The 72,089-nt window shown below is 44.6% G+C and overlaps 1 protein-coding gene and 1 pseudogene across 2 annotated transcripts; both read right to left on the minus strand.

The window, feature by feature from the left end:
- Positions 1–1,041: 1,041 nt before the first annotated feature.
- On the minus strand, positions 1,042–54,354 carry UBE2G1 (ubiquitin conjugating enzyme E2 G1). 2 transcript variants are annotated; one of them, XM_034647197.1, is made up of 6 exons: positions 53,461–54,354; positions 32,896–32,998; positions 24,278–24,375; positions 18,259–18,437; positions 14,296–14,417; positions 1,042–4,067 (listed from the first exon to the last, which is right to left on the minus strand). In XM_034647197.1, exons 1-5 carry the CDS (start codon positions 53,780–53,782, stop codon positions 14,331–14,333), a joined length of 789 nt encoding a protein of 262 aa, XP_034503088.1. In that variant the 5' UTR covers positions 53,783–54,354; the 3' UTR covers positions 1,042–4,067; positions 14,296–14,330. The 2 variants fall into 2 exon arrangements, with proteins under 2 accessions (XP_034503088.1, XP_034503089.1); XM_034647198.1 differs by lacking the exon at positions 53,461–54,354 and adding an exon at positions 41,194–41,233.
- Positions 54,355–69,071: 14,717 nt separating this feature from the next.
- Positions 69,072–72,089, minus strand: part of LOC117796974 — a 5,610-nt pseudogene continuing 2,592 nt past the window's right edge.

The raw sequence follows: 72,089 nt of genomic DNA on the forward strand, positions 1-72,089 counted from the left end.
AAACCCTAACCCTACTTTGGCAGTCACGTTACACACATCTGGAACTGAGCAACCAAAAATACCTTATCCTGGAAATAATGCACTCTGCAAACTGAATTCCTGCGGGGGTTTGCAGTCCTCTGGAAAGGCCTGTCTTTACGAAGGTGAGGGAGAAAATCAGTGGGTCCTTCCTTAAAGCCCAGAGCCTTGCACACAGAACTCGTCCAACACCTGGTTCTTTGCACTTGAAGCAGTTTGCTATATAACCTTGGGCAGATGACTGTGCGTAAAACTGGTATCTGAGGTTCAGGGACGTCATCTGGACCCTTCTATAATTTATTTCAAATGTATTTATCAGGAAAATTAAATTTTGATAATGACCTCCAGTGTGCTCTCAAGGCTTTTCTTCTTGTCTCTAACTCAGTTCTGATTAGCGATCTGGCTTCCTGTTCTTTTCTCTGGAAGGAGGTGGCCTTTATGGCCACAGGCAGCGCATGTCCCAACAAACACCCCCTCACGGTTGTAAATCCACGTGAACTGTACGTGAGGATGCAGGATGGAAGGCTAGACAGTGACATCCTATTAAGAAAAAAAAGAAAGACTAAGTACTCAGTCTTGCGTCTTTTTGCCACTAACTTACTAGGTGATCCTGGGCAGGTATTTGGGCCACATTTGCCCATCTGTGTAGAGGAGGGAGGGTGGTGCTTGACATGGTGCCTGTGGTCTCTTCCGTTCACTTTCGAGTCTGGGTTCTTCTCCTTCTAAGCTTATTATGTCTGTGGTAGAGCCAATTTGGGCTAAAGACAAAATCCCCAAAATGCCCTAAGTCAGCAGGCACACACAACCCTGGTGAGGAAGAGTGCTTGGCCCCGTACCAGAAATTTAAAGACTGTTCCATCAGGTTGGAAGTCAGCTTCCCACCCTCTGGTTCCTTCTTCAAATGAAGTTTTAGAAATTCTTTATCAAGATTCCCCTGTGGACCTTTCAGTATCATGTGCTGTTTAGAAATAACCCCACAACTTGCTTTTGAGACCTGCATCCTAAAACCAAAATAGCTCGTGATACAGCCTCTAAGTCATCATTTATTGATTTACAGAGCACTCACCACATGATGGAGGTGCTTTACAATACAGCAAACATCACAACAGAACTCACATAGTAATACAATCAACAAGTTACAGAACTAAAAAAAGCTGGAACGAAGCAACATTATGTCAAATTTCAAAGATGCTGAGAAGGGGCAGGTACAAAGAAGGTAATTCCACCAACTGGAGACCAGACGGCAAAAATAGATACACAGGCACCACAACCCAAAATGTGCAGGTTTGTAGAAGGTAAGTGAGCATAGAGAATAAAATTTCACAACCGAGAATGAAGGCCATTGAAGATACCAGGACACCCAAGTGATCAGAGAACGAGTGGAATCGCCTCACAGATGACAAGGAAGCCAATCTCACGTGGATTTTAAACTCACAGAAGAGAGGCCTGAAAGCCACTGAGATCATCCATCCCATTATGAGCACAGACTGAAATCTATAAGCCTTTACAAGAACTTGGAATCAATTTAGGAAACAGCCAACAGTTCTAAAACCCGTAAGACTGCGTAGATGTTGGTAGTTGGCACAGAGTTAGGGAGAAAAATCCTTTTCCTAAAGCAGAGAGGACTCACCTCACACTAGTGATGAGGCACTGGTGGGACAAAAGCCACCTGGATCAGTGTCACCTGAGAGGGGTTTAGTATCAAACGTGGAGGCGTGAAGTTCACACTGTCAGATGAACACGGGGAAAGGCACAGGTGACGCCCCTGGCAGAGGAGAACAGGTCACACCACCTCCCAAGGCCTGTGTGTCCACATGCAGCACGCCAGGGCGCCAGGTGGAAAGGAGCGTGAAGGGAGGGGCACTGGTTCCTGGCTCTCCCTTCGACTCCCCTAGATCTAGCCCCAAAACACACATGGTTACACCAAAGTACCTGCATGAAAGTGGCACTTAGAGTTCAGTAAGAGTTGTCCCTGAGTTAGTAGGTCATTTGCTGCTCCCTGAAGAGTCAAATCCCAGGTTTTAACTCAACAGATCACTAGCAGAATCACAGCAAGAGGAGAGCAAAATTCAGACTCCGTTCTGCCACCAGCAACCATGTGAACAGTTTCTGATTTAAAAGTAAAAGGGATTGCATTCAAATCCCAGGCGGGTGTGCAGTACCAGCACTTTGGGGCAACAAATTTTACAGTCTTTGAATTGAAAAAAAAAAAAAGTCACAAATGAAGTTCTTGAAGAAAATCAGCTGCAATGAATCAAATCAAACAATTTTCACATTCAGTCATTACACATTTATGGGTTTTTATAATGCTTCAGAGTGAAGAACAGACAGGGATTTAGAAAAATCACTCTCTACTGTGTCTACATCCTCAACCATTTTACTTCTGCTTAAAGAAGGACATGCAGAGTCCACAAGGATGGGCTACTTGTAGGGACCCTTTCGCTCTCTGCCAAAGCCGTCTCTCCAAGCCCCACAGAGCAGAGATGCACCGGCTCTCATGGAACTGTGTCCCATCTGGTACTGTCTCCGTTTCTGTCCCTTACACGCCAACGACTGCTTCCCAATCCCAACCTCACACCCAACAAACATAGGGGAACCTGGGCCTGCCGTTAACACTGCACACGTTCACTTCATCATTTCCTGAAGCTGTTTTAGAAAACATGATATGAAATATGCTTATGCTCAAACGTTAATAAAATCCAAGTGCACTATGTCAGTGACAGAATCTATATGCCAAACAGCAAAGCATTCACACCCTTGTAATGCTTTGAGATCCACATAAGAACCTAGATAGAGCCCGATAACATACACTGCCATGGCCATGGGATTTTCAAGTATTAAGTCTGTTTGCATAAGGAATCAACCTGAGATTTTTCTAAACTGCACTTCTCTGGCATTCAGTATTATAACCTTCATTCAATACAATAAAAGCCAACAACTTGACAATTATTGGAAAAAAATTATATTTTGGAAGAACTCACTACATAAGGTGACAGAATTCCAAAATCAAATTACATGAAAATATACATCGCAATTTCTTTGTACAATAAGTGAGAAAAATCTGCAATATAGAAGAATAGAGGCAAAGAAATACGGAGGGCCACGGAGAAAGTGGTGGGGGGTCGACAGCGTCTGTAAGAGCAAACCCACAAAGTTAAGCAGAAAGCCTGCAGCTGTGCACACGAATCCATCCGACCTGAACGCCCAGGAACGAACGGGAAGGCAAAAGCAAAACCAAACCAGAATTTTGTACTGTCTGGGGCAAATTTCAGTAAGTTGAATTCTGAACCAACTCTTTTTAGTTCTCAGGGATAATGACTGAGTTCAAGAGCTCTCAACAGCACACCAAAATGTGGTACTGCTACACCGGATCCAAGAGGTGGTGCAGCGAGAGTACAAAGCGACAAGCACCTAGTGATGACCGCTCCTCTGAAGTCATCGTTAAAAGTCAAGTCGTTGCTTAGTAAGTATCTCAGTACTGGAACTAAGTGATTTGAAAACGTTCTGGCAGAGAAGAGAGAGAAGCAAAGGGGAGTGTGTCAAAACAAAGAAGATACAAAAGTTTAGTAAGTGAAAAGAGTTTAATGAAGCCTCAATGGTTTAAAGGAAATTAAATGGAAACTTTTAATCCTAATTGTTTTCATCTGACATGCTTTACGGAGTCTTTTAAAACTGATAAGAAACAATGAATAGGGAAAGAAAAGCTGCTAAAATCTTTTAGAATTTACACGATTCTTACCCCACTACAAGAAAGCATTATTTGGTACAAGGTGTACTGTGGACGTACGTGAACAGTATATATATTATCCGATCATGTTGTGCTATGTACAGGTCTTTACAATTCTTCCTGAAGGGTAAAACAGTTCGTTAGAATTCAAAATGCGTAATCCTCTGTAAGTTGGCACTTGTTAGGCTCTTGTCAGCACTGACACTGGCATGTTCTATTGCAGCCCAGCTCCAGCCAGTGTCCGCCAACTCGTTACAAGAGAAGTCCAGCCATAGGTGGGTAGAGTGCAGGGAAAACAGTGCCATGTTTCTCAACTGGAGACCTACAACAAAACAGACAGCATTACATAACAAATTACAGAAGACCTGATTGATTAGAAATGTTCATTTGTATTGTATTTCTTTGGAAACAAGTTCTTAATTTCATTTTAAGCTCACTTTTATGCTCACCCAACATGGTAGCCACATAGGGCCATTTTATTTCAAATTTAAATTGTAGTAAATTAAATTTAAAATTTAGTTCAAGTGCTTAATATGGCTAGTGACTACCATCCTGGACAGTACAGACGTAGACTATTTCTATCTATCAGCACAGTAAGTTCTATTGTACTTCCCTACTTTACATTGTTACATTGTTTTCAATCCCCAAACGTCAAACACAGAAGAACTACTGACAAGTCAAGTGAGTATTGAAGGATATTCAGAGAAACAAACAACGTAACAGTGCCACACTTCCCAGCTTGTTGAATTTTATCCAACAGGTTCAGTCCAAACCCACTGCCTACGTGAAGCTGCCCACAACGCACCCTGTACTCCAAGTACAGGTCCTTCTAGGGACTTTGCATCTGGCCGGTCTCATGCCCTCCGTCAGCCTAGAAGTCAAGAACCCCATCTAAATGAAAACAACTACTATCTTATCAAGCACTCGTTAGGTGCCAAGCAAGTTTACAGACTTCTCTCACGCAGTGTTCGTAAGTACACGAAGGAGCTTCCCCCCATTTTATAGAGAAAAGTGAGACAAGGTGGCACAGCTAATAAGGGGCAGGGTTTCATGCTCAAAGATGAGAAAAACACTAGGTTCAAGTTCAAAAAAGAAGTAATGACCAGACTTTCCTTCAGAGCTGCTGTTAACATTACTGTGTGCTCGGAGTATGCGGGGGGAGGGGGGGAGAGGGGAGAGGGGGAGCAGGGAGGAGGGTACTGTTCTTCTCCTCTCAGGTCCAGGTGTCCCAGAGACGCTCACACCTGTTCTGTCTGCCAAGCACAGTGCTGGGTACGAAGAACCTGAACAGAAGATGACTGCCGAGTCACAGGACACAACGTTAAGCTTCTAACAAAGATGCCAGGCGTACTCAGAGTTAGGACAAATCTTTAAGTCACACCAGTGTGTGTCTTCTAGAGCCCTGAATTTATCCACCACATCATGGCCCAAATTCAACCGTACCAAAGCTCTGTTGTGGGCAGAAAGCAAGCTGTGGCCTACCCACATGTGGCCGTGCATGTGCCCGTTTCCCTGACTTGGACCACCTCCCCAAAATAGCGCCGGTGAGGCAGAAGGACTGCTCCATTTTCGTCCAAAGGGGTAGTGCCGGGCAACCCACTCAGCCCCTGGCAAAGCCGGGAACGCACCAGAAACTCGCACGTCACCTTCCCCAGAAGCGAGCTTCCACTGGCGCACAGACGCACAAAATGTGCACAGAGATTCTGTGGAAAATCTGAAGACATTAGTGAAACAAAGACACATCACTACAGAATAGGCATCCTATAATTTTTAGGTGATGTTACTAGTTTTTTTCCAAAGACTAGACCCACCACACCCAAATTAGTCCCTGGCCATTTAGTCTCTCAGGGCTGAAACAGATTCTATAATCATTCCCCGAGAACACGAACAGGGCCATGATACAATCATTTAAAAACTGACTGTGTAAGGTTTTAAAAAGAAAAATATCCCAGAGGGGGACTGACTGCTCAAAGTCATTAACACCTAAAATCAGGCAACCCAGCTTTAAATAGCATTAACTGTCAGCAGGAATAGAAAAATCTATTTTCCCCCCATGAACAAAATGTATTCTAAACGGGAAAAGCCTCAGTACAGAAAAAGCAAGTCTGTCAGTCTTTTCTCTAGAAAGATAAATGTGAAACTGAATCTCCTGGTCTCGCCCTATTTATTTAAATAGATGGTGCTGACCGCACGGTCATGTATGTTTTCTAAGTGTGTCCCATTTCTACCTTAGACTACATCTGCCTGTTACTAAAATCACATATATTTTATATTAATTGAAATTATATCAATTGTGTGTCTTTATGAAATAACCTTTAGTATCTTTTTTATTTTTATTTTATTTTTACCTCAAACCCTCGTATTATTCCCGATTTTTAACCTACAAATCTGGAGATAGTTCACCTCTAAAGGACATTAGTATCTTGGTCTATTTATTTCTAAAACTAGGATCAAATCAATTTCCGATATGGTTACACAACTTAATCTTTTTTAAAGTCTAAAAAAATACAAATCAGGCAAGCATGTTTCCAAATAAAAACCACTTTTGATATAAAGGATAATAACGAAAGTAATTCCTCAGTCAGAAGTAAATGTTCCAGTCATCGCAGCCACTCTTCACTGAGAGCAGTCCCTGCGTGCGGGGAAGCTTCCCGCCGCCTCCCACACAGAGGCCCCCGGCGCCCGCCGAGGCGGCAGCACCCCACCACCAGACCGCTCTTCTTCCGTGCCATGGCACTCGTGACCGTCCCCAGCCACTTCCTTTTTGAGGCCCAAAGTCCCTCACACAGTCTGGCCCCCTCCTGCGACCAACCAGCCCATGGGTTTCTGTTTCTTCTTTCTCCCCCAGAACGTGGTGACCGTGTACGTTGTTGTCCCTCGCCCGACTAAATGAACCTGTCTCTGCTTTGGGGACCTCCAGTCTCGGCAGGACCATTCCACGTCAGCCTCGTGTCTGACTGGCTAGATCAACAGGGTCCCGAGTCAGCGGTGTGCCATATATGCCATGCTCTCCCAAGACAGCACCACCTGCAGATGGCAGGACGTGAACCAATATTCATTAACAAGAACTGAAACGTGCTCAGGGTCACCTGTTCTCGGTGTTACCTCCCACTTCAAAATACAAAGCTCCATGCTTAAGGACATGCGACTGTAAAAGAACAGCCCTATATTATCACACCGATACACAGAAATCACACTGAACTAGCAAATCAGAAGACCATGTTCAATTTTTAAAAAGTACTCTATGTCTCTGCCCATGTTATTATATACACAGACACGTACGTCACGTGTGTGTGCGTGAGCGTTGGGAGGGGTCAGATTTCTGAAGCTGAAGCTACTGTGTGTCAGCGGTCACCTCTGGGAACAGAACGGGGAGGCCACGGCGGGACTCACTTTCCCTCACACGGAGAAGCTTCCGTGTTCCAGAGTGCTGTCATGCCTGTTTTGTCCCTGCAGCTGGGGACAGGAGTGAGGGTAGGAGAGGGGCAGCGACAGAGAGGCAGGCAGGGACCAGTCAAGCCGAGAAGGGACCGGAACAGAGCCCTAGCTTGCACGGAAGATGCTTCTAGAAGGACGATCAACAGTGTCACATCAAACAGGTTAAGGACCGAAACTACATTAAGCCTGTGGATGTGGCCAACAGCAGTGCCCAAGATTCCGACGAGTTTAGTCTCCTGCAGCGAGGACAGAAGATGAGCCAAATGTGCGCCAAGGCAGACAGTAAAGGGGAAAAGGCAAAGCCCTCTTCTTCCCAGTGCTCCCTTCCTCCCGAAGTTAAGTACCACTGCGAATTTTATGAATTTTATGTATTTCTTCAAGTCCCTGCTTTAAACAAACTCTTTCTCACACAGTGAGTACGTTGTGCTTTTGTTTAAAGATTTTATTTATTTATTTATGTGACAGAGACAGCCAGCGAGAGAGGGAACACAAGCAGGGGGAGTGGGAGAGGAAGAAGCAGGCTCATAGCGGAGGAGCCTGACGTGGGGCTCGATCCCATAACGCCGGGATCACGCCCTGAGCCGAAGGCAGACGCTTAACGACTGAGCCACCAGGCACTCCTAGGTTGTACTTTTTAACCTACGTGAACAATACCGAACTCGATGCTGTCTTTTCTTTTTTTGCGAATTGCGTTTCCTACTCAAGACTGTTCTTTGAGATTTAACCATCTGGTTACTATAAGTCTATATTACACACGCATTTAGTTGCTGGGTAATATTCCACTGTATCAATCATAACTGATCAATCCTGCTGAGGGGCCTTTCAAGAATCACACAGAGTGCTGCAAGCGGCGTCCATGTATGTCTCCGCACACACGTGCCAGCCCGTCTCCAACCACACCCCGCTCTCACAGGGCAGGTGCCTGGTTCAGACTGACCACATATCGCCAACCCACTCTCCAACGCGGACTCACCTTTGCTAATCCCTTACTTCAAGGACACCATTTCCCCAAATCCTCACCAACACTTGGGTTTCTCGGGCATTTTGATTTTTGACAATCCAGTCGATGTGATGTCACCTCCCTGTACCTTCGTATTTCTGATTACAGATGCAGTTATTTTTCACATCTGTAACAATTAGCTTTCTTTCCGGTTCTATTTATTACCCAGGCAGATCATTTTTTCTTTGTACTGCTTACTTTCTCACCGATTTGCACAAGCTGGTGTAGATTCTAGGTGCAAATCCTGAACATCAGATAGACAGTAATCTTCTCCCAGTCTGCTGCTTGTTTTTAAAAGTTTATTTGTCTTGTCATAATATTTAAGTTTTCAGTTTTGACACAGTCAAATTTATTGATTTTTCCCTTCTCCGGGTGTTTTCTGGGCCTAACAAGTCCTTCTCTACCTTGATATTCTCCCTTACTTTGTTCTAGAATAGTTGTGTTTTTCATACTTAACCTTCTGTTCTGGGAGTACTGGGGACAGCGAGGCTGCCGGTAACAGGCAGGTGTGGTCAACAGCCCCGCAGTGGATCAGGCCGAGTGTTTCAGGAGGTCAGAAAGGCTCTAGACGGCAGAAGCCTTGATGTTCAGAAGCCTGGGTGCGACGTGGGAGCTAAGCCTTCAGTGACCTTAGCGTGAAACCCGCCAAGGATGCAGTGTGCTTGGGGTTATCTCTTACTCCACACGCGGTCTCAACCGGGCAGTGGAGAGACTATGCACCCGCCCCACTTGTGCTTTTCTCTGTCTCTCAAATAAATAAATAAAACCTTTTTTAAAAAATGTTGTTTTAAGCCGCAGGATTTTAGGCAATTTGTAACGCAGCAACAGAGAACTAAACCAACCCCTGTCGCCTTAACGCAGAACAGTGAGAGTCTTCCTGTCTGTGACCCAGAGCATGGTCCTGCTGCCGAACTGCAGGGTGGGAGGGTTTGCTTCTCTCCCCTCCCCCGCAGAACAGTGAGAGTCTTCCTGTCTGGTGACCCAGAACGTGGTCCTGCTGCCGAACTGCAGGACGGGAGGGTTTGCTTCTCTCCCCTCCCCCGCCCCATGTCCTCTCTTCCTTCCATCCCACACCGGAGTGGGCAGGCAAATAAGGCTGTTAAGGTCTTTATGGAGCACGAGGTATAAATACTAAGAAAAAGTGAAATAAGGAGACAAATACTACAGGACCCCAGTTCTGGGAGACATCTAAGGAGTCAAACTCCTAGACACAGGAAGTGGAATGGCAGTTGCCAGGGCCTAGCGGAAGGACCAGACATTCGAGGGGTCTGTTGTACACCAGTGCACATACAGGCAATACTGCAACGTGCACATAAGAACTGGGAGGAGGGGCAAACCCATTTTTTTTTTTTAACCAGTTTTTTAAAAAGTGAAAGTCTGGATTAAGTTCTGGAACGGTAATATTTCCAACTTCCATATTTAGCAAACATAAGTCACGTATTTCAGGGCGCCTGGGTGGCTCAGTCGTTAAACATCTGCCTTCAGCTCAGGGCGTGGTCCCAGGGTCCTGGGATCGAGCCCCGCGTTGGGCTCCCCGCTCCTCTGGGAGCCTGCTTCTCCCTCTCCCACTCCCCCTGCTTGTGTTCCCTCTCTCGCTGGCTGTCTCTGCCAAATAAATAAAATCTTTAAAAAAAAAAAAAAAAGAAAAGAAAACATAAGTGACGTATTTGGATGTAGATTTTTAAAAACAATTTTCAATCTATTTTTGTTAAACCTCAGGAGTTTTATTTCACATCTGCATCCTGTGGCATGACCAAACCTACTGAGGGCACACGGAAACAGCACACTGATGAGCCCTAAGAAAACCCGCCTTTACGAAGACTCTGAGCAAGCAACAGGCCAGCCTGGGTACGTCTGCGGCAAGGCACCGGCTTTCTGTGGCATAGCCTCACGCCTGACAATTATGTCACGACAAGGACACGTGCAGGTCACGCAGGCAGCTCAGTCCGACAGCAGGTACCATGCTCCATGCATTCGTGGATGAGTACAACACAGCCCTGCTTTCAGAAGACAGGAGTTAAGTCATGGGTTTTTGATGTGAATTTTTTAAAGTCCAATTTTCAAATGATTTCACTCCTAGTTAATCCTGATAGATGACTGGGCTCAGGTGCTTATCGGGGCAACATACTGCAGGTTAACAGGAGCAGCAAGAAAACACTCTTATCGGTGACTGCGAGTCAGGGCCCTGAGCGCTGTCAGGCTTCGGGGGGGCATCCGTGTGAAGAGCAACTGCTTCACGAGAGGAAACGGGCTGAGACGGGCCTCCTCCCAGCACCAGGCAGAACAAGGAGGAGACGCGGTCCAGAGCCCGGGCGTGGAACCCAGCTCCCTCCCGGCGGGAGTGCACACACTTCCCGAGTGGCAGGGAGATGGAACAGAGGGGGAAACGACTAGTAATTTTTTTTTTTAAAGATTTTATTTAATTGACAGAGATAGAGACAGCCAGAGAGAGAAGGAACACAAGCAGGGGGAGTGGGAGAGGAAGAAGCAGGCTCATAGCGGAGGAGCCTGACGTGGGGCTCGATCCCAGAATGCCAAGATCACGCCCTGAGCCGAAGGCAGACGCTTAACCGCTGTGCCACCCAGGCGCCCCACAACTAGTAATTTTTGACACACAACTGGTGGGACTGGGGACTTGAACGCCAGTCTAACAAGCCTGCATTAATATACATGAATCAGTGTTTCCCAAGGAATGTCTGTCTCTGCCCACAGGTGAGCCAAAGGGTCCTCCTGACGAGCTTCAAACTGACAACAAAATACTAATTCCTTTATTCAGGTCTTACAACGAAAGACACACACCTCAAGGATGATCATTTTTCACACAAAAGCCTGAGCTTAAACAGTAACGTGGTAGGCCGGGGACAGTAACTACAATGAATCATTCACAAAGTTTGTGTATCAATTTTATTTAAGTCTGCTCTACCAAGGACTCCGGCTGCCAGGTCCTCTGCAGCACTGCAAAGCCATCACAACGCATCTGGCGGACAAGCAGTCGTGCGAAGATGCTCTGTTACTGACCTGTGCTGGTCCAGGTTTCCAATTATTGCTTCCTTACTCTTTAACTGGAAGTTCTCAGTTCAGTGTCATCATTCACAGTGTATCATATCTTCAATTAACTTATTCTATACAATGAGGCTTTCTGAATCAACATTACCTTCTGCCTCCATCTTTTTGATGAGTGAACTTTAACCTTGGTAAGTTTACTTTAAACACATGTGTATGTTATGATCCAATGTAAACTAACTCCGATCCCACTAGCAAAGGAGGGAATATACAATCCCTTACAAAATCTGTTTGTGGCCCCTCATTAGTATGTATTTGTTTATTTAACTAATTTGTAATATACTATTGAGGTAAATATAATAAAATTCTTGGTTATTTCTTAAATTTATGAAGTACTTATTTATGAGATGAAGTCACACACACACTTGGGCTGCAGCAACTGCAATCCTCCGTCGTGGTCCAACTCCCCTCTGACTGGAAACCGTGTGGGTGAGAGAGCCCTAGGATACGGTCACACCCACACAAGAACCAATCCCACGAGCGGAGTGGGTGACGGGCACGGCGGGGGCGTCCAGGACAAGCACCTGGAAGAAGTACAGGCGGGAAAGCACCAGTCCCAGCAGACCGAGACGCACACATGAAGGACGGTGGGAAGCAAGGACCACAGAGGAGGTGGGAGGGGAGGGCGAGCTAAGAAAATAAGGACAGGATTAGTAACAAACACATGTAGGTTAGACACCAACGAGCTGGTGGAAAACAAAACATCTGAAGACTGCAGGTCATTGCTGTTCTTGGCCTTAACAATGGTCAGCATTTCAGGTTATGATGAGGAGATCAGAAACCAGGGTATCAAACACGACAACAGAACAACGGTGGGTAGACTCAGTCTTACTTCTGATTTGCACCTTTGCATTTGACACAGTTCATCATAAAAATAAATAAAAATTAAAACAATGTGATGGTAGTTTAGGGAAAAGAGAAACCAACTAATAAAACATGTTACGGTCAGAAACAGATACCTGGAAATGTAATTCCCTAGTATAATCGCCCCTGAGCGTCAGTGGTGAAAGAATCGGGCACCAGTCAATGCACCAATGGTTCTAGGCTGGGGGGGGGGGGGGGGAGGGCCACNGGGGGCAGAGCCAAACTCTGGCCTCACGCCGGTCCATTTCAGGAGCTTCAACACACACACCAAAGGCAAAACCATAAAACTTTCACAAGACAAGATGCAACGGAGCTTTCCAGTGTCAGAGAAGAAGCTAGAACATGAAATGCAACTCTGTACAGGATAGGTCTAACCTGACTACAGTCAGATTAAGAACCTCTGTTCATCAGGGCATCTGCAGGGCTCAGGCAATTAAGCATCTGATTCTTGACATCGGCTCAGGTCGTGATCTCAGGGTCATGAGGTTGAGCCCTATCTCGGGCTCCGTGCTCAGCACAGAGTCTGCTTGAGACTCTCTCTTCCCCACCCCTCCCCGGGCTCACATGCGGGCACTCTCTCTCTCAAAAAAAAAAAAAAAAAAAAAAAACTCTGTTCATCCAGAGAATCCNTTCCACAAAGAAAGGGAAATGATCAGGATACAAATCCAGAAGCTAACGGAAAAACAGCCCAAGAACAGGAGTTTCCCAGAGGAAACGGCCAAACCCATGAAATGACAGTCAGCTGGGCCACACGTGTCAGAGCAAGGCCACACTCCACAGCCTTCCAGATGGAGAACTTTCACAGGGCTCTGGTGATGTCCAATGCAGGGGAGGGTCCAGAGTAAACGGAATCCTTATCCTTGCGAAAAGGAGTATAAATAGATGCAGCATCTTGGAGACAGCCTGGCATTATCCAGTCACAGACAAGTGCACAGGGCCCTACCTCAGCGATTCCACCCCCACGCACACACCCCGGGGAGGCGCTCCCCTCCAACGTGCAGCGAGAAACGAGACAGCCACACTCACTCTGCCAGCAAACACAAAGCGAAACACACAGACAACTGCAGTGAGAACCAGGAGCAGGATGGTGACTCATGTAATGAGGCCCCACAGGACAGCGACAACAGATGGGCACAAGCAGACACAACACAGACAAGTTTCAAGACTATAACCCCGAGCAACACAAGCCACAGAAGAACGCACACACTGCGGTTCCACGCACACACAGTCCAGCGTATCCAGCATGCCGTTCAGGAACAGCACAAACTGGATGACGTGATGAAGGAAAAACCGGGGTGAACACAGAACGGGGCGTGTGAGAACACGGGGTCAAACAGGTGGCAGGTCCAGGACGTGCCATGACTCGTGATCCTTCACATGCTCCGTGTCCTCAATAAGTTTATCACCCCGGTGATAAACAAAGAAAGAAAAGAAACCAAGTAACTAAAATGCCACACATTTGGTCAGTGGTCCACACCACGTCCCCTTCTATCCTGGGCTCCCTACTGGATGTGGTCGAGGCCCGCGGAGAGATGAGATACAACAGGAGGGCACTTCTTCCTATCGGCCCTATTAGTAATGAACAGGGAGAGAACGACCAATGAAGACACGGAAGGTGGGGGCGCCTGGGGGGCTCAGGTCATGATCCCGGGGTCCTGGGATCGAGTCCCACATCGGGCTCCCCGTTCAGCGGGAAGTCTGCTTCTCCCTCTGCCTGCTGCTCCCCCTGCTTGTGCTTTCTGTCCCTCTCTCTCTCTCTGCCTGTCTCTCAAATAAATAAAATCTTTTTAAAAAAAAGAAATTAAGAAAACATGGAAGACAGATGTTTAATGGTCTTGCCAGTTTATTAGAAAACACGATCTTCCTTTAAAAAAAAAATTAGGAAATGAAAATTCACGTCGTCCTTTGCCATAAACCACACTGAAACAAGTACCTTCATCTCGCCGTCAGTGAAGAGAGAGGCCACGACCCCACACTAGCCAGTGTAACACAACCACCTAATTAAAGACGTGGAGTCTAGTGGAGCAAAACGCACGTGGGCTACACGACAGACCACTGGACGCTCCCACTAAAACAATGAAGTTAGTGAAATCAGGCAATCCAAATACCCAAATCACACAATTTCCAAAAATGTATATGCCATTTATCACAAGGCAAAAAAAGTAGGATTTTAAAATGAACTCACCCTGAAATAATGAAGTTACAGCTGTTGAACAAATGTCACTCAAAAGCAGTCTCTTGGCTTTTTCTTACACAGCGGGCAACTTTCCTTTTGAATTCTCCATTTCTGTCTTCCCTCCATTCTTTCTGTAGATACAAAAGTAACATGAAGTGACTTTATCCAAGCTCTTCTTAGAAACTCAAACACTAGTTTTAATTTTGAATGTAACGCTTTGGCAACCTGCACACTTTTAAAATGCTAAAAAGCTGGTAAATCAGAAAAGTAGTCAAAAAATACTTTTGCCAGGCGCTGGGCTGGGACACAAGAGCAGAAATCCCTTACGCAAAACACCCATACAGGCACAATTCTCTTAAAGAAAGAAGTCCATGAAGAACATGGACGGTCTCATATTACTGGAAAAGGCAGCTACGCCTTACAGATAAGCTATTCAAGGCCACAGGCCGAGGCTCCAGAAACTACAGCCGACACAAAGGCGAAACCGCTTCTGGAAGACCAAAAGCAGACGGCAGAGGAATGAAACAGCAGCCGAGGAGAGAAGTCTCCCTGGAACCAGAGCAAAGGAGGGGCAGGGCCGACTGGACAGCAGACACAGTCTGGACAGTCACTAAGACGCAGGACTGAAAACAGAGATGCAGCTCAACGGTCTGGCGTTTTCCTCCCACCTATATCCAGAAGTCTAACACTTTCCTGAAGTACTGGTGACGTCACGGTACACGGACACACATACGAAGAGCCCTCCACGCAGGGCCGCTAGTGTGGGCCAGAGGACGGAACCGCCTCTCCGTCTGGAGCTCCGCGTCTGGCTCGCCGGCTGCACACTTGAGCAGAGCAGATGCTGTGGATGCATGTGCTTTCCGAGACCTGCACGTCCTATCACCTGCAGTCGTGCGTGCAGAGCTGTGCAGAAAGCCTACAGGGTCCTGGGGCAGACTCCAAAATACAAAAGAAACACAAGGGAAAACACTGGCCTCAGAGAATGATCAGAATTAAACTTTGAAAAATTGAATTAGAACTCCCACAAGATGGAAGAACTATGAACTTCATCAAACAGTGACAAGATTCTATGAAGAAAGAAAATAATGAAGAAAGAACAAGCTACTTAATATTAAGACAAACACCACCAAAATGAGAATTCAACAGGAACTCAGAATCAGCACAAGTTTAGATGAAACAGCGCACAAGAATCGATCTGGGCAGAAGCTACACCTCCAAAGAAGGAAGGAATATACACTCGAGTAAAAAATTAATAAAAAACAGGAAGGAGAGAACACTGTACACGAGGGAAACTTCCCAGAGCTGAGTCCTCCAAGTACACGCTGACCACAGGAGTCCCCGCGCCACCCCCAGCCGCGGCTATGCTCTCTGTGGGCTCAGTTGCCCGGTCCACCCCAGTCTGTGCAGGAGCGACAGTCCCCCTTCTGACGTAACACCAGAAGGTCAGCAGCAGCCTCAGACCACGTCACCCGCCTGAGTCACTCACCCTGCTTCATCTCACCATGTGGGCACACGATCACCTCACACCTCACAAGGAAGGTGAGCTCACGGCACGGGGTCCTGAGAGCCCCACAGTCACACGGCTTTTATCGCAGCATACTGTTGTAACTGCTCTGTTTTATTATTAGTTATCACTGTAAATCTCTCACTGAGCCCAACTCATAAACCGGACTTTATGGTGTGTACGTACACACAGGAAAAAACCAACGCACATAGGGTTTGGTACTGATCCTTGCTTTCAGGCATCCGCTCGGGGTCTTGGAACACACCCTTCACAGAGAAGCAGGAGTAATGTACAGAAGTGAAAAAAATCTTAAACTCTACACAACACCGTGAGATTTCAAAGACCAAGAATCAGAAAAGAACCTGAAGGGAACAGGGAAAACAGAGGAAGAAAGAAAAGGTCACCCACAAACGCAGAAGAGTCGGCCATCCAACAACTTCCTCATCAGCAACAATACACGTGGAAAGATCAATTCCGTAGAAATCTGCATTCCTCTCCCAGAATGCTACACACTGTCACTTAAGTATAAGGGTAGGGTAAAAACCCTTCCAGACAGGTTAGGACCCAGCTCTTAATTCCCACACAGCCTTCCTGAACCATGACTCTCAGAGGAGGTCCAACAACAGGAAGAAGTCAACCAAGAAAAAAGACCCAGGATCCAGGAAACAGATAACCCCACCCAGAAGAGCTGGAAGGGGAAGTCCAAGGAAGGCAGCCGCGCAGCAGTCTGAGCCAACCTAATCTGGAGCCCGAGGATGGAGGGGTCCAGGACAGGGAGCTCCAAGGAAAATGGGGGTTTCCTGGAATAGCTATCACTGACTGAGAGGTCAGAAAAGCAAACAGAGAACTTCTGGAAATATGACAAGGTGTACAATGCAAGAGGGAAAAGCAGATGGGAAAGGTACACGAAACTGTGCACAGGGAACCCATGGCTTCAACAGGAGACAACTGACTGGTTAGACTGGCAAGAGCAGCAGTGGATTTTAAGCACTGAGCGGCCCACGGCGTGCAGAGCTGAGTCGCGCCCACACAGCCCGGCTCTGTGCAGCATCAGTGAGGACCGCCCCTTCTCGGGAGGCCCTGTGGTTCCAGGACCCGGCTGCTCTGAAGAGTTAATAACTTTTGTATATTCATACTTTCAGGTACTTGCCCTTAATTTGTCCTTAATTTTAACCTTTATGAAGATTAAGATACAATTTGTCAGTTCTGATCTTACTACAAAGAGTTATAGTTGAGCATGAATCAAAGTAAACTAGAATTCGTTCTCCCTCGAAATGATTCCACAGGATTTCTTCTCCCTTACCGCCTCTTACAGCACTCCGACTGATGCTGGATTACATAAAAGCTAGCATGGTTTTCCATCAATTTTTTACTTCAATTTGATCACCAAATTAAAAAATTCAAGGGCGTACATTTGAAAAGGGTTTATCAAAGAAGTATTTTTCTGCATAGACTATATACTGCATCACCCTGGTTTCTATGTAAGTTTAGTTACCTATATAGAAGTTGTCCGAGTAGAAAAGTGAAGTTAGCCTCCTGGCTTTGATATATACTAACAAAAGTTCTAAGAAAAAGAATTAGAATGAAAGGTTCTTCAAAGGAGAAGAGAAGGCTGAGGAACTAGACAGATATCCAGAGTAAAGGAGACTAATGAAACATGAATACAGGGGCGCCTGGGTGGCTCAGTCATTAGACGTCTGCCTTCGGCTCAGGGCGTGATCCCGGGGTCCTGGGATCGAACTGTGCATCGGGCTCCTCCGCTGGGAGCCTGCTTCTTCCTCTCCCACTCCCCCTGCTTGTGTTCCCTCTCTCGCTGGCTGTCTCTCTCTCCGTCAAATAAATAAATGAAAGAAAGAAGGAAAGAAGGAAACAAGCAAACAAACAAACATGAACACAAAATAAAACATGAATACAAAATAAAACACGGGTTCCCAGATTCTGGATTTAAAAAAAAAAAGAAAAGAAAAAAAAAAGCAGGCATGAGGAACAAAGCTGGAGAAATCAGGGTATGGACCGCATACGTGTGGAACAGTAGTGTATCAATGATGGGCTCGTGCTGTAGTAGGAGAAGGGATGCCTTGTTCTCAGGAGAGGCCGCCCAAGTGTTCACACGTGGAGAGTGAGTTAGGGCATCGATAACGACTCCTCAAGCCGTTTAGGGGAAAATGCTGTGAAATCTCCACAACTGGTGCATCTCGGTGAGGCCTGTTTCTGACTACGCAAGACAGGGTCCTCGTTCTTAAGAGACGGAGTTCAAGTACTGAGGGGAAAGCTTAGTCACGTCTGTGACTTGTTTTTGTACACGTGCAGGAGAAACGTGAATGTCCACACACCCGTCCGCGGGGACACACACACACGCGCACAGACACACACGCGCACACACACAGGCGCACGCACGCGCGCACACACACAGGCCGTCGCTCTCATCAGGGTAACTGAGGGCGGGGAGAGCCGTGCGTCACCCTTACCGCAGCATCAACGTTGGCCGGCGAGTCTCCGTTAGGGTCTGCCAGCATGGAAATGACACTGATCATGATGGTTTCCACAGTGTGGATGGGCAGCCAGCGCTCCTCTGGCTTTTCATATCCATATTTATCTTCCCCGGGCTCATGAAGAATGGAAATGCATACATCACCGTTCTTATCAACTGCAAAATTACAGAGTAAGGGTTCTGTTGAAAGCATTTAAAATAACGTGCTTAAACGTAAAGTACCTGTTACAGATGTGGCCCTGGCTCCCACGGTCCTTATGAAACACTGAATACCTACAGAAGACGGTTTCCAGAACCGCATTTTACCAAACCGGACCCACATGTCAGAGCCAGCGGACAAATGCGCAATCGTCCCCATGTGTGCACAAGTCCAAGGAGCCTGGCACACGGACGGTGTCTAGCATTTACACGCAGTAAAGACAATGGATCTGCTCTGTGTGTAAAGTAGACGATCCAAATTCCAGAACCGTCTCTGTGTAATGATTTCCCAGATTCCCCACTAACTGATGGATCTAAATTGGGGACCGTCAAACATCCAGAGACTTTCCTAAGAAAAACAATCAGAGGTAACGTCATAATGTACTTTTTATATCACATAAAAGCAAGACTACATCTTCAGGGAGCAGAGTGCACTCAAATTTACAAAAGGAACATGTCACATTGCCAGTGAAAATTCATCAACGTAAATGACGTTCATGAGGCATCTTTTCTATAAAACTAGGATTTAAAATCCGAGTCACAAATTAACTGTTGATCAAAACAAAGGAGAACTTTGAATCCACCAGCTCATTTGTATCACACAAATACTCCTTATTGGTAAAACTACCAAAATCATCACTAATCTTTTATGGTGAAGTTTTCTCCACTGCAAAATACAAAATAATAATAGTACAATAAAGTATACTTACTTGGAAAATGTTAGAAAAGACAGAAAAGAATAGGAATTTTTGGTGTATAAAGTCTTTCAACCAAATACCCAAATCCCATAAATAATCAATGGCACTACGTATGTCTAGTTCATTCCTAACTTCCCACCTAAAGTCTAAGAGATTTTCTTTTTGAAGATTTTATTTATTTATTTGACAAAGAAAGAGTGAGCGAGCGAGAGAGAGAGCATAAAAGGGGGAACGGCAGGCAGAAGGAGAGGGAAAAGCAGGCTCCCCGCAGACCTCCATCCCAGGACCCCAGGATCATGACATGAACTGGAAGCACAGGCTTCACCGACTGAGCCACCCAGGCGCCCCCGGACCTGCAATCGGGATAATTCTCAAGGTTATTTTTCATCTCCTGACTTGGGCACTTCCCCTGTTGTTAAAAACTCCGGGAAGCCGAGCCGGAGTCCATACACACTGCCGGTCTCTGACAAACCCTTCCGGGATGTGTGCTGTGCGCACAGGCATCCGAGCGCAGACCGTGACAGGCCCGAGCACCTGTGTCTCGTCTGGGCTCCTCTTCCCAGGCGTCCACCTCCCAGTAAGATCTGCTGAGTGCAGTAACGAGATCGAGAGGCAGGCAAAGCAACAACAAACTGTTAAGCACACCGCAAAGTTCAACACAAAATGCTTTTACCATCTTCTTTAGATAATGTCCTCACGCATTACATGAAGAGGATTTTTTCCAAGTCATTTTCTTTGAAAATATGGTATTAAATGTTTCCATAAAACTCTATCAGAGAGAGTCAATTTAAGATCCATTTTCCTTTTGTGGAAATTGTGTTAAAATGTAGCATCTTTTAATTTTTAGCCTTGAGTCCTTTCATTTTAATTGTTTTAAATAAAAGGTTTTTAGGCTTCAGACCTATTACCAAACTACAGTTTAAATGTGAAATACAGGTGTGGGCACCCGGGTGGCTCGGTGGGTTAAGTGTCCGATTCTTAGTTTCAGCTCAGGTTATGATCTCAGGGTCATGAGATCGAGCCCCCTGTTGGGCTCCACGCTCAGTGGTGATTCTCTGCTGGACATTCTCTCCCTCTCTTTGCCTCTCTCACTAAAATAAATTAAATCAATCAATAAATCTTTAAATTAAAAAGGTGAAAAATAATCTGGTTTTTCTAAATGCTTCTGGGGGTAAAATGTTTCCAGGTACAGAAAATACACGTTTCTTCTGGTGCGATGTCAGTTCTCATTCTTTACTCATTTACGAACTCAAATGTCTAGTTTTTCTTGCCAAATTGCTTCCTTAATCGTCCCCACGTAACTTTTGCCTGTTACCTTTCCCTCTCCTTTTAACGCCCCAACAGTGATCTCCGCTGTCGCCCTTACTGACGAGGCTCATTTACAAGCCCCATTCTGCATTCGGCTGCACCACCTATCTTCACTCCTTTTAGTCTTTCAGGATGGGTTATGTGTGAAACCAGAAACTTCTTGCCCCTAACACCCAGCAAATAATACTATTTTTTTAAAGCCACTTGAAACCGTTTGCTCCATTTGGAGCTTCAATCTCCTTTTCTAAATCCATCCCCCCCACACAGCTAGCCACCGGCCTCGGCCTCGACTACCTGAACCACGTGTACCCTCCCAGTTACCCCTCCCTGGAAGCCATGTGTCTAGAAATGACAGAAACCCAACAGACCCCCACCCTCTCCACACGCCCACAACGTGGGGGTTCTCTCATTCTCTCTCTCTCGTCACCTCATGGAAACTGGCTTCTGCCCCCTATTAGAGGCTACGACTGGTCACAAAATGGTCTGAACAAGCTTCCCCCGGGTGCCTTTAAAGTCCCCCTTTCTGGGTCACAACGACGGACACTGCTGAGGACAGCTCCCTCAGCCTCTGTGACACACCGCTTGGCGGGCTCTTGAGCCGATCTCTCACCTTCCAGGCTTCCTTAGTCTGACTTCTGACGTAACGTGATGTTACCCCGCTCTCCAGCATTAGCCGCCTTTTCCGTGGGGAAATTAACTCATTCTTCCCATCACGATGTTCCCCGTCCCCTCCGTCCCCCCAGCTTTGCTGAGCTGTACTGACGGAGAACATGGTGTAAGGAGGTGCAGCGCGCAGTGATTTCACGCGCGCTCCCGAGCACCTAGATATGGGGCACTACCAAGGCCCCACACTCACTTTTACCCAACTGTCTAAGCCGATACGGCAAGTACACCTCAAGAAAATCCAAAATGGAATGCATCTAAGCCACACAAAGAGAATTTTTACCTGAGAACATCTGTAACAGCTTTACTGAGACAAAGGTGCACAACGGAATGGCTTCCCACATGTCCACAGAGTTGTAAACGGTCACCACAATCGACTTCAGAATACAGCCGTCACCCCAGAAAGCATGCACATACACAGGGGCAATCACTCCCCATGCCCCACAGCCTTCCCCCAAGCCCGAGGCAAGCACGAACCTAACCTTCTCCCTCTAGGTTTGCCTGCTCTGGACAGTCCAACCTAAACGCAGCCCTACACTGCGTGGGCTCTCGCGACTGGCTTCGCTCACCCAGTGCCATGTTTTCGAGGCTCAGGCAGGCAGCGCGCGCCAGGGCCACCCTCCGTAACGTGGCTACATGATGAGTGGGTTTTCTCCTCATCAAATGATGGACACTTGGGCTGTTTCTACCGTTTGGCCGTTAGGAACCCTGCTGACAGGAACATTCAAGGCCAAGTGTTCTGTGGACGTGTTTTCATCGTTCTTGCATTTCTGTCTCGGAATGAAACTGCCAGACTCGTGCCCCACAGTGGCTGCAGCACTTTACAGTCTCGCTAGGAGAACGGAGGGCTCTCGTTTCCCTGTGTCCTCGCCAACACTTGACTATCATCTGCCACTTTGATGGCAGCCACCCAGGTCTGCGTCAAGCGGTATTTCGCTGTGGTTTTGATTCTACGGTTATTCTGTGGATGGTCCATCAATTCTAAATCCTTACCCTACCACCACCATCCACATCTGCTAGTCCACAAGCACAGTAACTCAGTTTCCCTTCCTGCTACAACTCTCAGTTCGACCTTTCATGGTCTCTTACCGGAAGCACTGACAAAACCCTCTCCGTGTCTCCTGGCGGTCATGACGTCTGGCTTCTCCTTCCAATCCTTCCTCCATGGGTGTGATCTTCCCAGAAGGAGACACAGTCAAGACGAAGCTACCACACAGCTTTAAAGCGCCAGAATTTAATGAGAACCCCCAGCCTCAGTAACAAAGTTTAAGCCAGGCGTTCACACAGTCAAAATTCTGTGTAAGAATCACATTCTCTAGAATGTGACTCTCTCTTCCACTACCCAATACCCATGTGGCAACAACACTGTCCTCTCAATGTCACCATGACGTCTCCGTGTCCGTTCCTCCCCACACAGGCCCCAACACCCTCACAGAAGGGGACCGTGACTCACGAATCATCTTCACCTCCAGTGTCTCACAGACACTCCTGGCTCGCTTTTCCGTTCATTCCATGTCTTCCCACGCCTCCTGAGCCCCGCTCGCCCCGCGTGCGCCATCCCCGCCCCACCACCTCCTCAGGTTCCCTTCCTTCACAAAGCACCTCCCCTCTCCAGTCAATCTCCATTACTTCACTGACGCCTCTCCCCTCATGGCCTGAGAAATGAAAAGTCCCTTCCACCTTAAAACAAACCCTCATTTCACCAGCTCTCCTCTTAAACCACCTAGGCCACTGCTCTCCTTCCTCCCAAAAGAGGAGAAGTCCCACGTGTTGCTCACATACGTGCTCTCACAGAGAAACCGAGGCCCACAGAGGCTTCGCCTACAGTCACACAGCTAACATGTGGCAGAGCCAACACTCAGAACTTCTGTTTCGTCTTCTTTTGAAACAGGCGCAAGAAGATGGCCTATACACACAGCAAATAATTCAAGTGATGGTAAGAGAAACCGCCAACGCCTAGGAAGAGAGGAAAGAAACAGCAGAGCAACAAGAGGGGGATGTGGTCAATTCAGGCATCCGCGCTCCACGGAGGGGTATCGTCAAGGCACTCTAGCACAGACCGTTAGATTTCCCTCCCTTGTTACTGGTACGAAGAAGAACGATGGAGTGTCTCTGCGATCGCAGCCATCTCAGGTGCGACGGAATGCGGTGGCTACCCCCTTGGTTCCCGATGGTTTTCCGTGAGCCAGTTCCAGTCTCTCGAGGCCGTGCATTTCTCAAGCCCCTGGGCTCTAATACATTCTCCATACCCTTGTGATAAGCCTTCATTCACTCACTCACTCCTCTCCCTCAGATTTTTGCTCAGACTAATTCGGGAGCTTCTCTCCCTGGCAATGCAAAGTCGACTATGAGAAGCAGAGTGCAGATCAGCGCGGGAGTCAAAAAAACCCACAACTCTGAGTACCAAATACTGACAGTCAAAATACTTAGAAGAGAAATGCTTGCAAGCTCTATCACACAAAACAAGGCCAGAAGTTCAGGGAGACTGTATATAAACACAGTTTATCTAGCCTGACCGCTGGCTCACAAAGTGGATCTTAAGTGGTAATGCATCTTTGGGTAAGAGCTTCAGCGTCCCTGCATTTCCGGCACAGCAGGATCGGATGCTTTCCAAAGCTTAAAACACCGGTACGGCACCCCACTCGACCCTGCCGGTCACCTTGTGAGGCAGGCAGGACACTCCCTTTTTAACAGCTAATATAGGCCAAAAGTGAAGAGCTGCCCACGGTCTAAGAGTGAAGCTGAGAAACAGAAATTTTAAAACCAGGCTTAATGACTCCTATGCACTCTGTAATCACCAGTGAGTCACCTAATACCTTGGAAATTATCTCCGTTGTAAGAGATGTATTCCTAGCAAGTACCCCCGATAACCCTGCCTCTAGTCTGGAACGTCAAGGGTCTCAAAAAGAGCCGAAAACTACGGAAATAGATAGTTTTATATGATGCCTATTCCCCTGCTGTTCTAATACACAAACTAACACAAGGCCACGTGCATAATGAGCACAGTGAGCTCAGTACAAAAATCCCAAAGTGATCTCACTGAGACCTTCATCTTTCTTGTTGACCTTGCAAACCTCAGTGACGGGCTCCCCCATCAGCAAACGTAAAAGTAAAACTAGATGAACTTACCATTTGGGTGCCAGATTTCTGTAATGAACTTCATTTTAGGAGGCCGGAGGGGATAATCTTTTGGGAAAGTGAGATGAGCCTTAAAAACACCACCTTCACTGGAAGAAAAACAAAAACAAGTTCTTGCCTGTAAGTTCCTGCATATAACAGACAATGATAAAAACACACACAGAGCAAGGGTGCTAGTGCCAAGACTATAAATGAAGTGAGTTAATAACCTGGACCTCAAGCAGATAGTTTACTCACTCACATACTCATACACCTGCTACCTGACCCAAGTCCCAAGAAGCAGGAAAAAGGAGAAACAGTTGGCTTTAAACAGGCATCCCTATCAGGTCACACGACCGTTGTGCTGACGACCTTTATCACTTCCCATCAAAGTCCAGAGGCCTAACTGAGCCCATCTGCTCATCCATGCTGATCTCCAACTACCACCCTTCCCCCCATTCCAGCCCGTCTTCTTTCTGTTCTTCAAGCACAATAAGCCCTCTCTCACTCAGAACTTACATGCTGTTGTTTGTTCCCTGTGTGGCAAGATGTGCTGACCTTCCAATCATCCACTCATTTATTCATCTCATCATTTAACAAATATTTCCTCAGCCTTTACATACCAGACACTAGCCATGAACAAGGTATAAAGTCTCTCAAGGAGTTTATATTCCAGTGACTTTCCAAAGTGCTGCCGTCCGACACAGCTTCCTGCACGCTGGAGATGTTCTATAGTTATGCTAAACGAGATGGCAGCCACTAGGCCCTTGAAATACGGCCGGTGCAACTAGGGAACTGACTTTTTAACTTTTTTAGAAAGATTTATTTATTTATTAGAGAGAGAGCATGAGCACAGGGGGAGGGGCAGAGGGAAAGGGAGAGAGAGAATCTCAAGCAGACTCCTCACGGAGCACAGAGCCCAACGTGCGGCTCAATCTCATGACCCTGAGATCATGAGCTGAGCTGAAACCAAGAGCCAGACACTCAACCGGCTGCACCAGCCAGGTGCCCCTGAATGTCTGATTTTATTTATTAGCACATATGGCCAGGAACTGCTGTATTAGTGCAGTCTTAGACCAGTGTCATTTCCTTAGGAACTGTTCTTGAAGTATCATCAAAACAGTACAATGAGTTGTACTATGTTAACAACAAAAACCAAAGAGATTAGGCCAGCCTCATGGGGTATATAACTAAGTTCCTGCATTATGTCGTTCGTATAGCCATTTCCTGTGCTTGAAATACCTTTCTCCCCTTGTCATCATTTAGAACTCAGCTTTGGGCGCCTGGGTGGCTCAGTCGGTGAAGCGTCTACCTTCTGCTCAGGTCCTGATCCCGGGGTCCTGGGAGATCGAGTCCCACATCAGGCTCCCTGCTCAGCGGGGAGCCTGCTTCTCCCTCTCCCACTGCCCCTCCTCTGCTCGTGCTTGCTCACATAAATAAATAAGATCTTAAAAAAACAGAACTCAGCTTCAACGTTCTCTCTTGAGACTTCACTTGGCTCCCCAATCTTAACTCTACGCTGTGTCCCTTTACTGCACTGACCTCTTCTCACTTCTTTACTCCAACACCTATCTGCACATCTGATTCTTTGACTGTTCAGTGTACAGTCCATCAGAGCAAGGCCATGTGATGTTTGTTTCAGATCAGTGAGAAATGGAACTTCTCAGCTCCTTAAATGGTTTTCATTCACCGGACAAATATACATTGATTACCTACTTGTGTGAGGCGCTTTTTTATGTAAAATAATAAAACAGAGAAGAAGACATTAGAGATCACTGGTACCACAAGCACTTACCATTTTGGTGGCAGAAGAAAATATCAAGCAAAATATCATTAGTAGCTACTGGAATGATATGAGCAATCTAATATTAAGTTTTTTAAAAACCAAATATCTATAGGATATAACATTTGTCCTTAAGAAGGAAAAATGGGGGTCCGCCTTCGTGCCGATAGAAACCCGTCTGCAAACACAGCCCCAGTACGTGGCAGTGCAGGGCTATAGGGATCTCCTCCTTCCTGCTTTGTACAATTCAAGATAGACTGAATTTTTAACCACAAGCAAGCATTAATTTTTATTGCCTTTTTCTGAGCATGGGGGAGGACTTAAAAACAGAGAGGCAGATCACTAATCCCAAATACCTCTGAAGACCGAGGGAAGGCCAATGGGCTCGAGCACAGAGAGTAACCGTGGTAACACGGCTGTGGTAAAAGCAACAGGAGAAGGCCACAGAGGGTCAAAGAGAGAACGGGGTGGTCAAGGACATGCATGATGAGCAGGACAATTTGAAAAGTCGGACAGTTAAAAGAACAGGATAAACTAGATGGGGAAACAGTACAAATGCAAGGCTTTAAAAAGGAGGAGAAAAAACCCTAATTTGTTTACAAGGAGATGGGAAGGTGCTGGCAGAAAGACTAGAGACACTAGAAAAAGAACTGAGCCATCAGAAGAAGAAAGAGAGTAAGGGGAGCAAGAGGCCTCACCAAGAAAAAGAAAGAACATCTTTTCCTTTTTTTGCACTGGAAGAAAAAGACTGAATGTGGCACGGATATCCAGGGATAAAAAGGAAGAAAAATGACAAATTTTATGCTTGCATATGACCTCCATTTCATGACTTACAGAATGATGTACTGAAAGGGAGAAGCTGGAGACGTGAGGGAGGTGCTGGGAAGGATGGAACACACGGCGGGCGGTAGGGCCGCCTCGCCCCTGCTGCCCCAACTGTCGGGTTAAGGCCAAACTGGCCCCTGGACCGGTGATTGTAGGGACTCGTTTTTCAAACTGGGGTGACTCACTAACCACTTTTCTTGTTTAATCAATAAAAATCGAGTAGAAAACAAGGCGCTTATCCCCAGTGGTCAGTTTGACTTACGTCATCTGCACGCACGTTTCTGCTCACCAAAACGTACACACATAGTCTACACCAGGTCAGGGTGTAGACGACTTCTGATTATGGCTTGCGGCGGAAAAAAGCCACAAACCCAGAAAACAGCTAAGAATCTATGTGAAAGGACATCAAAAGAGCTGCCAGAGGCCCTCGCACTTGGTGCACTGGTAAGGCTACGCCTCCTAGCAGCCTTCCTGGGTCCCTTCATCATGGCTGGTTAGACCCAGCTCAGATTAGCTGACTGGAATCCCTGTCGTGAAAAACTGCCTCCGTCTCTCAAGTTATTTTCCAATCTTTAAAATATCAAATTTTATATACAGAATTATCTCAAAAGGGTTAAAGCACACAATTTTCACTCTCTCTACAGGGCCCTCTCCACTCTGAACCAACCACGTCGTTATTCCTTACAGTCTTTGTCCTATCTGTGGACTCCTTAACGTCTCCTTCACCTGGGGGATCTTGCCTGTTTTCCTAAAACTGAGCTCAGTGGTCCCAACCTGTGGGTGCAAACTTCCAGTGAACAGTCAAATTAGCAAAGAGCAGCGCAAAACCCCCAGGATAGGAAATACTGTGAACTAAACATTAATATGTCACAAATTCACTATTTTTCAACTATGCAAAGACATTACTGTGATGAGTAAAATGACAGCTTATTAAAAAGCATGTGAATTAAAAATATCTTCCATTACGTATTTTCTTCATCCCACATACTAATAGTACAATTATCAGCATGATGTCAAAAAGAGGTGTGAAACCAAAAAAGTTTCACATCTAAAAAGGTTGAGAAACTGAGCCTAGTTCAACTTTCTTCCACGAGCCTCACTTACTGTTTTTGTATTAAGTTGCAAAATTCTTACAAGGACCAGATCCTATCATTCTGCCATATTTACTTTCTTTAAATGATACACTGTATGCTGCCAGCTGAAATTCTGCTCAACACTGTTCTTTTAAAAGTATTCCTGGTGACACCTGTTTCTTGTCCATTCATTTTATCTGACACATTTCACTATTTATCACATTCATAAGATATTTGACTGCTTCCAATTTTTTGGCTACCACATGCACTAAAACACAAACGCTTCCTGGCATAGGGTTTTCACCCTAACAACAAAAATGCTAAGACAACATTTAAGTAATTGCTCGAAGTGATACAGCTAATACAAGTGGGAGAGTCGAGGAGCTGGACCGAGACCCCATCGCCCATGTTCTTAAGCACCGAACGGGCAGGGACGCGGCGTTGCCGCCGAGACATCAGCTGCTAAGCAGGAACAAGGTTCGTTCCTCCCAAATTCTCATTACAGAACATACGGCTGTGCTTCCGAGTCTAAGCAGAACTGTAAAAGGGTTCTGTTACCATAAAATAGTATGAACCGGAGTTCAGCTAACCGACTCCACATTTTCTCTGCCCACTCAAGGGAAAGCTAAACAATCAAACACACGTTATCTTACTATTCTCCATATTTTCCACACCCTTGCCAGTGGTAAGGAGTAAAATAAACTGTATCTCTTGAACAGACTAGCTGTTGATGACGAAAGAAAAATAAGAGATTAAGGAAGGTGCACGTTCACCATTCACTACTCTGAATTTGTACAAGTTATAATTACATGGAGATACCCATGTCTCCTGAACTTCCTTGAAAACGTGCTGCTGCTCTTGCCTGAAATGTCTACTTCTAAGGACACTACCTAATAATCCGCAGGGGGACATAGCAGGTACACACACCAGTTTCAGCTTGCACAGAAAGACAGCCTGGAGAATCTACTCTTAACAGATTAATGGGCAGAGCAGTAATACACATCTGATACCATGTGAAAAGAAACAGAACGGCTGCACTAATACTCACAGCAACGCTCAGTCTCCCAGTAATGCTGGAATACACCAGTTATCGATGACCTGACCTGAAGAGGGTACAGTGCCCTCTAGTGACTACATGAAGGCCGATGGTGCCACAGAAGAACACAGCAGCTTTTCAAGAACGTCTGTACATTACCAATTCTTGCCATCACTATATAAACAATCTAACTATTAAGTGGTGAATTAATCAGTTAGGTGTGGGTACCATCTATGTCCACATTAACTCTAACTTACTTCTAACCCTAACCCCCCTGCCCCGCCCCTCGTGAGGGTCATTTACACTTGAGGTCTGTGCGCTCACACCCAACCGACCCCTCCAACAAGTGCAGCACGGCCTCTACCCTCTTCACACTGCTCAAGGGACTACAAGGACAGCAGCAGCTTCCTCACCATTAAATCAACACACACCACGAAATACTGGATTCCTGGTACCTTTAGGGAGCTTACTTGTAACCACACTTTCCTCTCTTTCCCCTTCTGGGCTGCCTGCCCAGCTGTCCTCAGGGACCGGCCTTCAGCTCACACTCCCCTTCTCTATCCGGAGCAAAGGCCGTGTATGCAACCCCCTCCTGCAGGTCTCCACGCTCAGCCCCAAATCCCAGCCCACTTTTTTACTATAGACAAACTTTCAGAATAACACTGTTAGAAACAAAATTTTCTTGCAGATATAAAACGCAAGTAAGCTGAAGGAAAATGAAATCCACAATCCCGAAGTTAGGGTACTTAGGTTGTAGAATAGAAATCTAGGTGGGGACTCCTGTCCTCCATGGCTGTGAAGACAAACCCAGACTCTATGGTGTTTGTGAACTTCAAGTAGCCCTCTGCTCCCTGTTCAGCCTCATTCCCTGACATCCCCTGTGCTCAGCTCACTCCACTGCCAGCCCGTGGAGCTGCCCCGTTTTCTGGGCCCCATGACCCAGAGTTCCCCTCGGAAGTGCTGCAGCTCTATCATCACCCCCCCCCACCCCGCCTCTGCCAGAACACCTGTCCAGTTAACGCTGACCCTAGCTGCTAGCAGTTCCAAATCTCTTCCATTCCAGAAGAACTCATCTAAACCAACTGTGGCCACCTCATTCATCTTACCAGTTACTGGGTAGGAATGAGCAAGGGACTCGACTCTGACACAGGAGACAAGAGCCAGTCAGCTGGAGAGCTCCCAATGCATACCGCACACATAAAACTAAGAAGACACCAGCGTTTTTTCTTCCTTTGGGTGATCTTCTGAAATGCTCAAAACTCCTATAACCATTCTGCTACCAGTGCCAGGACAACAAGCTTTCTTGTTGTCTAAGCCAGCTACAGTCAGATTTCTGTTGCTTGCAGCCAAAAGCCCACTAAAACTACCACAATTTCCACTTTGGATACGTCTTCCTCTGCGACATGTTCTGATACATCCCAAACCTGCCACACCGCCAGGGAGCCCCTCTCTCCACCACCGCCATCACCAGCCAAGCAACCACACGGTGACTAAAGCATCACCTCTCTGCGGGCAGGGCCGACGCTGAGCTAATCCAATGTGCCGTTGCCGGCATCTAACCTAAGACCGCCCGAAAACATCTGATCTAGATGAATGAGCAGTGTGAATGCTGGGGTAATGCTTTATTTTTGCAACCATTCTAAGCAGGAAATTGCCCAACGGATGGCCTAGACTCGGTAAATATTAAACAATAAATCTGAAGCCTCTTTTTTTGAGAGCTTTAAAAAAAAATCCCATAACTTTCTCAAGTGAATTTCGAAAAGATTTTTACGAAGAAGGAATCATTTCCAGGTTATTTTGGATGATGATTAGAACGCCTGTCAACTGCCATAAGGCCTCATCACTCACGGGATGTTCACCGCGTGTGCGGCACAGACTCAAACTACAGCCCCGCTGCCCCGTCAGGACGTCTGCCCTCCAGGGGAGCTGCACAAAGGCCTCTGCTACCCACATTTCACACCAGCAGCTAGCACTTTTTAAATGTATACTGAAGGCCAGAAGTAAGTTTNTCCCAGAACGCCAGGATCACGCCCTGAGCCGAAGGCAGACGCTTAACCGCTGTGCCACCCAGGCGCCCCCAGAAGTAAGTTTTTAACTGGTGGAAAGAATGAACGACTACTCAGTACAGTGCGTATTAAAAAGCGGCTCTCTTTGGTGAAGCTGAAGGTACACATTAAATACATGTACCCACTCACAGTCTTTAGAGACACGTGTCACCACCGCACGAGAAAGCGTGAGCGTTCTGTGAGGTCCTCAGAGATGGAGCTCAGGCCCAGAAGCCCAACTAACCCTCTAGACGACGCCAGTTTACAAGAATTCCTCCCGTTATCTCCTACCAACTGTGGGAGTAACCAGATTCTGTCACTGGAATGTCACTGTGTCTCCCACATAACCCTTCCTGCCATGTGTTTAGCGTGAAAACCTGAACTTCATCAGGCATATAAACCAGGTGATATGGATGGTTTTATGTGCAAACTTTGGTAAGAAATTTGCTTTCAAATGATATTAAGGCTGTGCGGGGCTACCCTCAAAGATGGTTTTCAACGGCTACTGTTCTCTACCCAAACCAACGCCATGGAACGACCAAGTTGAGTTATTTTAGTTAGCAACAATCACCATTACAAACATGGCACTGAGAAATACATCAGCAAAAATTCTGATGGGAAACAATCGTCACAAAACATGAATCACCCTCCCAGACGAGAGAAAACCCAAAGTCCACACCACAGCTCACCCTGTATGTCCCGTGGCGGCCTGCCCTGGTACCAAGTGGCCCGAATTTTCTTTTCCAACAGATGTTATATTGGGGGGGGGTTCCCCATGTCTGAACACCTAAAATGAAACTACTGTATAAATCTTGCCTGCTTAGCGCCATCGAGGACCACAGTGGAGAGCAAGTGCAGTCCCCAAGAAACTCAGATACAGGTGTGTGGGGCCCACTGCTGACCCGAGAGGATCACTGCATTCTGCTCAATACCCCCACTTCTATCAACGGGGTGGAACTTACACTAGTCACTAACATCAGGAGGTCACGACCCATCTCAGAGAACACTGAACACTCTTAAGTCAAAGTTGGTCTGCAAACATTCAGAGCAGAAAATAAGACTACGGTCTTTGAATCTAAAAGGTATGACAAGACACAAGAAATCCCATCTCTCTCTATTGCTCTTTGACTCCACTGCATTCTGTTGTCTAACTTCACATCAGTTAATAAGGGTTAACTGAAAGTGGTTAGCTGTAACAATCACTTTTATAAACTGGGAAAAGGTAAACATCAGTTCATTTTAGGGTCAGAACACCTTGGTTCTGATCAGTATTCTGTGGGGACCTGATTAAAGCAGCACTCAAATTGATGACCTTGAGAGTTCTCTCCAGCCTGGAGACACTGGTGTGTGAAACTGTGTTCTGTATTAAAATCTCCCAGACGTAGTAGTATGCTTTAATTAAACTGATAAAAGTGTCAAGAATGGTAAAGACTTCTCTTTGAAATGACAATGTTCCCTTTTGGGGGTGTAGGCACAGTTAGCACAAGGGAAGGGAAGGGGACAAACATTTCAATAAAGAATTTTCTTCTTGCCCCATCCTGCCAAAATTAATCCAATACCTAAGTAAAAAATACATGATTTCTATATAGGCTCACCTTAAAAATAGCTTTTCTGTAATAAATTTATTTCAGGTATTAAGAATATCTGAATTTCTGAAACTGCTGTATGTTTAAGAAAGCAACAGGTTTCACACACTGGAATTTCAAGCAGAACACAAAACCCTAGACGTGACCATTTAGTACAAACGACTTCACCTAAACACAGCCATTTCACCTGCTTTAAAAAATAATTTCACTTCAGTTTGCCAAAGCAGTTTCCATCTGAATTAATGAAGGGAGCTCCTTGAGTGTCCGTTCCATGGTACTTACTAGAGTGTGTCAGGGGGACCGATGATAAGGACTTCCCACCGGTAGAGATCATTGTCATCTATTAAACCTGCTGAAAAGCCTTCCACGGGATTTTTGTTGAGTTCTGTGGAAAAAAAAAATTTTTTTTTATCAAAACTTTTAGGCATATAATTTTCACCCAACAGATAAATTACAGAACCTGAATATACATGTTATAAATTCCAAACTATTCAGCAGATATACCTGGGTCCATTAGCAAAGAGCTTCCTGAGGACCAGAACATTTCTACTTCTGACCACAGGGACGCAATGGGGAAGCAAACGGTCCCAGAGATAGCGTTCTAACCCCTCTCACTCCCCCCCCACCCCCCACCCCCGCGGTTTCCAGCTAGGCTCTGAGCGTTCTAGGTAGCCCTCGGGCAGCAGACAGAACTCGTTAGGGTACAGATACCCAGGCCCAGCGCTCAGAGACTGTGACCCCCAGTAAGTCAAACCAGTACTCCCAGTCATTCTTACACTGCGGTCTTTAGGGTACACTTTCAGAAGCACCAGCAGCAGCCCTAACAGCTTTCTGCTGGAACTGGCTGAGCGGAGCCCACCTCCGGACTGCAGTGTGTCTACCTGGCAAGCCCTCTGTCACCACGGGGATACACACCTACAGCGGTGTTCACGTGCGGCACATCAGACTCCTCCCTGACAGAGCCAACTCCTTGGGTCTTGCCTGTGTGTGCTGACCCCGCTGCCAGCCAAGCTTCCAGCACACACGAGCGGCTTAACAATGACAGCTAGAGGCGCCCGGCTGGCTTAATCGAAGAGTGCGCAACTCTTGATCTCAGGGTCCTCGGTTCAAGCCCCACATGGGGTGTAGAGATTACTTAATAAATACATATTTTTTTGAAGAAAAAGGGAGGAAGGAGTAGGAAGAAGAGGAACAGAACAGCTGGAGCCTACAGGAATGGCACTGGCATCATGAGAGTTTCCTCTTCCAGAGAGAGTGCTCTGGCATGGATGGAAAATGATGGAAGCAAAGGACTAGTGTGCTGGGGGGAGACGTAGGCCAACAAGGGAGCTTAGTGGACCAGGTCAGCAGTGCAGTCTGATGGTTCCTAGACACATAAGACTTAATCATGACCTACTTACTGATGGTGGGTATTAGGTACAGATTTTTTTAAACAGCTGTTTAATGAGGTGTAACTGACATTCAGTGAATTGCACATATTTAAGTTATGAAATTTGATACATATTAATATATGTACACACCTGTGAAGCAATCAACACTGTTGTGATAGTAAATATACACACAGACTGTACACAGAAATCAGCAACAGGGAGGTCAAACGGGGAGCACTGACAGGCTCCAACTGAGAAGTGGGGGCCAAGCACGTGAGAGAAGGCAGTCAGGGAGGGACGTGCTGGGGCTGAACAGGTGTGTGATGCTCACATGCTCCCTGCCATCAGCCTCAGAGAGTTCAGTCTCATGATAAAAGCAAGCGTTAGTACGACCTAGAGTGCTTTGACAGAGGACTGAACACAGTGTGTTAGTAACGGAGAAGATCTTTATTTTTTGAGGGACAAGGAGGTGCTGTTATTTCAACAACTAGGATTTAACACCCCAACATGCCAGTGAAACACAGAGCCTAAGGGCAAATTTTATTTATATTTAAATATGAACGGCTTTTCTCAAAATCTGATTCTTTAGAAGTCTAAATTTTTGCAAAAGGCAACACAGACCTATCTAAAGTTTTACATCAGTACTGTATTTCAAAATGCAAGAAATGTATTTTTACTTTTAAATAGCCAGACTAAGACATTTTTAAAAGGGTACTGAAAATGGAAAGACATGAGCTAGGACGGTACTTTGTTCTGCACGTGAACACTCACTGAGCAGCTGCCCCGAGTCCGAGCCCCACCCACAGCGCAGAGGGCGGAGCACAGACCACCACAGTGAAGGGCAGTCGTGTTCTTTTTCTAGATGAACAGTATCATTTTTCTCAGACCATTTCCGTCAACACTGTATTCGAGTCTTATGGAAGATTCTTCAATTTATCCAGAAAGTCGCCCTCTTGCTGCATTTTCCATCAGAAGTCCAGAGTTTTACAAATGGAGGTAAGTTCTGAAATCAGCATATATGGTGAAGACCACCCTTGAGAATTCCCTTACACGTCCCCTAAAGTACATCACTGCTTCGCACTTCTGTCAGTACGTCGTAACTCCTACAAGCCTTCTGCACATCGTCTCCGTGGTTTTCTTCTACGGGACTGAGCACGTCCACTGCTTGTTTAAATAACGTAAGAGCGACACAGCAGATGTCCGATATCTCACTTCTGTCGTGGCTTCTGCCCCTGACAGGGGTCCCCCAAGGCCTGGACCCACAGGTATGTGACAGACTGATACCACACCTTCACAAATGCTTCCCTTTCCCATGGGGCCCTCCCTAAATATTTTACCCAATAATCGTCTTTTCACTTCTGCTAAGTTCCCAGTAATTATACCTCTAGCCTGACACTCAACTCCTGTGGAATCTCAGCCCGATTCCCATGGGAGTAAACAGGCAAGTACCATGTGTGGTAGCGCTCCAACAGCAGTCCAGTAATTTGGAGGGGCACAAAGAAAGGCACCTTATAATCAGGAAGAGACAGAAAAGGGCTTCTCAAACGAGAGGAGACATCGGAGAGAAGACACAGGATTTGGGTGGTTGCTGCAAGGTTAAGACAGAGGAGCCGACACAAGAACTTGAAACATGGAGATCAGGAGCTGGCCAGAACAAAGAGGGGCGTGCAGCCGAGAGCAGACAGAAGGTCAGAAGCTGGGCAGCAAAGGGCCATTGTAAGCCCTGTACCCAGAGGGCCATGACAAGCCTCTGAAGGGTTTGTGTTTTGTTTTGTTTTTAAAACAATGAGGTGACCATGAGATTCAACATTCTGAAAAACAAATCTTGCAGAGCGTAAAAGATGACAGAGACTAAGGCCACAGTGACGACAAAGAAGCCAAAACAAAGCCATAAAGGTAATCCTGGAACGTGTACCTTTAGTAGGGTGCCACTGGGAGTAATGACGGAGGACAGGGACATTTAGGAGAAAGAACCAAGCCAACGTGGTGATGTGAGGGTTAAAATAACAAGTCAACAATGACACAGATTTCCTCAAAAAGTTAAACACAAAGTTACCACATAACCCCGTAATTCACTCTTAGGTACATACCCAAGAGAAATGAAGACATCTGTCCACATAAAAGCTCTACATAAATGTTTATATATCAGCATTACTTGTAATAATCCAAAGGTGGAAACAGCCCGAACGTCCGTGGGTAAACAAATTGTGGTGTGTGTGCAGGCCGAGCAGGGCTCCACCACAAAAAGGAACGATACACGCTACAACCTAGATGAGCCCCAAAATCACCAGGCTCAGTGAAAGAAACCAGACACCTAAGGTCACGTGTTGTAGGACTCCATTTAGGGACACATCCAGACAAGGCAAGTCCGCAGAGACAGAAAGCAGAACAGAGCTGCCAACAGACGGGGGAAACGGGATACAGCCACGGTGGGTGTCTGTGGGGTGACGAAAAAAGTTCAGAAACTAAAGAGACAGTGGTCTGTCCGACACTGTGAACACACTCGATACACTGAGCGAGCCGCACACTTTAAAACAGCAACTTCTATGTCTTTTCAACTTCACATCCAATTTTAAAAATCTCACACAGGTTTCTCTGCAGCGCAACCGGGTAGAAGCCTGTTCATTCTCAGAAACGGGACATACAGGAATGAGACAGGGAAACTGAAGGACTCCATAAAACCCTGCTTTTTGCTCCATCTTCCTGCTTCTGTTCTTGCCAGGACCTACACTCCCACTGCACAGAGGCCTCGAATGCAGACAGTGTGTATCCCCCTTGTGAGGGACAAGCAGTTAGTGATTTCTCTAGGACAGGTAACATCTAAGGAACGACCAGGTGAAAATGACTGGACGAAGCCATCACAGGCATATTCCAGGCAACGGGCACCAAACAACTGGACGCCAGAGCCCCGTGGCTCCAAGGATTAACACCCGGGCCCTCGTCTTTGTTCTAATCTGTTCCTGGGCGCCTGAGAGGGCACCTACGCTGGACCACAATCCTCAGTAAAACCCCAGCCCCAAAGACGGGACGACCCTCCTTTCCTCTCTCAGTCTCCCAGACACTGTCTGCATTGCACACCTCTACCCCCCCTTCAATCAACTCCACTTCCCCTCCCGCTGGCTCATGCTGGATTTCTGTCCTGTGCCGCCAGGGACCCAGCCTGCCAGCATCAGGAAGATGTGCTGATTTGAGGGCTGAGGGAAAGAGACGATGGTAAGTTTAGTGTTTAAGAGAGAAAGAGCACGAGCCGAGAGCCGGGGGGTAGGGGGGGAACAGAGGGAGAGAGAATCTAAAGTAGGCTCCATGCTCAAATCAGAGCCCAACGCGGGGCTCAATCTCATGACCCTGAGATCATGACCTGAGCTGAAATCGAGAGTCAGACGCCTAACCTACCACTGAGCCACCCAGACGCCCCTGATGACGGGTTTAAAAACCTATGGACAAAAATACACTGTTTTTGTTTTTAATTCTTAACTAAAGGGGGAGACGTGGAGGGTTATCAGAATACTGTTGATAACTGCAGGCATAAGACTGACGGTGTCCCCCACGGATGAACGTTAAGTGTGAAGCCAGTTAGAAGATCTAACTGAATGAATTCTAGAACATACCAGTATTTTGAGGATTGAACAACAAAACAAAGGCCACAAAAGTGACTAAGAACAGGAAGACCGGGAAGTAGGAAGTAACCCAAGGAAAAATTACATCACAGAAGCCAAAGGAGAAAGGTGCCAACAACAATAAGTAGACACTGCTCAGGAAAAAGGAGGTCTACAATCAACCCGCCGGGTTATGTGAAGAGCAGACCAAGGGTGTGATGTAAGTCAGGGGCCATGCAGGCAACAGACCTGACAAACAGGTGAAGGAGAAAATACAAGTGGAAACTTTTTCACCAAGTCTGTGGATGGAAAAGTGTAGTAGCCATTCGAAGAAAAAATTACAGCAGGTTTTTTAATGGAAAAGGCCAAAGAAAAATGTTTAAACAACCTATGGACACGTAAATGTTGACAAAGATACTTCACACTACATTCAAATCTGGACAGACTGTAAGACATAATTAACCAATAAAACTTAATGAAAAAAATATAAATTTTTTTTAACATAATGTTGGATTGGAGGTGGCCTTCCTAAGCCACCTCCAACAGCCAAAACTCAACAGTCAGATTATACCGCACAAAATATTTTAAATCCAGCACAACAATAAAGCTTCAATACAAAGGACAGACCAGGAGAGACTATTTGCAAAAACATAACAGGTATATGTCTAATGTCCCGAACACCGAAGAAGGGGAAACATGCAGGGGTCCAAGTACAAGGGGAGTGGAAACAGCCAACACACACACAATTCTGGCCTATGAAGACAAATGCCCGCAGCCATGCCTGGGTTTCTGTCTATACTCCAAACGTCGTACAGAGACACTTTCAATGGGACAAACGTGGAGATGGAGCTTTCTGAATGCTACCTGGACACAATTCTAGTTGGAAGGAGCTCTCCTTCCCACAAATCATGAATGCTAAAGCAAAATGTTGAAGTTCTGAAACAGGCAAAACTAATGATTAGTATTTGAAATCAGGACAAGAGTTGTCTTTTTTTCTTTTTCTTTTGGGAATGGAATGAGAGTAGTATCTGGAAGGAGGCATAAAAGGGATTTCGGGGTGCTGGTAATGGTGTGCTGCACAAAATATTCATGCACTTTTCTCTGTCTACGTTACACTGCAATTCTTAAAGCTCAGTAAATCCTGGAGTGTCACATCACTTTAAATGAGCATTATGTATGCCCACAGTGAATCTGGAAATCTCTGTGCGCCAGAGTGGTCTACAAAAAATGAACAAAAGCAAACCAAGGACAAGGAAATGTCCTTGAAAATAACAATCTGGATAGGTACAAGCAATGGGCAATAACACATGAGAAGACTTCTGTGACAGAGTCGTTACTCAAGGATAAGACTAAAAGAGAATGGGAATGGGGAGAGCATATGAAAAATAAGAACTCTGTAGCTCTGAATTTGAATCACAAGTTTCAGTATGAATTCATGATATAGCCTTAAAAATTCTGAGCTCTGTCCACTGAAAGGTCTAGGGAAAATGACCAACCCTGTAGAAATGAGCATCCCTAGTGCCCAGAATACGACTCCAAATAGATTTACTACCTACAGGGACCAGGGATCTTCAGAGAAAGGGCTGAGTGCAGGTCTGGGGCAGGACATGTTCTAGCCTCAACTCATACACACCAAATACAAAAGGAAGCTGCCAAATAATACCACGGTCTTCTTGAAAGGACGCACCCGACTTAGAGAGGTTCCCACTGGTCACATATGGAACAATCCAAGTATCAACGAAGCTAGTAAGACCAACAGTCTATAAACAGCGGGATCAAAAACAACCAACCTATTGGTCCCACCATTTCGGGATGCTAATAAACTGTTTTTGTTGTTTGTTGTAAAACCAACTTATTTTTTTTTAAGATTTTATTTATTTATCTGTCAGACAGGGAACACAAGCAGGGGAGGAACAGAGTGAGAGGGAGAAGCAGACTCCCCACTGAGCAGGGAGCCTGACGCAGGCTCAATCCCAGGACCCGGGGATCACGACCTGAGCCAAAAGCAGACGCTTCACTGACTGAGCCACCGAGGAGCCCCTGTAAAACCAATTTAAAAGAGCAAAAGAGGGGCGCCTGGGTGGCACAGCGGTTAAGCGTCTGCCTTCGGCTCAGGGCGTGATCCCAGAGTCCTGGGATCGAGCCCCCGCATCGGGCTCCTCCACTAGGAGCCTGCTTCTTCCTCTCCCACTCCCCTGCTTGTGTGTTCCCTCTCTCGCTGGCTGTCTCTATCTCTGTCAAATAAATAAATAAAATCTTAAAAAAAAAAAAAAAAGAGCAAAAGATTCAAGATTTATTCTTCCTTTTCTATAGAAAATTGTACTACCAAGTAATCAAACAGTAATTACAATTTGATCAAATAAGGTATCTCTCTATAGAAATAGCCCAGTTAAAAAATGAAAAATGGACACATTGTCATATGGTCATTTTAGTCCAGGCATTTTAGAAAGGAAGACAAGCAGCCACTATGTATGTCCTGATAAACAAACCACCATTCAGGAAGTGATCTTGCCTCACTCACAAACCTGAGCCTGTCCACGCCCCCAGACACAATTACCAATTTCGGGAACACACAGAGAAATGTGGTTACGGATACCCCAGGACACACACAATCAGCAAGAGCACACTGCAGGGAAATTCTAAAGGGCAGCGCCTAGAACCCTCAAGAAATACACCACGTGGGGAACAAGAGAGGACTGAGCTCAAACTTTAAAAAAAATGTATGCCACAAGTAAAAATGCGAAGGCTAACCAGGTATTAGTTAATATTAAGATGTTAACATCACATTATTAATATTAAACAATTGTTGATTTTTTAAAATGTGGTAAGGCCATTTGCGGGTCTTTTAATCCCAGTTTTTAGAGATCTGTAATGAAACGTTTACAGACAAATGATGAGTGACATATGATGTTTGCGATGTGCTTAAAATCCTACAGGATGGATAAAAGCCGACTGCTCATGACCACTGAGTGCTGAGGCTGGGAGAGAACACGGAGACTCATTGCACCAATCCGTCTACTCTGCTGCCACTGTCTGTTTAACGTTTGTCCCAGTAAGTTAGAAAAATGCTAAAAAGGTAATCTAATTAATGGACTCTACTGTTTTTATCAATCACATGAAAACAAACCATCACTGAGCCTCATTCAGCAAATACACGATGTCTCGGAAGAACAACACTCGAAGACCCAACCACGTATCATTTATACTTGACTCTTCGGGAGACAAGCTACGTTAACTAGAAATGGACCTTGCCAAGACCAATGGTTGACTAAGTCTAACGGCTACAAAGCCAAATACAAACTGGTATTTAGAGCCTAGCACTGATTGCCCTTTGTGTCCGGGTGACTGTGGTCTCCTGCTCCAGGGAATGTGCATTCCTGTCACATTTATTCATACAACACATAGCTGGCTGTAAGGTGCATTTCTGTAAAATGACTATTTCTACACTGGCTTCTTTTCGAGCTTTTGAAATTACAAAAAGACCTTTTTATCCAGACACTATCTAATTATGCCTCCTAAGTATCAAGATGGTTTATTAAAATAATTTTGACCTTATTGTAAGAATAAATTACCATATTAATTTAAAACATTTAAATCACCACAAACCAACTCACGAAAATTAACAGAGAAGACATTCATTTCCTCCACGTTTCCATTAGTTCACCAATATTATGCGCTTATGTCAGTCAGACCTGCATGTGAATGTCAACTCTGTCACTACCCTCGTCATTGTGAACAAGTTTCTTGCCCGCTTCTCTCGCGCGCGCCTCTCTTTCATTCCTTCGGAGTCTCATCTTCCTCATCGGTAGAGTCTGGTAAAACCAAGAGAGCCCTGCGAGTCAGAGGAGAAACTGTGTATGCAACAGACCGTCCACCTCAGAGCGCAGGGTAAGTTACTGGCTTTCTTCCTTTAAACTGCTCACTAGGCTACAGGCTATCAAAAGAATAATCAATGTTCTTTAGAATTCTCAGGTCTGGGGAAATACCACATACCCCACATCTAACACATCACACCCCACTATTTATTTCTAGTAGGAGCTGTCCGACAGGTCCCCATACCGAGGGCCATAATAATGAGTGAATGAACACAGACTCAAGCCAGGAGAATGAGATCTTCTGGAAGATTTTTCAAATTGGAATTAGAAAATCCCAATCCAGACAGCTGTAAAAAGCCACAGTTCAAATCTCAAGGAGAAAGGTGGTATGAGAAAATGAAGCCAAAATGGAGATAAAGGAGCAAAAGTAAGCAATAGGAAGAGACGCCCTAACAGAATTCCAGTTCCTGACACCTGGTATCACTCCTGGCCTTCCATAAATTTGGAGGAGTCAAATTTCCTTTTTTATCTATACTTCATTCTAGTTCAACTCCTATCCCTTCCAACTAAGGGTACCTGTTTCTCCTTTGAAAGAGTGGTATTTTTTGAGCTTCTATCCGGGGTGGACTCTGCCCGTTTCCACCCCCTCTCCAAATACGGCACAGTGATGGTCTCCACTTTCTTCCAGCCTCAACCACATCACTCGGGGATGCAGGGATAATACAGGTTGTTCTCGGCAGGGATGGCAGCGCATAACCACCCCCCCCACCTGCCAGGGCAGGTAAATGGGGAAACTCTGTTCCTACTGTTGCCAATACGGGTGAGAGTCATTAATCACTTTACTACACCCTGATATTCTTAAGTATTGCTCACATTAAATTAAGGTTTCTGGGTAGAAAATTTTCAAAACCAGGTTGTTTTACTTAATATCTAACAGGTCTCATCTCCTTATCTGTTTGTTTTTGTACGATGAAACTAGGATGAAACTAGGTTACGTTACTCTATTTCATATATCAATACATGGAATTTGCTTTCTTTTGTATTTGCCTACCCCCAAGGTCTCAGCAATCTCAAAGTGAAACTTACCTCTCCTCACCGTTCCTTGTTACCATCAACTGCATGAAGAGACTCTCAAAAAAAAATCTCCCAGTACAATAATGAGGTGTTTGAATCTCTATTCCAAGTCACTTCAAGTTCACTTCAACCACCTAATAACATATAGAAATTCAGGAAGACTTCAGAAAAAGAGTCTCAAAGAAATTACTACAATATGATCTCTTTTTAAAAAAAGACCTGAAAGAAGGCTTTAATTATAAAGCAACAGAGAGCTCCAAGGCAAGTAAGAGCATTAGAAAAGAAACAAAAGGAGAAAAAACAAAGACATGGAATACTGACATATTAGAAAGGACAAAAATTTCTCAGAAACTATAAGAAAACAAATCGTGGTCCTAACTTTAAGAAGGTAAACAATTATGCACTCCAACGGAGTGAAGGCGATAAAGGGAGCTTTGGTATTCCTGAAGGGATGAGAACACAGAGTGTCACAAACACATACATAGAACTCTCCTGTCGTGAGTAACGAAATGCAGCCTGACAAGACACTCCACAGGCCAGAAAAGCCTGGCCCGGGACGCACGCCACTGGCGCAGCTGTCAGATCAAAGAGCAGTGGTGTCGGGGGTGCCGGGCGGGTGGAAGACAGCAGGTCAGGCTCAACACGGGAGTGAGCGACCACAGGAGCCTGAGGGAAAGTGGGCCACCAGAAATAGGAAACCAGAAGAGGAGGCCGGGATACGACGGCAGTAAGCGTTCCCAAGCACTGTGAGCGAAGGACTTACGCGTTAAGTGGTACTTCCTGAAATAACTGCTGGGAAATGAATCAAAATAAAGAATTATGTAACAGAAAACCAGACTAAAAAGACCAGCACACCTACCCCATGTAAATACGTAACTAAAACTAAACAATCATGACTGGCTAGAAGCTTTTAAGAGTCTACTCTAAATCCTGATTGTGTAAAAATAGGATTAACCTAAAAAAAAAAAAAAGTCAGGAGACCGGAAGAGAAGGAAGAAGGACCACGTGTACATGTTTATACCTGCGCGCAGGTTACCAAGAAATCAAGGGGTTCTCGCACAACTACCAAGAGGTTTTTTATCATCTTCTCTCCACTTTCGGGCTCTTACAGGAGCTCACCTCCTGTGCAGTAACCAACACCTCTCTGTGGTTCCATCATGTTTCCAATAACACCTCATAGCTTGTTGGGTTTTGTTTCAAATGCAACCAACTGAAGACTTTTAACTGGCGTGTGCATCACAACTCCGTATTTCCACCTGGATATCTGCATCATAAGTGTCTGGAATGGGATTCATCAAACGTAGATGATGGTTATGATTAAGTGNAAAAAAAAAAAAAAAAAAAAAAAAGCCGGGAGCACCTGGGTGGCACAGCCGTTAAGGTCTGCCTTCGGCTCGGGGCGTGATCCCGGAATCCTGGGACCAAGCCCCGCATCAGGCTCCTCCGCTGGGAGCCTGCTTCTTCCTCTCCCACTCCCCCTGCTTGTGTTCCCTCTCTCGCTGGCTGTCTCTGTCAAATAAATAAATAAAATTTTCAAAAAATAAAAAAATAAAATAAAATAATTTAAAAAAATTTAAAAAGCCGTTCATTCTAAAACAACACAGGAAAATAAAATGTAAGTAGTTTGTCACTCTACCCTCTCACCCTTCAAAACAAACAGTTACCAATTTGCTGTACGCATTCTTCCCAGTTTTGAATATACCCCTATGCAGAGAAAATGGAATCATTTTACACCTTGTGGGTCACGTCAGTACAGCATATACGTTAGTTACTTGGTTCCTCCCATTTTTTTCAAGTATAAATAATACTGCTATACAACATCTCTGTACTGTCCTTGCACATCTGAGGGGGTAAACCGAGAACCTACACTCCTGTTAGTTGAACTGTGGGCCGAAGGAAGATGCACATCATCCGTGAAAAGTGTATTTCAATCTGGACTCGTAGAAACACTGTGGGAACCTATTTCCCTGCAGCACTGCTAACACTGGGTAATATCCTTTTCCCACTGACCACTGACAATTTATATTTCTTACATGTATTACCTATTTATATTTTTTGCCCTTCTTACTGATTTGGGTGAGCCTTTTAAACATTATGGCTCTGGATAACCGCCACTTTGTTTTAAAATATTCTTGATTTGTTTTAGCTTTGTAAATTTTCATTTTTTGCTAAGCAGAAGTTGAAGCAATGTATGTTAAAAAAAAAAAAAAGTCCACCTTCATGGTTCCTTAGTTTGTCATGCTTAGAAAAACCCCCTCCGTCTAGCCCAGACTAAAATAGTCTTGATTGCTTTATCTAGTGGTCTTATCTTTTGTTTTATTTCAACTACTGGCTAATGGTCTGGCCAGTCAGGTTCCAAATCTGTAAAACGAGGATAACAGTGTCTGCTTCATGTCTGAGGAATATACTCAGGCATGTACAGTGTCTGACCTAGTACTCGGCATGTTGTAAACACTTAGTAACTATCATGATCCTTTTATAATTCATGTAAACATAAAGATATGAATCCAGTTCCCATCTACCTATCCCAAATAGGACTAGTCAGTTCTTCCAGGGCATTTTATTAAATAATCCATCTTTTCTCCGGGATCTGGAAGCCACCTGTGGGTGGACCCTGGAAGAGAAGGTGATCAAGCCCTAACTCGCTGCTTGCCTTCGGACCCGTCTGTAACAGCATTTCCTTTTTTTTTTTTTTTTTTTTTAAAGATTTTATTTATTTATTCGACAGAGATAGAGACAGCCAGCAAGAGAGGGAACACAAGCAGGGGGAGTGGGAGAGGAAGAAGCAGGCTCATAGTGGAGGACCCTGATGCGGGGCTCGATCCCATAACGCCGGGATCACGCCCTGAGCCAAAGGCAGACGCTTAACCGCTGTGCCACCCAGGTGCCCCTGTAACAGCATTTCCTTATAAAGTGTTCCACTCGCCTTCACTATCTGTCTACCAAGAAACTGAAAGAAGCTCAAAGGAGAGTCCAATTCCGTCATTTGTTGTACGCGCACACAAACTTCTAAGTTGGCTGTAGAGCACCTAGAAAGGGTTCCAAATAAACTATTAAAAATTAAACCCCTAAATTTCCCTAAATTTTCTGTAATACTTGTTTTTATGACTGAAAAAAGCATATTTCAGGCAAAGAGGAAAATGAAAGAACTTAATGGTAGAGAGTCTTTTAAAAAATATTCAGGAGATAAAAGCTGGTGGTGTGAGAGCACACAGATGCTTTAAAATCTCTACTAGCTTTTCAGGGCACCTGTACTGACCTAAGACAAGTGTTCCACAAAGTCCAGATAAAATGTGTGACAGACAGACATGTAAACTATTTCCAATTGGAGGGAACGGCAGATCCCTAAAGAAAAAATTGGAAATAAACTACTGTATAAAAACAAACAAAAACAAATTAAAAGAAAGAAAGACAAAAGGAAAAGGTATCGAGGCAGATGGCTGCTGACCATCCACACAGAAAGCAGGCAGTTCTAAAGGCGCTGGAACCAAAGCCGACGGAAACTCTCTTTCCTCTGCTGACCAGTGGTTTGGCTTCACTGCACTCCACCAGCTTTGAAAGGACAACAGGAAACAACTTCGCAAAGAAATGAGATGCAGTGACATATGCCATCAGACGAAGGTTGGGACCACACACCCAGTGAACCATGTAATGTCCCCTCCACCCCACCCAATTTCCTTGATAAACTCTACACTCAAAAGTTACAGAATGGTGTGGGATTTAGGGCCAAAGGCACCTGATATTTACAGCACCCAAACTCTCATCATTTACTTAAGTTGGAAGTCAAGTTTTACATACAATCTGAGACACGAGCATGCAAGAAAAGTCCAACTCTCCTGCTGTGTCCTTAATGTTTCCACGTTTAAAAAAAAAAAAAAAAAAAAAAAAAGCTAGGCTACGTGTTAGTACATTTTCAAACAGAATGACCAGCTTGGTCAAACTGAGTTTTCAATCATCAGTGAAACCCTCAACCAGGTCCAGCCAGCGCTTAGGTGTCCGCTAAAGCAGGAAGTCCTCTCATGAACTTGCACAGAAACGCAGAGCGCGGAAGCAGGTATTTGTTTAAACTAATTGTTTATACAGATGTAGACTGCATCCTAGAGTTTAAAATATGTTTCTGATGATATGTGCTAAATCCTATTTAGTAAAGTCCCTACTTAGAGCTGTTTTAAATTTACTACAGCTCCAAACAACATTATGTATTCTGATCCAGTGAACAAAAACTAACTTACTGTTCAATTATTAGTGAGGTGAGCTTTATTTTATACACTAACTACAAACAAATAACACACTGCTTCTGTCATTTAGCGTTTTTAAAAGATTTTCATTTTTCTTAAAATCTCTTATTAAATAAAATTATCAACTTTTAAATATTATATTCAGATATCCATCCTAGCCCTTGTTTCTAACTTTCAGTTGATTTTCCTCTTTTACAGGAGATCTGCCTTTGATTACACATCATTTGATTTTTTTCTCCATTATATGTCTCTTACTTTTTGTCTTGTGTTCCTGTATTGGCTAGAATATTAAAAATATGAACAATGGCGATATAACCTTTTCACTATTCCTGACTTTTTAAAAATATACATAAAATTACTGCTGATTTTCTACAACTATTATTTACACATTAAAGCAAGTTCATTTTTTCCTAAGGCTCTAAATTGTTCTGTTGTTGTTGCTGCTGTTTGATTTTAAACGGAAAGAATGAAAGTTGGGTTTTTTCAAAGGTCTCTTGACACATATGTGTATTATCACTGCCGCACACTAACACGGGACTGTTTCTTCTCTAGCGTGGGAGCGCGCGGTCCCGGCAGTAGGCCTGTACGGAGGATGCTGGCATCTATACTGGTATCGGTCCAGAGCGTTTTCCTTTTTTTAATAAACGTTCTGAGTCTAGTTGACACACAGTTACGCTAGTGTCAGGCGTACGACATAGTGCTTTGACCTCTCTATACCTGAGGCTGCGCGAGGCTGTCACCGTGTCACTGACTACGTTCCCTATGCTGTGCCTTTTATTCCGGCGGCTTACTCCTTCCATCACTGGAAGCCTGGTCCGCCCGCCCCCTCGGCCCCTGCAGCCCACCGCTCCCCCTCCCCTCTGGCCCAGGTGTCTCCATGCTGTCAGATTTTGATATCAGGGTTATAATAGGCTCAAATGAAAGAGGAAACTTCATAACTTTATGATGGAGTAATTAAAACAAAGTCAGATGAATATCAGAATAAACAAGTCAACACAACCTGCTAGACAGAAACAGGCTCTTTGGGAATTTATAAAATTGTCCACTGGGGGAGAGAGGAATAAGTCCACAACTTCTATCACATTATACACTTACACATAATATAAACTTTACCAAAATAATTTATTTTTTTATTCTCTAGCTGGACTATAAGGAAGATATGAAACTCAGCTTTGTCTACACAGAAATGAATGACAGGAAAAAATTACTGGGGGACTTGGCTGGCTCAGCTGGTAGAGCATGAGACTCTTGAGGTCAGGGTTGTGAGTTCAAGCCCCACGTGGGGTGTAGAGCTTGCTTAAAGGAAAAACAAAACAAAACAAAAAACAACAAAAAGTGTGAACACACGACCAAGTTTTAATGTACTTTTGGTGCGTGTGTAAAGTGGATTCACATAACGAATACCAAGAAAGGCAATGCACAAAGTAAAAACTAGGGTGGGTGATACAAATTAAGTCACAAATGCATATTAAACACAATGTTGATCTTGGTTCTACCATGAGGTCCTTTAAGTAGGCCCAATCTCCCCCACCCCTGCATTAGGAGACAAACACTCTAAGCAGGAGGCCGGGCCAAGACTGCTTCCAAAGAGGAGAGTAAGCCGTGTGACTAGGTGGAGACGGCAGTGGTATGCTGCTATGTTAATTTATATCATCTACATATATATACAGTAACATATAATTTCACTTTTTGGCGCACCTCCCCATCACACCTTAAACTCCTCTTCAAACCTTCCCTACCAGGGTACTGACAGATACAGCAACAGGCATTCGGTGTCTTCAAACGTGTGAAGAAGGTGAAAAGAGAGAAGACCAGGATTCAGTAGGAAAGTTATGTTGTAAAGCAGGTCCTGGATGGTCTCAGAGGCTCAGGGACGGCACAAGACAAGGTGCATTAAATATCGCTGGTAAAACAGCCTCTGCTGATCGTGAGGCCACAACAAATTTTCCTAGGGAACTGCAAAAAGCTATTAAAGACGGTAATAGTGGAAAGCAAATCTGTCATCTCTAAAATAGGCCCTTTTTTGGAGATGAAAGCCATCTCATATTTTTGTTTCACAAAACAAGAAAAACATGTCAGGCTAACAGGGCTTAGATACAGAAAGCTGACAGAGAGGCTACCCAAAAGCCTCTGTTGGTGTAACTGAAAATACAACACCTGACGGGCATCTGGGTGGCTCAGCCAGTAGAGCGCCTCTTGACTTCGGCTCAGGTTCTGATCTCAGGGTCCTGGGACTGGCCCCACAACGGGCTCCACACTCAGTGCAGAGTCTGCTTGTCCTCCCTCTGCCCCTTCCCCGGCTCATGTGCATGCGCGCTCTCTCTCTCAAATAAAATCTTTTGAAAAAAATACAATACTTGAGAAAATGTTGTAAAATGGTTTTTTCTATATGTAGCTTTTTAGTATTTTTTAAAACATTTTACTTATTTATTTGTCAGAGAGAAAGAACACAAGCAGGGGGAGCTGCAGAGGCGGAAGCTTGCAGGAAGCCTGATGTAGGGCTCGATCCCAGGACCCTGAGGGTCATGACCCGAGGGGAGGGCAGATGCTTCACCGACTGAGCCACCCAGGTGTCTCGCATTTTAGTATTCTGAAAAAAATGGGAGAGGCACTTTTTTAAAAGCATTATGAATATTTTCATAATCTGAAAATGAAGCTATTTTCATGGCAGGAGGGGTACTGAGTCTATTTTCATCCTACACATTCTCTCCCTTCTCAACCTCCCCCATTTCCTGATCCATGCAGGGTCAGGATTTACTCTCTGGTCACCCCTTCCATATGACCAGTTCCCTCAACGTAAACAGACCCTCTAGAGGCACCTGGGGGATCCATCAGTGAAGCGTCTGCCTTCGGCTCAGGTCATGATTCCAGGGTCCTGGGATCGAGTCCCGCATCGGGCTCCCTGCTCAGCGGGGAGTCTGCTTCTCCCTCTCCCTCTGCCCCCTCCCTGTTTGCGCTCTCCTGCTTACACGCGCTCTCTCAAATAGACATTTTTTAAAAAGACCCTCTAGTCACCCATGCATGATGTTCCTTCCTTCCAAAATGTCTCTAGCATCTCTCTTCTTCCAGCATTGCTACTGTTAATGTCATTAGCCTAGGTTTAATCCTAAAACACGATAAAATGATCCCAACTGTCTTCCACCCATACTGAAGGCTGCTGTCTTCTGTATTTACTGGAAGGATGTTATTTATTATGTTCAAATAGTACCGCCCTTATGAGGGAAGGCATTCAAGAGAAATAATTCTCTGACCTCAGCAATGCGTGGGCTTCTTCAGGGCATTTGGGTTATTTTTTTTCTTATCTATTCCATGAACTGTGTAACTTATCAAATCCACCTCTGAATTTTGGCTGTGAGAATATTTAATAGCCAGTTTATACCAGCAGTAAGAACACAGAACTGTTTGGTATGTATTTTTATTACAAGCTAATTCTAATGAATACTCTATGCCTGTATCCATTCTCCCCTTTGCTCTCCCTTTAAGTAACTGATGTCAACTTGCCTAACTTAACTCGTTTATTCAAAAATTCACTTGCGTATGTGGGAGACCCTGGAGATACAGCAATGAGCAAAACAGTCGTCACTCCCTTTGACCTTGAGAGAACAGTCTTGAGGATTGCTCATTCTGGTCGGGAAAGACATACAAGCAAATATAAAGTATACCAGAGAAGGATCAGGATAAGGCACAGGGGTGGGAGCACATGTACACATTTAGGCACTTCAAGAATCCCCATCAGCCACCATAAACCACTTTTTGAATAAGAGAAAAAACAATAGTCCAACAACTCATCAAACCAAAAAATATTCAAACAGCACTTCAGGTCACAATCTTCCCTACTCAAACACCTTTCTGGTGACAGCAACGGTTGTACAACACTGTGAATGGATGTAATGCCACGACACCATACCCTTCCAAATTCTTAAGCCCCTCCTCTCCCGTGCTAGACTGCTAGCTTCCTTAGACAAAGTCTCCATCCTGCTCCCCTCTTGCCCTGTGCTTCCACCAAGGCTGGACAGAAAACCTAGGTTTAGGGCTTACGCTCCCCCCGCACCTCCCCTCCAGACCTCCCTCCCTCGGGCTTGAGTGACTCTCCTCCTTCATTCCACCACTGCTTTCCCTCATCTGCCCTCCAGTAAGATCCCACCATCTGCCCTTTTCCTCTGGGCATTTGGACACAGGGAAGGCTTCAAATTCTACCTTCTGTAGGGGATTACTTCCAAATTCACCTTTCAGGAGATTTGGACAGTCCTACCAGAGCTCACCCTGAACTCACACTCCCTCCCAAACCATTCTTCCATTTGACTTTCCGTCACTCCCTTCCCCTCGGTCACCCAGCCTTGTAGTCGGCTACTGATGGCTAACCTCTCTCCAAGCAGCCTCCACTGTCTTTCCCGGCAACCCAAACTGCAACCTGCCACCAGATTATTCTTTCTCAGACATAATTCTGGTCCTCTGTGATCCGACTTCAAAATGAAGTTTTCCATCATTCACCTTTTATTATATGCCCCCTGCACCCCTGAACACACCCACAGGGTGCTCACGCTGACAACCGCTGAACCTCCCCTAAACCATATCCGACCCCTTTCCTCATGCCAAACCAGGAATAAGTTAACTGTGTCGTCTGTGCTCCCTGGCACTTTGTATTACAGAGTTTGCCACCTTCTGCCCATATACATTAATTTAGGGTTATTTTTATAACTCAATTATATTGTAAATGCTCAAGGAGAGCCATTAATTTAGGTTAGAGGAAACGCAAAAACTCACCCGACTGCTACAGCACACGAGCCCTTCAGTATAAACGCTATGCTTGGAGTAAGAACCATGCTAAACACACACTTCAGAAAGCACTTGTTGACGTATAGAGATTTATATTAAGTACCTACCATTAGAGTTTGCCAAAATCACATTGACATCTAGGCAATGCAAACGGATGCACAATCACACCTGACTCGAAGGAGAGCAGGCACTAGCAACAACCAGATCAGCTTACTCTGGGTTTCCAACCAGCGTCCGTTCTGACCACGACAGGACTCCGCTGCAGCAGGCACGCTCTCTAACCCTTCACTCTCGATCCTGGCCAAACAGAGGATAACTTCACACCGGCACCGGGTGTCCAGAGCAGGGCTCTCAGGCGCACTCCCAGCTCTCTACTGGAAGTCCAGGCTCCAGGCAATGCTGTCCTCCGGCGTCCGAGGCGCCCATCCTTCCTACTAACGACCTCTACCTGACACACGTTCTTCCTAGCGCACCCTAAGGAACAGGCTTCCGTTTTCACACGTCCGCTGATTACCCACACTCTGCTTTCATGGAGTTAACACTTCATGCGACTATGTTTTTCCCTGAGTAGTAGTCACACGCTGCCTTATACATGCCTCTTTAAACCACATGTATCACGTCCACATTCCAGGTATGTACACATACAGCGTAGGAGTAAAAACGACAAACACTTTAAAGAGACTGAAAAGATGTTTTTAAAATGAGACCCTTAAACAACCAAATTTTTTCTTCAAATATGCAAAAAGTGTACCGAAAGAGATGTATAGATTCAAAAAAATTATCAAAATCCCAAAAACACTTTTTGCAGACAAAGAAAAACCCATCCTAATATTCATACAGAATCTCAAGGGACTCCAAAATGGCCAAAACAATCTTGAAAAAGAAGATGAAACACTCATATTTTCTAATTTCAAAGCTTCCTACAAAAACTACAATAATCAGGGGCGCCTGGGTGGCACAGCGGTTAAGCGTCTGCCTTCGGCTCAGGGCGTGATCCCAGCGTTATGGGATCGACCCACATCAGGCTCCTCCGCTATGAGCCTGCTTCTTCCTCTCCCACTCCCCCTGCTTGTGTTCCCTCTCTCGCTGGCTGTCTCTATCTCTGTCAAATAAATTAAAAAAAAAAAATCTTTAAAAAAAAAAAAAAACTACAATAATCAAAACAGTGTAGTGGTGACACAAAAAAACATACAGATCAATGGATCAGAATAAAAGCTCAGAAATAAACCCTCACATATATGGTCGCATGATTTTCGTCACTGAGACCGACAGCACTCAGCGGGGAAAGGACCACATCTTCAACAAACAGTGCCAGGAAAGCTGGTCAGACTCCTACACCATATTCAGGAATCACAAGGAATCAAAGACCTACACATAAAGGCTAAAGCTACAGAAGTCTTTGAAGAAAACACAAGACATCAGAGCTGGCAATGATTTTTTTTTTTTTAATATGACACGAAAAGCACAGGCAACACAGGGGGGAAAGGTAAACCAGACTCCGCTGAAATGAAAACCTGTGCGTCAAAGGCTCCCCAGACAACGGCAGAGATCTGCAATCACCTGACACAGGACTGACACCCAGAACAGGAAGTTCATCCACACTCACACACACACCCCCAATTCAAAAATGGACAGAGGACCTGAACAGGCACCTCTCCAAAGAAGACACACACAGCCAGTGAGCACTCGACAAGATGCTCCCATCCAAATTATAGGACGATGCCACTTCACACCGATTAGGATGGCTATTATTTTTTTAAAAAATGAAAACAAAACAAAACAACAAATACTGACAAGGATGTAGGGAAATCAGAAGCCCTGTGCATTGCTGGCGGGAACGTCAGATAGAGCAGCTGCTGTCAAGACAACACAGGAGCCCCTCACAGCATCTAAAGTGGAATGACGGTATGGCCCAGCAATCACACTTCGGTTGTCTACCCCAAAGATGAAAAGCAAGGGCTCAAACAGACACTGTTACCCAGGTCCACAGCAGCATTGTTCCCAACAGCCCAACAACGTGTCGTCTGTACACACAGTGGAGTGTCATGCTGCCTTTGGAAAGGACTGCATACAACCTTGAAAACAGACACAGAGGAACACGTGCTGTAATTCTGCCGCGGTACTGAGAGCAGCCCAATGAGACAGAAAATAGAATGGTGGCTACACGGGGCTGGGAAGGAGGGAACAGGGAGTATTTGGCACGGGTACAGGATTTCAGTTTGAGACAATGAAAATGTTCTCGATATAAACAGCCCTGGAGTGTGCTTAATGCCAATGAATGACACACTCAGGGTTAGCATGATACATTCTGTTATGTGTATTTTATCACAACAATAAAAGCCAATATACAAATCAGATCAAGCCAAGCATCTTCCCACCTCCTTGTGTGACAGATCCTGAGGCCGAGACTGCAGGCGCCGCTGCTCTTACTCTCAAGTCTGTGATGTGGGCCACCGGGCAGGAATCGGTCACCAGACACGGTACTCCAGATTTCTCAACACCATACACTCTAGCAGACGCTCCAACTGAACACACACGACGAGACAGACACGTGCGACCTCTGAAACACACCTGCCCTTCTCTTCCCGCGTGGGACGGTGCTCTCCTTTGTTCTCTGTAGGGCACAGGTCCACTGGAGTCCCCCAGGGACCAGGAAGCCACCACCCTCACTATCACTGCTAAAGACCCAGAGGGCAGAAGCAACCAACCCTAGATGGATCCCCACACTGCCCGGGTTTAGAAGACATAGCAAATCCCACCAGGTTGGGGTCCGTCCCTTTTACAGAGTGGAAGCCGCAGCCTAGACTAGAAAATTAACGGCTAGTCTGGGTCTCCCAGCTGAGAACCAGAACGTGAAGATGAGCCAGTGTTGGTTAAAAAAAACAACTAAAAAGACTTTCCACAAACTAACATCTTTTAAGTACATGTACAGGCTGCTAGTATTTTATGCTCTTCAAGGAACTGACATACTGAATTATTTTTGCAGAAGCACTTCAGTACCTTATGCTCTCACTTGTGCTGGGTGGTTTAATGGGCATAATAAATGTCAAAAGAAGGAAAAAACATTTCAGTAAAGCCTAACATTTCGGCCTGAACTCACGGTCTTGTGCCCTGACGACCGGAGGGAGGGAAGGTGGCAGGGCACATCGCAAGGGGAAGTGTCAACTGTGTGCCAAGAACCCATGACACAACTCTGAGGTCCTTGCAGAGTTACTGAAATGCACACAGGAAACCTAAGCACCTACATGAAAAACTGGAATTAAAACATTTACCAAAGCAAGTCTAAATGAGAAATGATGTGACGGGCTCTTGTGTTGTATCCCCACTAACAGTGAAGACGGCAGCATAGCCGCACAGGTACTGTTCACTGAGGAGAGCAACACACGATCCCAACATCTACAAACAAAATCAACACTAACAGTGAAGGGAGGGGCACAGCCGCACAGGCCTGGTTCAGTAAGGGGGGCAACACACATACGATTATACAATATGCAAACAAATGCGTATTTAAAAGGCTGGAGGAAAAAAATACACCAAACCATCAGTAATGGTGTTCAATTACACAGATTTTTCTCTCTTTACAATCAACTTCTCAGACATAGGAATTTACTTCTACAGTTTAAAGATTTTAATACATTGAAATTTCAGGACATTTTTATAATGGTTAAGGATTCCAACAACAGAAAACAGGGACCCCTTCAAAATAATACTGATCTGTCTACTGTAGCCAACTCACAAGCCAATTTCTCTCTTCCCAGCATTACTTTGTTTCCTATGCTGCATGGCCCACTACCATGTAACTTTTTAAACAGTAATTTTTAAACATTTTTATAACATGTTGCTATTTATAAATGCCTTAAAGGGTCAGTAAAAGTTCTCTTAGTCTAAAAGTAAATAAGTTAAATTTTCCCCCAAAAGGACTAAACTGTCACCAGAAGTTCCTAATGGAATTATGCCAAATAGTGACAAATTCCCTGGTGACATTCCATGACTCATTGGAGAAAGCTGAAGCATCATGCCCTTTGAGTGGAAGACTAGTTTATTTAGCCAGATTACCCAGAGCTCCAGCTACTGGTACTAATCACTCCTCCTGCATCTAAAAAGCTTTACACGTTATAAAGTACTTGCATGGAAGCATCTAATAATTTAACACCTCTACAGTGCAGGGCAAGACAGCAACAAACCAAAATTCAACTACAAGGATGGATTTTTCTCAACACAAGCCAAAGGTCAGCTGTGTTTAAAGAAACTGCTGTCAAGTTTCTCCCTCCATCCCCCATTTCCAGGCGACCTTCAGATTTTCCAGAGTCTTATCTGATCTTAGAAATAGGAAACAATCTAAGTGTTAAAGAAAAGGAGGAAAACACAGGAAAGCCTAAGTAACTGGACAAGTAAAAAAAATTTCCATGTCAGAATAGCCATAACAAATTAAAAGACTAACAACTGCTCTCACAAACGTTTACAACGACACACACACACACACACACACACACACACACACACACTTCAAAGCTGCCAAGTGTTCCAACTTTCTCGGCAGTTATTACAATAATTTCTTTTTACCTGGCAGAATCACAAACATTTTCACAAGTCCCTGATAGTACTAAGAACCTAGTAAAAAGGGACTTTTAATACAGTGACTGAGACTGTAAATTAGCACAGCCTTCCTACAAGGCAAGTGGTGATATGAAGAACCTCAAACAGGACCGACTTCCATTCAAGGTAACGTACAACATGAGCGCCAGTCCCGAACGCTGCGAGGGAGGAGACCCTGCAAGTTCTCATCCAAAGGGGGCGAAGACAACTGCTGTGCTTTGTGACTGTGTCAAGTGACGGCGGTTCACAATCCACCACACGTCATGACGCCGCACACTTTAAACTGACACCACGCTGTGTGTCGGCTGCATCTCATAAAACCGAAAGAAAGAATGAACCTCAAAGAATGTTCTTATTTGCTGCAATGATGACCACTCCTAAGAGAAAGTAATCCAAGATAACATGTAAATATTGTTCATAAGGAAAATCCACAGAAGCATTTGCTATAATATAAATAATTTAAATCAAAAACACCCTCAAAGTCAAAATTTCGGGAATATTATGGTAAAAGAATATGGAAAACTGCTATGCATCTACTTAAAGTACATTGAAAGAGCATTTAATGACATGGAGAAATGTTTAAAATTTGTTTTGAAAAGATCAAATATTGTAAATACATCTCTAAAGCCTAATACACACACACTGCACGTATTAAAAAACAAATAAAAAGCTGTGGCCAACCCCCAATCTGTATTCCCATTCACGGTGCCAGTGTGAGCCCATGTGTTCATTTCCTCTCCTTCCTAATAATTAAATTTATCTAAACAAATTTTAAAATAACCATCTAACTAAAACTATTCTGTTGAAAGACAAGGCAGACGGCGCATGGTTCTTGAAGATGGAAAGTGGATGCGAGAAGGGGAACGGATCAGGCAGAGTGCAGGGAGCAGCCCAGGGAACTCCCAGAGGGGCTGCTGCCAGGGAGGGGAGGGAGGGCAGGAGCGTGGCAGAAAGGTGGTAGTTAATCTTCTGGGCAGAACTCCCCCCCGCACCGAGCCGCCCGCACCCACCCCACAAGCGCCCAGCACCGGTGAAGGAGGTCAGTAGTGAGAAGTGGGACTGGAAACATCTGTCATAGCAAGAAGTCAACAATGTCTAAAGTTGGTAAACAAAAATAAATACTACGAGCGTTTTAGAAATGCAGAGCCCTACAAAATTTGCACCGAAAAGGTTTTTTTTAAAGTAGCTGCCTGCCTCTGGGGGGTGGGGCTCTTCATTATTAGGCCTTTGGTATACCTCATACTTAATTATTTTTTAAGCTAAGTGTGTATATAATGTTGAAGTTTTTATCCGTCTTTGTGTTACCCTCTCTTCCTCTCTCCCTTAATACACACAGCCCTACCTATCAGAGGCCACATCACATTCAGCAGGCGTTTCCCAACCACAAGCCATGCGGTCATGAAACAGATCTGGGGGGACACCAGCAGCACCTTTCCCTAACAGACGAAACAATGAAACACAGATACTGTTTGGTGAAGCTTTCATTTCAGTCATGAATGTCACTTACGTGTGTGGGGGTGACACTGTTACTGTGTGTGTTCTCAACCAGGCAGCCAGTGGGATCTTGTAACACGGGTCAGGCCGGCAAGGAGGCCGCGGCTACAGGGCCCTTCAGAACCTGCCAGCATGTCTCACCAACCTTCCACCTCCTTTGCTGGGCTTCGGCGAACTGCTCTCCCTCACCTAACTCAATTCCTTAGTGTCCGCCTAGTTTCAAGTACAACCCCACACATGTACACACTCCCTATTTCAGCCCCCTTCCCTGTTTTATATCGCCCACAGCCCTCTAACTGTGCCCCTCCCCCACCCCCTGCGAGAACGCAGCTCGAAAAGGGCATGGGTGTTTACTGATGGTGCCCAGCAATCCGATCCGTGCCACGCTACAGTTTTTGGCACGTAGCGGGTCTTCTCTAACTATCTGGGAGTTAATGGAGTAGTTAAAAATCTATAGATCTTAGGAAGATGCCACATTACGGGCAACCAAGCACAGCTTAAGTGTGTGTTTACATTTTATGTTTGGAACCCTTAAGATACGGACCATTTTAATTACAAAGATAAGCTATGACTTAAGACTCTGGAGTAAATTCAGACTTTTCACAATACTGAATATGTTGCTGGCATACACCACGTGCCACACTGAAGGCATGTCTACGAAAATAATTAAGATAACGTTGTCAACACGCACAGTAACATGAAGAAAGCCTGTGAGCTGGCCATCTTTAAAAACAAACGAACAAACAAAACCATGGGAGAACCTATTCCCTAAACAGCTAAGATACTTTCAAGTACACAAGTCTTGTGTCTTTTTTTTTTAAGCCACAGCCAGAGTCTCATTCTTAGGGACCACAATTTTCACACATTCACCATTTTACTGTGTCCTTCAACTTGGAAGGAAGGTTAAAGGGCACAGTGTTGATCACTTCCTTTCTTCAGAATAAAACCAGAGCAAGTCGGTAAAGGACAAGTTCACAGCCAGGTCTGTTCTGACCCACACGGATGACAGCACCCTATCAGTCATGACATCAATGAGGTTTTTTTCTAGTCTACAACTCACTAAGGGGGGGAGGAATCAACAGACTTAATGATTAATAGGAAAAAAGAGAAAAAAGGTCTTTGAACACTTCCCCCTCATCCACAAAGCACACATGGCAGAAACAGACTTCTACTGGGTACAAAGAAGCATCTTGAAGCCTACACGTGAATAATGGCTTTTCCATATTTCATGTCATTAATAAAAGCCCTCTAACAGCAGGACTTGATACAACAATCTACTAAAACACTTGTTTTGTGCCCTTGGAGAATAAATTTTGGTATTAGTTGCTTTGTAACTGGTTTTACCCATCTTCTCAAAAACAATGTGGTTTTACCTGTTTTTACCACGAGAAGTAATAAAGGCTTTTTTTTTTTTAAGAGGGAGATACAGGAGACAAACTGAAAGGGCTGCTTGCAGACATAAAGAAATACACCTGGACGGTGCGCTGAGGCCACCGCAGCATGAAAACCAGCACATGAGGGAAGCAGCAGACCCGCGATCGATGAAACGATGCTGGGAAACGAAAGATAATCTCAAGCAACTACAGAGAACACAACAGAAAAGGACAAACGAAGCACTTAGAAAAATAATAAAACAGAAGACAGGACAGGGAGATGAACAAGCATAAAACTGGTGCTTCCCGAGGAAAGAAGTGTCAGAGCAAAAGCTCAGTGAAAGACGTGGAAGAAAGTATTTCGGATCACAGACCGAAATGGCTTACCGTGTGTAACAGGAAAACGTTAACAGGGAATCTCACCTAGACGGCCGTATCCTGATGGAAGGTACTGGACAAAGAACCCTACCTATACCCACGCAGAAGGAGGTCACCTACAAAGGGGAAAAAAGTCAGGCTGGCCCTCCATTTCTCTGGAGTAACCCCAGATGCCAGAGGACAAAAGAATAATGTTTATTATTAAGGGAAGGTAATGTAGCTCAAAAATTCTACAGTCAGCCAAAATATCATTTCACTTGTGAAAGCCACTGACAGACATTTCTAAACACACAAGCACTCCTCAAACAAAAATCTATTTGATAAACATAAAAGATAGTCTATTACAGCTACAGCTTTATAGTAACCACAGAACTATACACAAACCACCTTATCTCAGCTGTACTAAGATGCACTGTTTTCACAGGCAGCACGTCTATCACCATCAATAGCACGTCCCAGTTTCTTCGGCAACACTTCACCACCATCACGGTTATCCGAGTAACGAGGCACCTTACCATCAACGGTACCTCAGACCTAGTGAAACAGGATATACAACTTACAAAAGGAGATGGGGGACAGCAAATAAAATAAACAATGTACTTTAAAGAGGAAAAAGAGGGGCGCCTGGGTGGCACAGCGGTTAAGCGTCTGCCTTCGGCTCAGGGCGTGATCCCGGCGTTCTGGGATCGAGTCCCACATCGGGCTCCTCTGCTATGAGCCTGCTTCTTCCTCTCCCACTCCCCCTGCTTGTGTTCCCTCTCTCGCTGGCTGTCTCTATCTCTGTCGAATAAATAAATAAAATCTTTAAAAAAAAATAAAATAAAATAAAGAGGAAAAAGAGGGGTGCCTGGGTGACTCAGTCGGGTAAGCATCTTCCTTCAGCTCAGGTCATGATCCCAGGGTCCTGGGATCGAGTCCGGGGATGGAGCCCGGGCTCTGTGCTCAGCAGGGAGTCTGCTTCAGATTCTCTCTCTCCCTCTGCTCCTGCCCCTACCCAAGTGTGCACACGCTCTCACTCTCTGAGATAAAGAACGCTTATAAAAAGTAAGTAAAATGTTTTCATTTTAAAATATTAAATAGGAAAAAAAAAACAAGCAAAAAGGCAATGAAGAAAACAGTATTACAGAAGCAAAACCAAACATACAGCATTAATGTCAATGAATACAAAGCATCTCACGTGGGTCCACAAAGACTAACTTCCATCTAATAGTAGGGGGTCACCATGGGACAAACATAAAAAACCAGACTCTGGGAGGTTAAAAATGAAGGTAAGACAAAAGTAGACCATACAAATATCAACGTGCTCCTAAAACCAGTTCAAATTCAAAGGAAAGAACATGAAAGGTGGCAGAAAAGGGTCGGTTTTTACAACGATAAAGATCACAGTCTATAAGGAAGATATGTTTATCAAACACTATACAACAAAACCTTCAGAGTATATATTTAGAGCCAAAACTTCAAACACAAGGAAACTGGGTAAGCATAAAGGCGATCACTATTTCAGTCCTGAAAGACTGAAAGACAAAAATAATAAAATGGCTGAACACATGACAGGATGAGAGCAGATCACATTGATTTAGGCCACGACACCTCAAAATTTAGTAATCAAACTACTCCACTTGGTGAAGGAGACCTGACCATTTATGAGCTCTCTCTCCCTCAGTGACTCCATTCAAAGACGGAATCCAGGGGCGCCTGGCTGGCTCAGTCAGAAGAGCCCGTGACCCTTGATCTCACAAGGTGGTGAGTTCAAGCCCCACACTGGGCATAGAGATTCTTAAAAAAAAAAAAAAAAAAAAAAAAAAGGATGGAAATTAAAATTAATACAGATAACCTAGTAAGTAATAATTATAAAAACTACCTAGATAAAAGCTTTTGGTACACAAATAAAGCTATCCCCAGAAGAAGATGCAAGCCTAAACATTATCAACTTAGTCAAGAATTAAAATTAAATGTATTAAGCTAAATAAAAATCAGAATAAAGGCATTAAAGAAACAAAGTTACTCAGGAAACAGAAGAAAAATAGATAAGCCGATTAGCAGGACTAAAAAATAATTATGTAAAATTAGGGCAGATAAAGAAGGAGTAAGATGAAACAGAGGAAACCGAAGTAAGTATGACATAAGTTTCCAGTAGGAGCACCAGGGTGGCTCAGTGGGTTAAGCGTCTGCGTTCAGCTCATGATCCCGGGGTCCTGGCATGGAGCCCCGCGTCGGGCTCCCTGCTCAGCGGGGAGTCTGCTTCTCCCTCTGCCTGCCGCTCCCCCTGCCGCTCCCCCTACTCGTGCACGCACAATCTTCCTCTGTCAAATAAGTAAATTTAAAAAAAAAAAGAAGAGCAAGTACATTTGAAGCTAGTAAGTGTTGTGACGCAGATGAAGCAGGTGATTTTCAAAGAAAAGGCAGAGGGTTCTCTAGTCCCACTTGACTCTACCAGACAAACACCTCGATGACCTCGACCTCCACAAGGGTGAGAGCAATGTCGTCAGTTACCTCCCCGACCACTCCAGACACCAGTCCCAGACATTTTCACAGTAAATTCGACTTTAACTGAATCAAGTTATTAAACTTTATTAAACCATATCCAAAAAAAGTTTCCTATTTCATGAAGCCAACTGTACACGAACAGCAAAGAGAATACCCTTGATGAAAATCTGAAGTGACAGCAAACACTACCATTTAGATTTACTATATTCTAGACACCCGTCTACATAAGCAATATATATAACACCAACTCACTCTGTCTCCAAACAATCCGACAAGCTGGAGGGTCAAAACACCGAACAGCAGGTAGACAAGACTGACAGACAACCTGTCCGTCGGGAGGAGGCCAGAGCTCGGCTCTGCTGGAGCACAGTCCTCAAGGCCCTCTTCCCTGCACCACGCACGACCCCTTGACTGGCGACACGACGAGGGAGAAGGGTCCAGCCAGCAAAGGGAGCAAGTACGTCGCAACGGCACGCTCGCTCCCGCGGACTGGCTGCCATTCCCCGCCTGCGAGCCGCAGACGACTCCTCCACTGCACAACTGAGGCGGCCAACGACCCCAGAGAACTTCGGTAACAGAGAGGCTGGTGTGGAGCCCACACGGTGAGGCCTCGGACACTGGACACTTCACCTCTTTCTAAAATAAAACATCAGTCAACACAACCCAACAATAAATTTTAAAAGTGTCAATCTTCCACAAATTCAAGAAAAACTCCATCTTTTTAGCAGACATCACATCAAGGTCCAAGGAGAAAAGGCATTCATTTTCACTGTTGCTGAAAATCTTTCACAAAATGCAGTATACATGATCTATTTTATGATATTAAATGGAAGAGAATCCCAATAAAATAGAGATACGTATAGTACCAATATCTTTAAGAAAGACATACCACATAATATACGTTAGGCTGCAAAGATGCACATATTCCTTAAGGATTACGTATACATGCCTAACACATCATGCCACGAAGGTGAAAATCACATTTCCCATTAAAGTCAGATAACAACACAAGGTCGCCTGCCATGACAACTGCCACAGAAAACAAGAAATGAAGACGAATAATAAAATGGACGCTCCTTGAGGAAAGAAAAATAAAACAAAAGTGTATGACATGGTTAATATACTGTTAATAAAAAACAATATAAATATTTAACTGTTTTAGAACAACTGGGCAATGGACACAGGTTAAAAATATAACTAAAGAGATCTGAATATGACTACTGTACAGTCAGGAAAACTGCCCAAACCAAATAAAAACTATTAACAAAGTGGCCACTTAAAAAATTAAGCGAATTAAGAGGTTTCTTATAAACATAAATACTAATTAATCAAAAAATACACTGAAAAATGACCTGTCCCCAGCAGCAACTGAAGTCTGATGGAATAAGAACATGCTTTACAAATAAATAAATAAAACGCCCACTAAAGACGTGAATATGTAGGAACTCAGATTTTGTTCTGGGAAAGATAACTCAGTATCACAAAGATGTCAAATCTCCCTTAATTAATCTATAAATTCAATGTCACTCACTCCATCAAAACCGTGGGTTTGGGGGAAGAGGGAGGGCGTGACAGTGGATGGAATTTACCAAGGTGATTCCGGTGTGACCATCCTTGAGCAAACGGACGCCAGTATTCCCTCCTTAACATCTGAAGACCAGCATTAACATTTGCACTTTAAATAATGTTCAGTATTTTTAACAGTTTTTAAATTTGTAAAAATAATCTCAATGCAAAAAGGGTTAATGTCAACAAAATTTAAACTTATTAAAATAAATGTTAAACATACAGTCCAATATTAACTGATAAGATAAGCTATTCAAGAATAAAACACTGCACTAAAAATTTACTTACTTAAACCACACATGCACAAATATTTGAAGTCTGATCTAAAAAAAAGTATAGCTATTAACCATTTGAATTTTTAAGTCTTTGGGGGCAAACTTTTCTAGCCGCGGAAAAAGTGTGTTCTAACTACTACTCTAAGTACATCTCCAGTAAGACTGAGAGGTGCAGTTTTTGCGTCAGAATGAAACTGTTCAAGTAAGAGTCAGATGGCGTCTCCCCTGCTGAATGAAACCCCCCACGGCTCCCCACCCGAGTCCCAGCCCAAGTCGCCAGGGCCCACAACGTCCCAGAGAACCTCGCACACACCTTCCTCTTCAGATGTCTGACCTCATCTCCCATTCCTCTCCTGCTTAACCTTCCCAAACTAACCAACAAATCTAACCTTATTAACAGAAGTTCCAGAAAGAGGTAACACAGGAAACATTGAAAAGGGGACACACACACACACAAACAATTTTGTGAGAACTGCAAGACCTAAGTTTATAGCAGTGCCTTCAAAGTGCCCAAGACATTTAATGCAAAAGTTCATACTAAGACACATTAAAAAAACAAATTTCAGAACACCAAATCTTAAAAGCTTACAGACAGAAAAAAGTGACTTTTCTTTTTAATCAAAATTTCAAAAATGAACTACCCAAGTGATAAGGGACAAAGGCACCTGTATGAAAATTTGGTATATAATGAATGACAGCATTTCAAATCAGGATAGGGAAAAAATGAATTAGTCAAAAATGGTGTAAGATAACTCGTTCATCATATGAAAAAAGTCAATCTCCACTTAAATCCTTACAACAAAAAAGTCCAAATACAAAAAATTTAAATGTACAAAACAAAACCGAAAAGTACAAACAAATATATGGGAGGATGGGGTGGGAACATTTTTATGATCTTGGTTTAGGAAAAGTCTTAAATCTTTCTTTTTTTTTTAAGATTTTTTAATTTCTTTATTCGACAGAGATAGAGACAGCCAGCAAGAGAGGGAACACAAGCAGGGGGAGTGGGAGAGGAAGAAGCAGGCTCATAGGGGAGGAGCCTGACGTGGGGCTCGATCCCATAACGCCGGGATCACGCCCTGAGCCAAAGGCAGATGCTTAACCGCTGTGCCACCCAGGCGCCCCTAGGAAAAGTCTTAAATCTTAAAAAGAAAACTGAGAAGCCACAAATGAAAAGAACGAAGCTTGATGACACAAAAACTCTGAATTTCTGAAAGGTTTAAAAAAGGGGGGGAGGAACCCAAAAGACAAAATGAGGAAGAAACACACACAACAGAGCTAATCCCTGAACAGGTAAGGAGCACTAACAAATCAGTGAGAAATTAAACCCAACATCTGCACAGAGGAGTAAATACAAATGTCCAATAAACGGATGCTAACTTTTTCTAAAGATACAAAGAAATCACTTATATCTTAAGATTGGGAAGTGCTTCTCAATTTTAGCCAGAACTGGCAAAGACATGGGCCAACAAGTAGTAGATGGAAACGCCAACTGGTACATTTCTATATACAGCAAGCCGGCATTATTGGACTTTACTGTTTACCCTTTTGTTTACATTCCATGTTTAGAAAAACTGACACAATTGAGAAAACTGCCACTTAACTTTGCCTAATGCACCACACCTTCAAAGTTTTCAAAAAACTTCTCATCAATTATATTCACACAATATTCACAAATACTTTTATTCACTCTTCCTAAAAAAATATGTGCTCCTTTTTTACAGTTTCCTATTTGTTGTACTCTCTGATAGATTTCTTCAGTTTTATCTTCTAAGAACGCCTTTCCTTTTTCATAGAGTTCTGTTCCTGTTGACAAACCGAATATTCAACAGCATCTTCATTTTTTTTCTTTTTTAAATGTTTTCTTCTCCTAGTCTGAGCTGCACTTCCTCCTAATTGTTTTCCATTTCTGTCGGTTTCTTTTATGCCAGGACACTTTTTCCTCATGGGATACAACGTGACTGTCCGGAAGAGTGGGGGGACTAACGGGGGGCGGGCGCTGGACAACGCCAGGGAAGTCTGAGGAGTGGCAGGGTCCTTGCCACTAAATGGTACAGCTCGTGGCGGGGGGAAAAGAGTACCTCAGTGTAGCTTTAACACTGCCTCCGCGAGTGCAATCTTCCATAAATGGACTTCCTGCCCTTGTCTGTTTTTCTACTGGGTCCTTGCGCTCATTTATTTGTAAGAAATTTACTTTAAGAACTTTTATTTTAAGAAAATTTGACTTTGCCTGTGTTGTTGCGATTTTTAATAAAATTCACTTTAACTGTAAAAACTAAGAACGTAGTACATTGTTTTTCTGTGCTTATAGCTTTTTTTCATTTTTATGTTCCTATGCTTTTCGAGTATATTCCCTTTCAGCATCACAGAAAGTCATTTCTTTATGTGGTTGCTAACTCTACCAGAGCTTACTTGGACTTCACACCCCCTTACCCTTTACTCTTTCCCACCCACCTGCCCACAAACTTCCAAAGGATTCACTGGGGGAAACCCGTGCGTGGGGGCAGGGGGGCACGCTCTGAAAAATTTATGTGGATTTCACTTTCACCTGAACGATATATACCACATGCAGACACTACTCCTTCCTACCAACAATGATGGGGTACCTGAAACACCCATTTCCAAAGGCATCGCACGCCATCACTTCCTCCATGAAGCATTCTTACTAAAGGCAGTCAGTCTCCCCCTCTGACGAAAACCCACAGCATCCCAACGCTTACCTTCCTTGCACAATGTTACTTCCCTAGCTGATAAACAGACTGTAGGATCTAGGTTTAAACATCTAGTTTGTATCTTAGAATGCTGTTTTCAAACAGTGAACACTCAGTTATCAATAAGGGGTGCCAGAAAACATAATTATATGAAAATAACTTAGGTCCAAAGGCATTTCAAACAGTAAATTTTAAATTCCTTTCAATTACCAACCTTGGATTCAAATCAAGTCCTCTTTAACCGTCCTCTCTCCAGTTTCCAGTGCTCCCAGATCATTTAAAAGCCCCCTAAAGGTTTCTGACCTTCCTGGGTCTTGTCGTACCAAACCCACCCGCCCCAGTCCTATTACTTCTCACCCAACAACCCAGTCAGACCCTGGGACTCAAGATCTTACCCTCCATCAGACAAGCACTGTCTCTCGACAGAAGTTCTGTGGGTATCTCCCCTTTTCACCCTTACATCCCCATGTCGCCCTAAAACAACACTGACATACTTACAGATTTTAAGTATTGTCTCATTTTCAAGACAGGAGTATTAACCTAAAGCCAGCATGGGTCTAAGCAGGTTTCCCAAATATCCCCAGGTCCCACTCTCTCAGCTTCACAAGTGGCCCTAAGGGTGCAAATAAAATTTACATGAATACAAGTGCATTTCTCTGCTACTTGTATCCTAACTGAAGTATAAAAAGAACTCTGTTTTCTACCACACAATGTTACCGTTTTGTTAAAGGAACTTTCACTCATTTATTTAAAAAAAAAAAAAAACACCCACCTTCAAAACCATCAACATAAAACGACAACGGCTGTGATTCGAGGTATGGAAATCCTATTTTTCGGGATGTGCTCTAAGGTGACGTGCTGTGCGAGCAGCATCTCCCGTGGCCAGCATCTCTGCAGGAAACCACGGCATAACCAGAAGTTACAGCCTGACCCACACGGCTCAGGTGGAAAGGCAGTGTTTCCGGGGTGCCACACAAACAGAGACTTGAGGACACTGGCTATGTAAATAACTGTAACTTTATAAACAAACACTACCACCTCAACAGTCTCATGTACAAATCACTTACAGTTACCTCGACAAGTGATGACGTCCGTGGGCAACACTGAGCACTCAGTCCGTTCTGATCCCTTTATATGTATTAACCTGTTCAATCTTCACAAAACCCTTATGAGGTAAGTACTGAAATTTACGACAGTCTACACAGAGCCACCTGCTCCCCTGAACCTCTGCCCATATACTTTATTACCCCAGCTTCTCTGTGATATTTGGATGAGCTGCCCATGCTCCTAGCTCAGGCTTCCAAACAGGGCTGTAATTCGATCCTATCTCATTTCCCCACTCAAAGACACTGCTCCAGAAATTCCTACCTTCCCCTCTGTCATCAACGCTCCCTTGCCTAGTGAATTCAATCCCATCAACAAACACGCTATCATTTCTCCAGTCTTCACAAAGAGAAATATGACGACGCCCAAGCACGTTCCAGTTAGTGTCCCATTTTTCTGCTCCCATTTTACAGCCCAGCTTTGGAGTGGGATATTTTAAGAGGACTCCTCTGTATCCGTGCCCCCAACTGCCCCCTCCCATTCTCTCAAGCTCTCACTGATCTGGCATTTGCCCCAACCACACCCCCTGAAACCGTCCTTCTCAAAGTCACCATTCCCCTCTAGTGATCCTCTATCAGTCCTTATCTCACCTGACCTCTTGTTTGACACAGGTCATCTCCTCCCTCCTTGAAACTTTTTTGGCTGGCTTACAGGCTACCATATTCTGGTTTTCCACTTACCTCCCCAACCACTCCTCCTCATAACCCCCCCCTCACTAGTTTCTGCTAATTTCTCTGTCTGCTTAACGGTGGTGTGCCCCAAAACTTACTCCGTGACACTCTTCTCTCTGATCCCATCCAGCCGCACGGTTTACATACAATCTACATACAACTTCCCAGTTACATCTCTGAGCCAAACCTCTTCGCTGAACTTTTTTTTTTTTAAGATTTTATTTATTTATCTGACAGATAGAGACAGCCAGCGAGAGAGGGAACACAAGCAGGGGGAGTGGGAGAGGGAGAAGCAGGCCCCCAGCAGAGGAGCCTGATGCGGGGCTCGATCCCAGGACCCTGGGATCACGCCCCGAGCTGAAGGCAGACGCTTAACGACTGTGCCACCCAGGCGCCCCTCTTCACTGAACTCCTGCTCACGTACGATAAGCTGCCTACATGACCCCTCTGCATCCACGTCGAACAGGCAAACTGAGCTCCTGGTAATGTCCTGGTCCTGCCATCTTTCCACCTCACCGCCATGTCCCATCCTTTCAGCTGCTCAGGCTAACAACCCCCAACGCGTCCTGAAACATTCTCGCTCACACATGTACCACTCCAAAAAACATCTGATCCACCAGTAAATCCTGACAGCTCTGTTCAGAAAATAGAAAAAGAATTCAGCCATTTATCATCTCCACTGCCGCCATCCAGGTCCAAGCCATTATGGCATCCGTCTGACCTACGGCTGAAGCCTCACACCCAGTCTACAAACCCATTTATGCCCCCGTCACCCTACAGTCCATATTCTCACATCGCAATCCAAGACTGATCCTGTTCAAACAGGAGTCAGATCATGTCACTCTTTCTTTTTTTCTTTTTTTTTTTTTTTTTAGATTTATTTGAGAGCACGCGAGCATGTGCAAGAGCAGGGGCAGAGGGAGAGAGAATCTCAAAACAGACTCCCTGCTGAATGCAGAGCCCTGATGTGGGGCTCCAATCTGAGGACTCTGAGATCAGGACCTGAGCAGAAACCAAGAGTTGGATGCTTAACCGACTGCACCACCCAGGAGCCCCAGATCATGTCACTCTTAATATGGTAGCATTTCTCGTGGCTTGTCTCACGTCAGCGTAAGAACAAAGTCCTTACCGACAAAGACTATCCCGCCACTCCCACCGTGCTCCTGTCAGACTGTCCTCCCACCTCAGAGCGCAGCCCTTAGTCCAGAGGCCTGGAGAGCACCAACCCCAACTGTTCATTCTCCCTCGGCCTTATTTTCTCTCTGGGGCACTTTATCACAATCTAACACACCACATTTTTAACTTAATTATCTAGTTTATTATCTGTCTTCCCATACTAAATGTAAACACTGTGCCTGCAAGACTTTTATGTTCTGTTATTTTAAGTATTACTCTTAGAGAAAAAGGTACCCAAATATTTGTTAAATGGCCACAGAATTAAATCTGATACGACAGCATTTTAAGTGTTATATAAGATAATTTTTACATGATCCTATGGCTTAAAAGCTATGAAATTTTCAAATAAGGTCAAGCCCTCTTTTCCTGTATAAGGGTAAGAGATTTTACTATACTCCAGGAAGGGGGAAAAATATATTACTCGTGAATTTCTCCTCAGTTGCAGCAGATATAAACTGTGGAGACTAAAGCTCCAGGGACATCTCTGGAAAAAAGTAGCAAAGACTTTTGGCCAAAATAAAACACTGAGGCAAACAAACATGCTGGTACCCCCGCTGGTTTCTAAAACAACACTAAACCCTCAGTATCCTGAAGACAGAGCCGAGGTTACCCTCAACATTAAAGCACGTTCCCGTGAGGAGTAAACAGCAGGACAAGAAAACAACCGAGAGCAGCCAGTTACTGCTGTTACCACTGAGCACACAACTTAACAGTTTGTACCTCAAAGAATTGACAACCAGGACGCCCAGTCAAAAATACGAAAAAAGGTTCTTAACATAGCTCGCCTAGTACTCAAGAAAATGCCTAAGTAAAAGGAATGGGTCTCAGAAGTAATTTTAATCCTAATATTAAAAAAAGTCCTTAGCCCAACCAGGAGAGAGACCCATGAATAAACTAGGAAGTTGACAAAATAAAAAACTCTAACTACAGAGAACACAAATATCCTGAAACATAAATTTCTTTCAAATCTCATTTTTATCTTAAATGTTAGGGCAAGTTTTCATTTTAACTGTGTAACATATCCATGTTTAGTTCAATACTCATGGTTTTTCTTGAATCTTCTGGTAAGCCTATAGTTCAGGGATATTTACACCATATTTTTTTCCTGTAGTTTTTGGTACACCCTAGTAAAATGTATACCATTAGACAAGCAGGAATTGATGATAAATTAAAAATAACCCTACATTTGAAAAAATAAGGCATGAATTCAAGTTTCACAGATAATTCAAATTATAAATACCATCACCAAAAAGTTCTACTCATCTTAGTCTGAGTAAATAGCTCAAGAAAAAAATTTAACAATTGAGAAAACAAATTTTCCTCACACATAACTGAATTTTATGCAATTCAGATAGGATCAAAACATCAACATATGACTTTTAAAACTCAGCAATTTTTCAGCTGAAAAGTAGAACAGTAAAATGATGTACCATGTCCCACCATGCAGGTTCGACCATCAGCACGTGGCCCACCTTGTCCACCTACACCCCAACCCTACCACCTCAACCTAGATGTCCAAGTAAATTCCAGCTGTCATACTTTATTTGGGGGGGATAAAGATTTGTTTTATTGAATAACTGATCAGAGTAATCGCTGAGGCCACTGCGTACAGACAGAAGAGAGGGGGTTCTAGTTCTTGGTTCCTCCTCTTGGACAAAGTCTTCATGATCTCCTCCCTCTTGGCCTGGAGCGGCTCCTTGCGGCCTCACGTGCATCCTTGGTCTTACACCTGCAGGCCTCAGCCTGGTTAGCCAGAAACTTCTTGCCAGCCTTGTCTGCCTTCAGCGTGTGGATGTGTTCCACGGAAATCTGCTTGTTTTGAACACATTACCCTTCACTTCCAGGTATGGGCCTGTCTTCTCAGATTCACGGTATCTTCTCAGCAGCCGGCACAGAGCTCTTGTCCTCCTCATCCAGGCCACCTTCTAGGGCATTTGAGCACTCCAGGACCATTTCGCTTATCAATGCCCAAAGTGGTTTCTGGCACGGAGCCGAAAATGGACAGTCACAGGCTTCTGGATGATCAGCTCATCACTGATCAGTTTCTGGATCTACCAGCACAAACTGGCACTGGTGGCTGCACTGGCATCATAGGGTCCAACCCGACCTTCTTTTTGCCACAGCGCAGGGCACTGGAGGGAAGCCTCTTCTGAACCCTGAGCACTTTCATGGCTGCAGCCGCAGAGCAAAAGGGACGCCAGATGTCATACTTCCATCTACCAGTGTTTCCATCTAAGTTCTAATACATAGCCACACTGTTATCATACCCTAAGAGATTCACGATTTGTTAGCACCACCTATCTAGCGCTCAAATTTCCCTTTTGCTCCTTAAGACTAATTTACAGTTAGCTGATTAGAACCAGGACCCATCCAAACAAGATCCCCACATAAGCATGTCTCTTTAATTTATAAGTTCCCTGAGCTGTTTTCTTTTCTTGTCACTTATTTGTTGAAACCAAGACACCTGTCCTATAGAATTTACTTCTGGATTTTACAAGTGCATCCTCTCACGGGGTCTTTGAACATGTTCTTCTGGACCTTATATCGGCAGATCTAAAAGCCTGATCAGATTCAGAATCAGGTTTGTTTTCTTTTTAAAGATCGTATTTATTTATTTGACAGACAGGCAGCAAGAGAAGGAACACGGGAGCAGAGGGAGAGGGAGAAGCAGGCTCCCCGCTGAGCAGGGAACCCGATGCGGGGCTCGATTCCAGGACCCTGGGATCATGACCTGAGCCAAAGGCAGACGCTGTATGGCTGAACCACCCAGGCGCCC

This window comes from Ailuropoda melanoleuca, chromosome 17, assembly GCF_002007445.2.
Source record: "Ailuropoda melanoleuca isolate Jingjing chromosome 17, ASM200744v2, whole genome shotgun sequence".
Classification (NCBI taxonomy): domain Eukaryota; kingdom Metazoa; phylum Chordata; class Mammalia; order Carnivora; family Ursidae; genus Ailuropoda; species Ailuropoda melanoleuca.

Excerpts from the sequence above, each read along its gene's own strand:
- UBE2G1 (XM_034647197.1), bottom strand. The coding sequence starts at position 53,782 with ATGCTAACCCTGAGTGTGTCATTCATTGGCATTAAGCACACTCCAGGG. Across the intron at positions 32,999-53,460 it reads CAATGCTGCTGTGGACCTGG|AACTCAACAAAAATCCCGTG; the intron begins GTAACAGTGTCT and ends TTTTTTCCACAG. Across the intron at positions 18,438-24,277 it reads AGAAATCTGGCACCCAAATG|TTGATAAGAACGGTGATGTA; the intron begins GTAAGTTCATCT and ends GTAATTTTGCAG.